The sequence below is a fragment of the Ylistrum balloti genome, unplaced genomic scaffold (assembly GCF_031769215.1).
Source record: "Ylistrum balloti isolate Yb309-2 unplaced genomic scaffold, AGI_CSIRO_Ybal_v1 Utg370226, whole genome shotgun sequence".
NCBI lineage: Eukaryota > Metazoa > Mollusca > Bivalvia > Pectinida > Pectinidae > Ylistrum > Ylistrum balloti.
This window is the reverse complement of record NW_026782188.1, coordinates 224,630-296,718: the sequence shown is the minus strand read 5'-3', so window position 1 is coordinate 296,718 and position 72,089 is coordinate 224,630. Positions and strand designations below refer to the sequence as shown.

Genomic DNA, 72,089 nt, shown 5'->3' with positions numbered 1-72,089 from the left:
TACAATTGTATATACGTTTCTACGGGGGTGATATTTTGGCGCTCCTACGACCGTAGTTAGAATGGCGGGTGACTAAGCATTGCTACAGACCAGGAGGTGTAACAAAGTTACCAGACCGTGACCTACAAACCTCTTAGCACATCATTGGGAGGTCATTACCACATTTTGACCACTTGATCCTTAATTTTTTCCTTTCTCACAAATATCTTGTTTACTAAATTATTCAACAAGCGGTTAGGTGTACGTCTGTATGTTAAAACCGCAGGGAGTCGGGGAGACGATGTATCACCTCAAATCTAGCCTTCAGAATTTAACTATAAACGTACCTGTCTGTTGATATCAAACCTTTGACCCACTACAGTCTTTTGAATCCTTGACAAACGCGTGTGTAGAAGGGTTTCGAAGTATTTACTGTATACAGCATGCTGACTTAATGAGTAACTACTGTTGATGTACTTGTATGTCCTTGATACGGAATTGTTGCAGTATAAATTTCGACGTTTGTGAATTTAAGATAAATAAAACCTTACACAATTGTGTTGGTTTTCGTGTTAATCGATAGTCTAGCAATAAAACAATTACATCCCTAAGTGGTCACTATTAGTTTTAAAAAGTACTCCTTACGCATTTAACACAGCCACTTCCCTCAGGTTTACAAACTCGTCCATCTTACCATATTATTTCCGGATCAGATGTAAGTACTCATGTTTGACCGTCAGAAGACTTTGACATCACTGATGCAAACTTTCACTCATGAGAAACAGGATCTAAAATTCACAATGATCGATTCCTTTCCTTGAACCAATTATAATCTTAGAAACACCAGCAGACAGTGTACACCATGTTACATTGGTGAACACCTACGGGTGGACAGATCTTCTCGTGTTAGGATCTCATATTAATAAACAAAATTATTTTGTACACTTATTTAATTTGAAAAAAATGTAATAGTTTATATTATTCGCTGTCCAGTTGTATTATAGTATACCATGGCATGGTAGTATAGCGAACCATGAGGTTATTCTTTGTTGTTCTATGTCTATAAACAAAACACAACCCAAAATGTTTTACTATGTAGAAATGAAAATAAATTAAAATATGGTTGTAAATTATAACATCAACAAAGTTTTTAACTTTTGGTACAGCTGATGCCTTTTTCTCACCGAGATTCTTTTTGTTACCAAAACATGAGTAAAGAATCCAATAATGTGAATTATTAAACGTGTGGTGAAAACGCACTCAACTCATCTGTAAGATAGCGTCAAACAAACTATAAAATCCATTTCATTAACAACTCAAATCTTTATACCTTTATTTCTAGGCACTTTTATCATCATAAGTGTACATTGGTTTCGCTCTTGGACTAATTTAAGCTGCTTTCACAAGTTGCGATCGTAGAATATGTATATTTAAAACTTATCAATAAAGTTTACCATTTACAGGTGAAAGTGACTTGCAGAGCAAACTTTTCAGTACACGCCTGATGTAATTTGTAACTTGCTTTCATGTCCTTATCCTAATGTATGTGCCGAGTTATATAACAGAATTATTGGATACACATGTTATTGATACAAACCTTTGCCCATGTAGGCATCATTTCTGATTGAACTCTTGGCCTTTTGGTACCATTTTTTTATGCGACAACTTTTCTATGCTGATCAAAGAACCAATCAAAAAGATGGTCGCTTTTAATACATACATAGACATACATTGCTTGGATATTCAACAATTGTTACTGTTTTTGCTTGTTTTTACCTGTTTTGAATTCTAAAAGATAGTCCGATATTTTGTAAGTTACTGTGTTGATGATTCAACCCTTTCTTGGGAAATGTATAAAAGAGATATACAATACAGTTAAACAATATCTTCTATATTCAGCAACAAACTTACTTCTACCTATCGATTCCGTTGTATCTTTTCAACATTGTTTAATCTGCTCTTTATCACAAAGGAATTTTAATAACGTAAATTGTTATCTCATTTTACCAGACAGCTCCTCGAATTTTATAAGACTATCAGTTTTCATTGATTGGTCGAAGCGACGGGTAGCACGCCAGTCGCGTGATACGTGATGTTTTACAAACTTTGTCGATGAGTGATAAGTAGAGGTGACCTAGAGTAACACCCGTTATCAATTCGAGTGGCGTAAGGCTATCACCTATACAGTATCAATTGGGTGCTCTCCAGTTCCCTTTTGCTGAGCCAGAGGATACCCGTATTAGTGTAAGCCGGGTGGTGTCCGGTTATACAATAGTCGGAGACAGTTGGGCTACAAACTGGTTAACTCCTGCCTTCGGTATCGTTAGCTCCCAACGTGTAAAACTATAGAAACCCAAACCATTTCGAGGCTAACGAAGAATTTGACCAAAAACATGGTGTAAGAGGTACACATATATACACGTATGTTTGTTTGCAAACAAAAAAACAAAAAAAAATGTATTTAAAGATATAACGAAGTAGACATCACACAGTAAACTTAGACGTTTGCATTGTGTTATTATACAATATATGAATGAAATATGAATAAATCGATAACGAGGAACTTGTAACAATATAATTTACGGGACAATCTGAGTGTATATTAGAAATAGTGAAAACCTTGATTTCGAGAAAAGAAATTCAATTTTTTTCACGAGAGAAAAGATTTTAACATTTAACAGTTGACCTCATACCGCATAAGGAAACAGAATGTTACCCAGTGATGGCGTTTTAAACATTACCCTCATCAACCTGCATCACTCGATCCTCTGTGTGCAAGTTTAAATGTGACCTATCGAAATCATTTGATCGAGAAAACAGCGATATTGCTATCAAGAACTGGTGAATTCACCCTACAGCCAAACGGAAAGCTGTCCTTGTTGGCTGTGCTACGGTATAGGCAAATGTCTAGGTGGAATGGCTGATGTAGACGAGTTAGTCGTGGCGGGTTTACACTCTGAACAAATACATCATATATTTGTATTTACATATATTATTTCTATGTGTGTAAACAAAAATTAGGCAGCCAAGACAGGGGTATAGTTTGCTACCATGGGCACGGCAATAGTCTGTTGGGAGATTTTACTACGAAACTCAACAAAGACATTGCCCGCCAGAAATTCCACTCAAAACATTTATATATTCAGTAAAACACACGTATGGCTTACCAAATAGTTAAGTGATAAACCAGTTTTATACCATTAGTAAATATTAGCAAGATTGAGTCACTAAATAAATTAATCAAATATTGATACCAATAAACAACTGTTACAGAAGAAAGCATTTCAGAAGGCAAAGTTGACAATGCTTTAAAAGTAACAAATCGATTTTATTTGCAAACAAAAATGGCGGAATGAAAATAATCACGTAACAGTGAGTGATTTACAATAATATGGCTTAGTCTACCTTACAAGAGACGTACTTGACACCGGGGGATTCACGTAATACGTCAGATGTGACAGACTCCTCGCCTAGCGAAGACACATTACAGCTATTCTGTCATTTCAATGAGATCAACACGAAGATCTGAAGTATCAAAAGAAGAAGACGTTAGGAAAAACTCAATATTGACTGAATTCCTTAAATAATAAAATGTGGCTGTCTCAGTTTATCTTCCATAGGGCGCAGGTATTGGAATAGGAAAACACATGTAGTTTAATACCTCTAGTGATAAAATCAACACTAGTGTAAGCTGGGAGATACTCGTCGGAATAGAGTTAAAATAAGTATACTTTTCGACAATCTGTTTTAAACGATAGTCATATGGATTGAAGACAAAATTACATTGAAAAGCAAGAATACAGTTTAAATGTTTCATGGATATTAAAATGAATTTTACGGTGATGAATGTATATTATTATGAATTGGACAACGTATGGTTAAATTAAAAATAAATACAGGTTTTTATATCATAGGATTAAACTTTGTCTACGGAATATATATATAAAAAACGTAAATAGATAGTGAGAATGCTGACAGTGGCCATTTATCATACAAAATGACACACAAGGGAATAGCGAACTTTTATACAAATTGAGAGTTAGATACAGTAGAATCAAATGATCAACAAAACTGCATTATACATCTGTTTCGTCCTTTTTGACGAATTTTATACCAAATTTTCAAAAAACAATTTGTCCATATAAGGCATCTGTCTGGAACTGATTTATTACTTTTTATCTGCGGACTTACGGTCTACATTGTATTAGGAAAACCGTGTGCTGTCCCCAAAGAAGACAGGGTATATTGCTGATTCTGTCTATGCTTCAGAGACGAATTAAAACGAAGTCTATGTTTATGGTAACAAAATAACGAAATCATAAACTAAAGATGAGTTCTAGAATAAACTGACTGTATGTGTTATGTCCAGTACAAGTTAGTCCTACTCATAAAAATGTGTTGTTAGTCTGAATATACATGTGGGGAAAATTATGTAACCGATAAAATCTTGTTACCAAGTGGGCAATGTTGAAACTGTTTATATAAACGATTTAGGCGATTTAATTACACACATTGATTAAAATGAGCTGATGATAATATACAGCTTTCTTGTGATAACTCTATCATATATTATATATATATATATATTATATATATATATATATATATATATATTAAGTATAATGTGTTCGTGTTATCAGTTAAGCCAATAAACAAACAAGCCTTTTTGTGAATTCCTCGCCATTCTGACAGTTATACAAAATATATTTTATTCTTTATTATTGGTCAAAGGATAGCAGACTCGAAATCGAGCCCCAGCTATCGACAAAAAATATACGTGTAGACGAAAGGCAATATTATAATCATATGTTTATAAAATTCAGACGTACCCACCACACGTGCTGACTACTGGTAAGGATTTGTTTTGATTTAATGTATAACTTATTGTTGTTTGCTTAGATAAAATATTTTTGAGTGATTTATGGTGTCGTATCATCATTAGTTCATGCAGTGGATGCTCCGCAGAGAGACAGAAAAGCCGTTTTAGTGATAGTTGATATAAAACCCGTTAAATAAACAAATATATAAATAAACAAAAATGCTGTGATGTTAATGTGTTATTTCCGTCTATGCTTTCTTATAACGATGTTATAGAAGTATTACATACGATAACAAGTACAGTGGTTAATCTAAGTGATGCTGTGTAGTAACACAGATATAGATATATTGTGTAGTAACACAGACGTAGGTATATTGTGTAGTAACACAGAGGTAGATTTATGTGTAGTAACACAGATATAGATATATTGTGTAGTAACACAGATATAGATATATTGTGTAGTAACACAGACGTAGATATATTGTGTACTAACACAGATATAGATATATTGTGTAGTAACACAGATAGATATAGATATATTGGTAGTAACACAGATATATATATTGTGTAGTAACACAGATAGATATATTGTGTATAACACGGACGTATTTGTGTAGTAACACAGTGTAGTAACACAGATATAGATATATTGATAACACAGACGTATATTGTGTAGTAACACAGATATAGATATATTGTGTAGTAACACAGATATAGATATATTGTGTAGTAACACAGATATAGATATATTGTGTAGTAACACAGATATAGATATATTGTGTAGTAACACAGACGTAGGTATATTGTGTAGTAACACAGAGGTAGATTTATTGTGTAGTAACACAGACGTAGGTATATTGTGTAGTAACACAGAGGTAGATTTATTGTGTAGTAACACAGACGTAGATATATTGTGTAGTAACACAGAGGTAGATTTATTGTGTAGTAACACAGACGTAGGTATATTGTGTAGTAACACAGACGTAGATATATTGTGTAGTAACACAGACGTAGATATATTGTGTAGTAACACAGAGGTAGATTTATTGTATAGTAACACAGAGGTAGATTTATTGTGTAGTAACACAGACGTAGATATATTGTGTAGTAACACAGACGTAGATATATTGTGTAGTAACACAGACGTAGATATATTGTGTAGTAACACAGATATAGATATATTGTGTAGTAACACAGACGTAGATATATTGTGTAGTAACACAGATATAGATATATTGTGTAGTAACACAGACGTAGGTATATTGTGTAGTAACACAGAGGTAGATATATTGTGTAGTAACACAGAGGTAGATTTATTGTGTAGTAACACAGACGTAGATATATTGTGTAGTAACACAGACGTAGATATATTGTGTAGTAACACAGACGTAGATATATTGTGTAGTAACACAGACGTAGATATATTGTGTAGTAACACAGAGGTAGATTTATGTGTAGTAGCACAGACGTAGATATATTGTGTAGTAACACAGACGTAGATATATTGTGTAGTAACACAGAGGTAGATTTATTGTGTAGTAACACAGACGTAGGTATATTGTGTAGTAACACAGAGGTAGATTTATTGTGTAGTAACACAGACGTAGATATATTGTGTAGTAACACAGAGGTAGATATATTGTGTAGTAACACAGAGGTAGATTTATGTGTAGTAACACAGATATATTGTGTAGTAATACAGACGTAGATATATTGTGTAGTAACACGGACGTAGATATATTGTGTAGTAACACAGAGGTAGATTTATGTGTAGTAGCACAGACGTAGATATATTGTGTAGTAACACAGACGTAGATATATTGTGTAGTAACACAGAGGTAGATATATTGTGTAGTAACACAGACGTAGATATACTGTGTAGTAACACAGACGTAGGTATATTGTGTAGTAACACAGAGGTAGATTTATTGTATAGTAACACAGACGTAGATATATTGTGTAGTAACACAGAGGTTGATTTATTGTGTAGTAACACAGAGGTAGATATATTGTGTAGTAACACAGAGGTAGATTTATTGTATAGTAACACAGAGGTAGATTTATGTGTAGTAGCACAGACGTAGATATATTGTGTAGTAATACAGACGTAGATATATTGTGTAGTAATACAGACGTAGATATATTGTGTAGTAACACGGACGTAGACATATTGTGTAGTAACACGGACGTAGATATATCGTGTAGTAACACAGACGTAGTTATATTGTGTAGTAACACAGATCCGTTGTAGTAATGATATATTTCATGTTACCCTTAATGCAGTATGTTTTAATGTTTCACGTTATCACTATCATACGTAATGGATTACCGACTAATTACAGGTGAGTTTATAATTTCAGGTATTTTGTTACTGACGTATCGTTTATCCAATAGTTTATAAATAGTATATACAACGATGTAATGATTATCACTGGTTTATCATACATACAGTGTCTATACCTGTAATAGTTCTATGTTCCAGGTAGACAGGCGCTCTCATCTCATATAATTCAATTATCAGGTGATAGTGTTATGCAAAATCTACAAAATTTTGCTGTGTTGCATTTGTTTATAAACATATTATAAGCACGTGTATTTTTTTCAGCTATCAATAAAGCACCGACCTTAATGATAAACAATAAACATAACTCATCGACTGGTACACATATATGATAAAGTTAAAGAGATAAACACATTTCTGTTATTCGAATATGGTAATGTAATATAAAAGTAATTAGCGTGTATGAAAAATTGCTAAAAGTGCATTCTATTTTTGTTTAAAGAAAGTTAAAAAAAAAATATAAAAAAAAATCAAAACCAAAAAAAGGAAACAATAAAAAAAGGCTAACAAGCCTGCAAGTAGCAGTGATATGATCGCTACACACTATTCCTACTATAAAACTCCGCTCAATTAATGCCGTTAAAATCTTATCTTGTTCTTCACTACTTTTTCATCAAATACGTCGGGATCAACTGTAAATTAAAATCAAACAAATATGCATATTGTATAATTTTCGTTCTCAAGTATTTCTCACAATTTGTTCCCGTCTTTGTAACAGTTACAACGGACAATGGGGCACGACAGATCGCAGCTAAGATGGCCGGGTCTAGATAGTCTGCCTCGGCTTTCACCGTCGCTGGTGTCCTGACCGTACAGTTATTATTCAATTTGCATTAAACAAAAACCTGACGATGTGTTTATTTCTTGCCTAATCAGAGCCAACAATACAGGTCCTCGTGAAAATGCCCGGTGTCATTTTTTGCGCGTTAATTAGCATTTGTTAGGCGTTTTAGATGAGTATCTACCCAGTACAGCTGAGGCTTTTAAACAATATTACACCATGCAGTTAAAAAATATTAGCTTGTATTTTATGAACAACATTTATTAATTATTACACGTAAGAGTGTGCTGTAGAGTTGTCTCCTATAAAAAACTAATAAATTCTTTGTTACAATGGCCACGTAGAGGTCGCCACCAGATCTGATAAAAAATGCTGTGTTTATGTTGAGAGAAGCCGGTGGCTTGGACGGAATGATTCCATTCTAGTATTTACAAGTGTCGTAACATATGAAGTGCCTGTTTTAGTTAAAATCAACACATTTCTTGAGTGGTAAGCGACCCTCGGTGACATGTTAATGTATCGAGAATATAAGCGACCTCCGTCCGGTCTTTATGCGGCACGTGACACAATGTACGCCATTTATAGGCCGAAACAATAGTCCGATCTTGGGTCGTAATTAACATCGCGAGAAGTATTTTATGCTGGACATGTCAAGGGCGGCAAAGCAGGAGACATATCGAGCCGACTGTCCGATAGCATTCATCTTTAATTTATCTTACAAAATATGACAATAATGTCTTTCGAGATAGTAATCGTACATAATGAAGGGACTACGTCCGATTCTGTCCCAAGTCCAACTGATGACAGGCAAAATAGACTCATTCTTTTGTGTCCGGGGTTGTAATCTTTGGCCATGTGTTACGGAGTATCGGCACCAAACGGGAAACGTGTCCGAAAGTCATAAACCAACAGTAACAACTATCGTTTGTCGCGGAATTGTCAGTTCTGATCTAATCTATTTCTCAATGGTGAAGATTGGAGATTGATAAAATAAATTCGTTACTTCATTGTAAACGCCGTTTAGATGGTTTTACGCCTTGGTGTATATTTTGGTAGGAAGCAGTTTGTTAAAAATGAAGTTGAAATACCACAGATTACCGGATGGAGTCGTTTTACCCCCGGGTAAAACACAACTTGATGAAGACTCTTCTCACCAGTTTATCAACATGTATAACGATCAACCCTTTAAGACGTAGGTAATAAATTTCCCAAATGACCGTAATCGCGATGTAAAGAGTTAATCACGTTATCTGTGGTATCCTTTGAAATACACATAGCTTTTGTCAAAATATGGAAATTCCTCGCTCTCCCTCCTACATGACGGGCTGAGATAAGAAGTATCCCACGTCGGCGATTCTAAACAACGAGAACACATTTGTCAGAGATTTCTTTATATGTTAATGTGGAAATATTATTAAGAAATTTCTCTGACTGTGATCAACTTCGGGAAAGAAAAGTGGGGAGGGTTTTCCATTCAGTCAATTTTAAGTTCAAAAGAGAGACGGGCATGGCAGTACCACTGTCAAAAATGCGGGTCGTTAAAACTGAAAATTGTTTTTGTTATCAGATATCGGAGACGTCAGTATAATGAATGCAGGTTGATTTACACGTGGAAAGTTTTATTTGCGAAAATCCGATTTAATGTCATGGTATATCTCCTCTGTGTTCCTTCACCAAATTACATTTTCTGTTTGGGGTAATTTAGATTAAAACATCGCAAACAACGAGTGGAATTGATGTAGATTTACCTAAATGTAAATTGAGCCAAAAATGTAAACATTTTGTTGGTCTACCCGATCATGTCAGGTAAAATTTTGATGATCCATTCATTTTATTGGTACACCGCAACAGTAATGTAACATTTTATTGGTACACCGCAACAGTAATGTAACATTTTATTGGTACACCGCAACAGTAATGTAACATTTTATTGGTACACCCGCAATAGTAATGTAACATTTTATTGGTACACCGCAACAGTAATGTAACATTTTATTGGTACACCGCAACAGTAATGTAACATTTTATTGGTACACCGCAACAGTAATGTAACATTTTAATGATACACCCGCAATAGTAATGTAACATTTAAAAGCATTTTGTTTGGCTACACGATAGTAATGCATTAATAAATGGACCGGTCCGATGCATTTTCTTTCATGAATTGAATTGCATTGTCTTAAAAAATCCAGGCATATTCGTGTATCTTTCAATACTAAAAAGTATTGACATAGTCTATCGAATGTAAATGTATCAGTTAGAATCTGTGATGAAGGGCGCCACAGGATTTCCTACCTTACCTAAATAAAGCCTTGATAATCTGTGACGTCCCTCCATTGACTATCGTCCCGGCGACATAAATCATTGCAAGCCCATCGCTGCCACTATCGTAGCTGACATCAATTTTTTTCTGTAGAAGAGACAAAGCTTACTCAACGAACTTTTGGCAAACTATTTCACATCAGTTAGCTATCTTTAGAATTAGATATGTGGAAAAACTTGCCTTTATGAAAAAAATTGTGTAACTTTCACCCAAATTCAAACAAGAGTATTAAAACTTACTTTTGCTAACAAATAAAAAATATATCAAACCTTATTTACATCAAACAATTTGTACCAAACCATTCTAAGAATTCAGAACTTTTATCATTGTGAAAAAACTCAAAAATCAACATAAGGACTTACCGGTATCAAAAAATGAAATAAATAAATGAAAGAAAGAAAGAATATCAAATTTTACTCGAATGAAATATTTTCTTAACGAATATCAAACGATTTCAAAACCAAAATCAAAACTAACCTGGTATCAGAAAATACAATAGATCAAAATTTACCTGCATTAAACAAATCAGACACCAAAGCTAATCGTATCAAAATTAATTAATTAATTAAAAGATAAATAAATTCCAAAACCTACATGTCTCAAATAATTTCCAAAACAATATCGAAACCTATCAGTATCAATCGTCTGCAAAAATCGGATCAAAACTTACATGTATGAAAAAACACGCACACACAAAACAAAAACAAAACCTACATGTATAGTAATATATGGACCCATTTTTTGATCCATCAAACAATTCCGAAGTCAATATTAAAATGTATCTGTATCTTAAAGGTTAAAGAAATGTCTTTGTCTCAGAGAAGTTTTATAGACAGCCTACTGCCTGTGTGGAAACCCTGGGTTCAGTAGCCATACAACATGTATACTAAATAATCAAAAAAGTAAATATGGAGGTTAACTCCAAATTCTCAATTCTAAAATAATTAATAGATAAAACGTTTGCTTTAACAATGATGTTCAACGTTTGAACAAAAGCCAATCGCATTACATGTATATAACCCTGTTCTGTTTGAATTCTATTCCTGATTCATTATAATAGCTTTAGTTTACTATAAACTGGTGCTGTAGTTTACCTGTACAAATGTTTAACGAGATTCGTCTGACATTGACGGATGGCGCGAGACAAACACGAGGCCTGCTGCAGTGAAAAACTGTCCAATTCTAAAGATAAGCCCCTCTGTGATAGCTACAATACATTGTGTCATTCTGTCGGAGACAATGGGGGAAACATTCCTTGAAACATTACTCCAACAAATTGGCCGAGTAATTGTAGTTTTTTTTAGAAAACGCTTTATGGAGACTGTCTTAACTGTCAATAAGTTGCAGTGTTTCCTGGTGTAATCGTATGTCTATAATGATCGCCTTTTTGCTGAGCGAAAATTGCCTTGCGTTTATTGTTTAAGAAGTGTCAAACGTCTACATGACTATGAAGTGTACAATACCTGTCGCTGCCACGCTTTTGACAGTGTAGCGCGTGCCGGCGGAGATTGCCCGTGTTGTGGGATTACGGGTTTGACAGTCTTGAGCTTGTGTAAACAAGTTTATAAGGTAGAGGCTTGGTCAGACGAAAAGGAAGATCAATTTCCCTGTCTTTTTAAATATGTTGATAATGAGTGGACAACACCAGCTGCACGTGCCTGCACCACGTGACTTATTCCTTAGTTACTTAATGCATATTGAATATTTCTACAGTAAATGCTCAAACGTACTGTACTTAATCGTTGGTGGATTATTCTACCCAACTATATTAGCTTTTACCTGGTATATACACTGTCTGCTACACACAGATGATGATAGCATATCCCTAACGATAAAGTTCATGGATGTTTATTTATTTAAGACTTTGTGACAGTGAGAAAATAAAGACGTAAAGGCGACAGTTAGGATAGGAGCACCGTTTCCAATAGTTAGTAAACATACACATCGTATGTCTCAGGAAAGTTTCCTCCCAAAAACAGAGCACTTCATTCTCATTTCGTTTGATGATTTTTTTCTTTCTAAACAGCAGGTGTCCATAAGTGGCAATACACTCAAATTGAATGTGAAGTAGTTACGGAAGACACTATTAAATATGATGTAGTTTTGTTACGGAAGACACTATTAAATGTGAAATAGTTTTGTTACGGAAGACACTTTTGAATATGAAGTAGTTTTGTTACGGAAGACACTATTAAATGTGAAGTAGTTTTGTTACGGAAGACACTATTGAATGTGATGTAGTTTTGTTACGGAAGACACTATTGAATATGAAGTAGTTTTGTTACACTATTAAATGTGATGTAGTTTTGTTACGGAAGACACTTTTGAATATGAAGTAGTTTTGTTACGGAAGACACTATTAAATGTGAAATAGTTTTGTTACGGAAGACACTTTTGAATATGAAGTAGTTTTGTTACGAAAGACACTATTAAATGTGATGTAGTTTTGTTACGGAAGACACTATTGAATATGAAGTAGTTTTGTTACGGAAGACACTATTAAATATGATGTAGTTTTGTTACGAAAGACACTATTAAATGTGATGTAGTTTTGTTACGGAAGACACTATTGAATGTGATGTAGTTTTGTTACGGAAGACACTATTGAATGTGATGTAGTTTTGTTACGGAAGACACTATTAAATGTGATGTAGTTTTGTTACGGAAGACACTATTAAATATGATGTAGTTTTGTTACGGAAGACACTATTAAATGTGAAGTAGTTTTGTTACGAAAGACACTATTAAATGTGATGTAGTTTTGTTACGGAAGACACTATTAAATAAGACGTAGTTTTGTTACGGAAGACATTATTGAATGCAATGCTTATAGTAATTAAGTTAAACTTATATTGTTTCATAAAAAGTTAGAAACATCCTTTAGGTTAACAAAGAACACCACTGGTATCCTTTCAGAATAATTTTAGTGTTCAGATATTTGAAATGGGTAAAGGAACAAAGGCTTAGAAAATTAAACAGAATACATGACTTGGTTATAAAAATTAACATGGTTTGGGATCATGTAGAATGAAAAACAGGACTTCGGATCCTAATCAGAGCTGTAAAGGTTAACACAAATGTCAGCTTTTTAAACTTAAACTGAAGGTAAGCATTGAACATTGTTTGTTTCCATCCGGACCGGACAAATGACAAACAGACACAGACTTATGGCAACACAGATACAAAAGTCATTATCATAATTTAGAATTCTTTAGAGCCGCATAACACCGAAAGTCGACGGTTCCCTCAAACATCGACGGTTAACTGCAGAGCTCCCGAAAGTCGACGGTTCCCCCAAACATCGACGGTTAACTGCAGAGCCCCCGAAAGTCGACGGTTCCCTCAAGCATCGACGGTTAACTGCAGAGCTCCCGAAAGTCGACGGTTCCCTCAAGCATCGACGGTTAACTGCAGAGCTCCCGAAAATCTACGGTTCCCTCAAACATCGACGGTTAAACTGCAGAGCTCTCGAAAGTCGACGGTTCCCCCAAACATCGACGGTTAACTGCAGAGCTCCCGAAAATCTACGGTTCCCTCAAACATCGACGGTTAAACTGCAGAGCTCTCGAAAGTCTACGGTTCCCGCAAGCATCGACGGTTAACTGCAGAGCTCCCGAAAATCTACGGTTCCCTCAAACATCGACGGTTAAACTGCAGAGCTCCCGAAAGTCGACGGTTCCCCCAAACATCAACGGTTAACTGCAGAGCCCCCGAAAGTCGACGGTTCCCTAAAGCATCGACGGTTAACTGCAGAGCTCCCGAAAGTCTACGGTTCCCTCAAACATCGACGGTTAACTGCAGAGCTCCCGAAAATCTACGGTTCCCTCAAACATCGACGGTTAAACTGCAGAGCTCTCGAAAGTCGACGGTTCCCCCAAACATCGACGGTTAACTGCAGAGCCCCCGAAAGTCGACGGTTCCCTCAAGCATCGACGGTTAACTGCAGAGCTCCCGAAAGTCTACGGTTCCCTCAAACATCGACGGCTAACTGCAGAGCCCCCGAAAGTCGACGGTTCCCTCAAACATCGACGGTTAAACTGCAGAGCCCCCGAAAGTCTACGGTTCCCTCAAACATCGACGGTTAACTGCAGAACACCCGATAGTCGACGGTTCCCTCAAACATCGACGGTTAGTTGATACTGCAGAACTTCCGATCTTAAAAAATAGTTTTTAAAATATTAACACATAGAAACCTTCGATTATCTAATTTCCGAAATGTATTTTCTAAAGTGATACATGTAGATGTTTGGAATAGTCCTGACCATGTCAATTTAACCTGAGAGCGCGCACCTGTAGCTTGTCACAAACCATCATCGTCTTTCACATCTACACAATATTTCTATTTAATCTGTTGCTGTTAATTCTGCTCTATTATTCCATTCACCATTGAATATTTCGTGTTAAGTCGGCGGCCTCCTATTTCTTTCCGTTTCTCACACCTGAAGAATTATCATAGTGAGGACAGACCGCTAACCATCAATAGCACCGTTACTCATTTTTCTCCTGGTATTACAATCCAGTGTCCGCTCCACTGACCATCCTTTCTAGCTCTATGACGTGTGTATAAAACTATACAAAACTGACTTAGATTCAAAGCGAGAGTATTTTTTGTTAATCCTCGCACTTGCATTTGTATATTTTCTATGGGCTTGACTCCAGGGTCCACGCTACTATGGCATTAAAACGCTTAAACTTCAACACAATACAAAAAGAAGAATTAAGGCTGGTTTCTTTGCTATTTCAAAAGGCGTAGCCAATGAGTTATTTACATACTTTTGATTAATTCTTTCTACTTTCATTTGTAGTTTTAAAACCCTGCGTTCGCCTATGACTTGTATTAATTGAGAATTTTACATGAAGTGATGATATTGAACATGCGATCAAATGAAGTCTCTCATTCGCTCGAATAGTAATTAGATTTCTTTCATTTATTTGACAAGCGGCTGTAGTAAAACACGAGAAACACAACATTTATACGGAAACGTGCTAAATGATGCAGTTTTAATTTGGTTGAAAAGGCCTTATTATAAATGAGAACGGGAAGGAGTAGAGTCGCGGTGAAATACTACCCCTTCTAGTCAGACACACGTCCACGCGACAATACAATCAACCTGGCCACGATTACCGAAATAGGGGTCACAAAAGTACACGCAATAATGCAACAATTTTACCCAATCCAATACTAGATGAACCTTGACCTCGTCTTCTTTCCGTCACGTGCATGACTCGCTTATGTTCCCGCCGATTTCCAACTAACTTTGACTAGACACTCCTTCACGCGTGCGGTGCATTACGAGGGCCACATTGAACTGATAGAAATAAAGCATGCGGGGAGTTAAAACCGTCATTCTAGATGTATCCCGTTCATTTGGCGATGCTCATCTAACAAGTTTTGGGGCGTTGATCAAGATCAGAATTGTGGGTAATAGTAGCTGATTGTGTTGTTTTGTGATATATAGTATGCTTCTCTGTTGGACCTAGCGCTTTCCTAAATTGAAACGATACATTGAAACATATGGACAGATGGGAACACGCGGATAATTGTCGAAAAGCAACCGAGTAACCAGTAGTTTTTATATCCTGACAAATGTTCCTATTCTTTGTTCGTGAAGCCCAGGAGATTCCATACACATATAACATCAGATATTATTAGAAGATAAAAGCTAACCAAATTGACAGAAAACTCACCATGTATTTATATTGAAAGACCATCTTTGTCTATGACGATCTATTGGTATTAGAGAAAATGATCCGACATACTGTTAGCGATTTGAAAACAAATTCTTCAATATAAAAAGAGGTATTAGTTGTGACAGACCTAGCTGACAAAGATTATATATCAATTGGTAATGAGAGATAAACAGATCTTGGTAGTGAGAGACACAGTCCGATAATGACCAGATATTGGTAGTGAGTGAACCAGTCCGACAATGACCAGATATTGGTAGTGAGAGACCCAGTCCGACAATGATAAGATATTGGTAGTGAGAGACACAGTCCGATAATGACCAGATATTGGTAGTGAGTGAACCAGTCCGACAATGACCAGATATTGGTAGTGAGAGACCCAGTCCGAAAATGACTAGATATTGGTAGTGAGAGACAGTCCGACAATGACCAGATATTGGTAGTGAGAGACACAGTCCGACAATGACCAGATATTGGTAGTGAGAGACACAGTCCGACAATGACCAGATATTGGTAGCGAGTGACCCAGTCCGAAAATGACCAGATATTGGTAGTGAGAGACAGTCCGACAATGACCAGATATTGGTAGTGAGAGACACAGTCCGACAACGACCAGATATTAGTAGCGAGTGACCCAGTCCGAAAATGACCAGATATTGGTAGTGAGAGACAGTCCGACAATGACCAGATATTGGTAATGAGAGACACAGTCCGACAACGACCAGATATTGGTAGTGAGAGACCCAGTCCGACAACGACCAGATATTGGTAGTGAGAGACCCAGTCCGACAACGACCAGATATTGGTAATGAGAGACACAGTCCGACAACGACCAGATATTGGTAGTGAGAGACCCAGTCCGGCAACGACCAGATATTGGTAGTGAGAGACACAGTCCGACAATGACCAGATATTGGTAGCGAGTGACCCAGTCCGACAACGACCAGATATTGGTAGTGAGAGACACAGTCCGACAATGATCAGATATTGGTAGCGAGTGACCCAGTCCGAAAATGACCAGATATTGGTAGTGAGAGACCCAGTCCGACAATGACCAGATATTGGTAGTGAGAGACCCAGTCCGACAATGACCAGATATTGGTAGTGAGAGACCCAGTCCGACAATGACCAGATATTGGTAGTGAGAGACACAGTCCGACAATGACCAGATATTGGTAGTGAGAGACCCAGTCCGACAATGACCAGATATTGGTAGCGAGAGACCCAGTCCAACAATGACCAGATATTGGTAGTGAGTGACCCAGTCCGACAATGACCAGATATTGGTAGTGAGAGGCCCAGTCCGACAATGACCAGATATTGGTAGTGAGAGACCCAGTCCGACAATGATCAGATATTGGTAGCGAGAGACCCAGTCCGACAATGACCAGATATTGGTAGTGAGAGACCCAGTCCGACAATGACCAGATATTGGTAGTGAGAGACCCAGTCCGACAATGACCAGATATTGGTAGTGAGAGACCCAGTCCGACAATGACCAGATATTGGTAGTGAGAGACCCAGTCCGACAATGACCAGTTATTGGTAGTGAGAGACCCAGTCCGACAATGACCAGATATTGGTAGTGAGAGACCCAGTCCGACAATGATCAAATATTGGTAGCGAGTGACCCAGTCCGACAATGACCAGATATTGGTAGTGAGAGACACAGTCCGACAATGACCAGATATTGGTAGTGAGGGACCCAGTCCGACAATGAACAGTGGAGAGCATCAACATCGGCGACGACAATCACAGGTAAATTTGATTCATTACTGTCAGCAACAATAAACAAAATGATCACGGATAGGAAGAATGGTTCTAACAATGATTTTCCAAGTTTCTTTCAATATACAGATACGTGAATCAGGACCCACTCATCGCGACTCAGCACTAGGTGACTACGGAATATCTCTCTCTACAATCTTGCTGATGAGTTACTTACATACACGTTTGTTTTACTTGATTTGACGTTCTGTTTCCATGATTTTCTATGTCTTTTTCAATTGATCTAGTATTCCTAGTTACCTTGCAATGATTACTTTTTAATGTAATGAATATTCATATTTATTTTAATGTTGTGACGCTAAAAACCAATTCATCTATACTGCTATACTTGTGATAAAGTGTCATGACTGGTGCTGTGTTATGCTATCCACAAGCAATAAACCAGATATATACCGATTTATTTTATTTTCAGGTTCACTTGTTCACCATCAAATGTAACAAACTCTGTTTATCAATGATACTCTTTCGATCTGCAATGTATATCTCCGTTAAAACTCCTCCCCCATTCCCCATTCCCCCTAAATACCGCCGATCATCAGATAAAGAAAAACTTAAAACATATCCTGCGGACAAATGCTACTCCAAGCGTTAATGTCTGAAACAAGACAGTACTTAAATTAATGTTGAATTTTAGTGGTAAATACATTTCCACTCATGTCAACCATTTACGCGTTAAAGAATATAATAAGCATCATTAAAACTGCAGATCTTACAGTTTCGTCCTCCTAGGCTCTTAGGACTCTCAGTTAATATAACGTCTCAGTGCATTGTTTATGTCTGGCATAAGTATGGCGCAAAACTGATCTGAAAACGTGTTGGATGTTCAGGAAAGAAAACCGCCAAATCACGGATGTCGTGGCTGCCATTTTGTGACATGGCTGCACAAACACGGTTTACCTGAGCAATCTTCTTACGTTTACGTTTGTTTATAAGTGAAATTTGCTTGAAATGATCTTGGGACAGTCCTCACCAAATGTTGTTATTTTCAGGTAGTTCTAAAATCCATGATGGCATTGATCAAGTGTTGTTATTTTTCGAAATTCAGTTTGACCGCTATGGCACCATCTTGAAAAACACGTGTACAACCTCTCATCCAGAATCACTGGTGCATTTGTTTTAAAATTTCAGAATTAGATATTTATATTTTAGATGATTGGAAAGGCCAATGAACCCCCTTTTATTAAGAAAACAAGTAATGGCGAGGTTGTGTTTAATGAAAGAATCGTTGTGTTCTTATTAAGAAATCAGGGAGTGGTATTAGTTCATCATTAAGTGGTATAACAGTTTTTTATTAGTTCATCATTAAGTGGTATAACAGTTTTTTATTAGTTCATCATTAAGTGGTATACCAGTTTTTTATTAGTTCATCATTAAGTGGTATTGCAGTTTTTTTATTAGTTCATCATAAAGTGGTATTGCAGTTATTTTTATTAGTTCATCATTAAGTGGTATAACAGTTTTTTATTATTTCATCATTAAGTGGTATAACAGTGTTTTATTAGTTCACAGTTTTTTATTAGTTCATCATTAAGTGGTATAACAGTTTTTTTATTAGTTCGTCATTAAGTGGTATTACAGTTTTTTTATTAGTTCATCATTAAGTGGTATAACAGTGGTATAACAGTTTTTTATTAGTTCATCATTAAGTGGTATAACAGTTTTTTATTAGTTCATCATTAAGTGGTATAACAGTGTTTTATTAGTTCATCATTAAGTGGTATAACAGTTTTTTATTAGTTCATCATTAAGTGGTATAACAGTGTTTTATTAGTTCATCATTAAGTGGTATAACAGTGTTTTATTAGTTCATCATGAAGTGGTATAACAGTTTTTATTAGTTCATCATTAAGTGGTATTGCAGTTTTTTTTATTAGTTCATCATTAAGTGGTATAACAGTTTTTTATTAGTTCGTCATTAAGTGGTATTGCAGTTATTTTTATTAGTTCATCATTAAGTGGTATAACAGTTTTTTATTAGTTCATCATCAAGTGGTATAACAGTTTTTTTATTAGTTCATCATGAAGTGGTATAACAGTTTTTTTATTAGTTCATCATTAAGTGGTATAACAGTTTTTTATTAGTTCATCATCAAGTGGTATTACAGTTTTTTTATTAGTTCATCATTAAGTGGTATTGCAGTTATTTTTATTAGTTCATCATTAAGTGGTATAACAGTTTTTTTATTAGTTCATCATTAAATGGTATTGCAGTGTTCTTAGTTTGGAATTTTGAGGGTCTTGCAGCTCTTGCTAAAATATATTGAATGGTATTGCAGTTTTTTTAATTTAATGGTTAAAAGTTCTGTTATTGATTTTTCCGTGCTTACATTTACGTTTCTTTACTATCCTTGAATTTCCAATTCCAGTTCGACCACCCAATTTATTCGAGAAGCCCTCTCAAATTTAGAGCTGGACGCAGCATGTAACAGTTTTGAAAACGAGGTAGTTCATTTGTATGCATAAACACATATGATGATTAAGACAAATGTATTGACACAGAACGTAAACTCTTGTTTTTCGGACCCGAATTAGGTATGGACGATCATACATTGTTTGCTAACTCAAATTTTATTCAGAATTACGAAAAAGGTGATCCTGATGGTTATCGCTTTTGTATAAGTCTCATTCCAGCTATACAAGTATGGTAAACAATATGGAAGGCTTGATTCACTTGGTCGCACCGTCGGTTAATCCAGCAGAATACACGCACCGTCCTTGCTGCTTCCTCGTGGCATTCTCATGGCTTTCACAGGTCAGCATTCTCGATCCTGATGTTAAATCCACACTTAAGATTTACAAGACAGGTATGTTATTGTGCCCGCAGATAAGGCAATAACTTGATCCTTGTCTGCAGACTTTATTACCTTTCCTGTATACAAAAATAACTGGACATGCATCATAACGAAGGAAACCCTTACTATACATTGTACAATCTTTCCAAAGACGAAATATTTGCTAATCATGCTTCGGTATTAAAATTACATTGCCTATTAATGCTAAGGATACGGACCTTCCCGGTTTATATTGAATTCCTAAATTTCACAAGAATCCATATAAACAACGTTCTGTTGCTGACTCGCCTAGATGTTAAACAGAATCTTTGTTAAAACTACTAACTACATTCTTGGCACTATCAAGTCTGGGTTACAGTCTTATTGTGATACTGTTTACTCAAGTAGTGGAATTGATAGTATATGGATTTTGAAGAAGTCAACAGAGCTTTTGGCCTATCTTCAACATTCTCCTGTAAAACCATTTCTTCTATAAGATCATTTATTTTTTACTCTTCATTCATAACGGAAGAACTTTTTCAAGAAAGGTGAACGGAGATAAGGTAAATGGCTGTGAACTTATTGTATTTCATGAAGAATACGCCCACTTCAAAAAAGAAATATACGGAGGATGAAATCATAAAAAACGGTCGAGTTTTCGATTTACAACAACTTCATCGAATTTGGTGCTGAGGTCTTCCTACAGACTTTTGACATCCCCATGGGATCTAACTGTGCCCCTCTGTTGGCTGACTTGTTTTTGTTTTCATACAAGGCTGAATTTATCCAAGAGCTTATCAAAACAGGTCACAAAGATATTGCAAAGTCGTTCAATTTCACTTCTAGATATATTGATGACGTTTTGTCTTCAAACAGTAAGAAATTTATTGACCACGTCCAACGTAAATACCCATCGAAGTTGGAAATCAAAGTGCGACAGATTCTTCTAGATCAGCCGCTTACCAGCTTTATTATAGTGAAACCAACATGAACAGCTTTCCAGCAAACTGTACGATAAACGTGATGATTTCAATTTCCCTCTGGTATAATTTCATTTCTGGATAGCAACAACCATTCATCCTTATCTTATGCTGTTTACATTTCGGAGTTGATTCATATTTATGCGATAGGAAGCTGGGTGTGTGTGATGCTCATAAGCATGCCTATTTGTTCCGTTGTTATATACCTTAATCATTTGCGAACGTGACATTACTTACTTTGATTGACAAAGTTTTACATTGCAGGTGTCGTCGACTTAGCAGAAGACGGTTATCCTTCTGGAACAATTGTTCTCCTTGTCAGTTTTCAAGAGTTTTCATGTAAATCTCTCCTTTGTTCGTATTTTGCCCTAGGTTTTATTGAATCTTACTTTGGATTATGATAATATTGATATGTTTTCTTCTCTTTTTTTACTTAAACAAATGCGATTCGAGAAAACGATTTCTTACTTAACGCTGCAATATTCTCCAATTATTCTTTAATAAAAACTGCAGCACCTCTCAAGGATTCCTTAATAAAAACTGCAATATCTCTCAATAGTTCATTAATAAAAACTACAACTTGAATGTTTCCTCAACAAAAAACTGCATTATACCTCAATATACACCTACAATACCCCTCAATGATTCCTTACTTAAAACTGCAGCAACCTCAGTAATTCCTTTATGAAAACTGCAATACCAATTAAGGATTTCTTAATAAAAAAAAACACGCGATATCATTCAACCATTTCCTTATAAAATACCATAAAAAGATTCCTTAATAAAAACTACAATACCTTTCCATGGTTTCTAAATTAAGAAATACCCCTTAATGACGTTCCTGATGACGTCATTGTAAAAATGATTTATTCATGTTTCAAAATGACTACAAATTCAAAGAAATATAAAGTTCTATCGAGAAAATCCCATTCCATATCTCTGTTCTTCTAAGATAATTTAGATATAAATGATTTCCGAACCATCACTGCCAATTAATTTTGGAATCACTTTTTCACTGCATTTTTTTCTAAATGACATGTTTAGTGCACTTTCTTCTTCCATATTTCATCGAAAATTTGCTCAAAAGCCCATGTACTCGTTCTTCTCTTGAATTACATACTTCCAATTCTATGGCTTCTCAAGTTTTTAAAGTTTCTTAATTTTCGAACATCAATGGCTCGCTTTGTAATTTCAAAATTTCTTATTTCAATTTCCCTGTGGTGAATGTCCATTTCTGGATAGCAATGTTCCTGCATCCTCATCTGATGGTATTTACATGTTGCAGTTGATTCGATATTCAAGGATCTGTTTCATTAGCGCGATTTTTGTGTAAGAAGTCTTGAACTGACGGACACATGGTTTTCAAAAGATGCAAGTTGATAAAAATTATGGGAAGTTTTCCAGTCTTCATAGATACCTCATTAAGAAATTTTCTATTTCTTTATGCGGGATGACGCTGGACGTAATTAATGCTCGTTATCTTGCCTGTCGGTTCCGTAGTTATATAACTTGTTATCGTTTGAGAACGTTATATTACTTACTTGGATTGACCAAGGTTTACATGGCGGGCGATGAAGCAGAAGACTCTTTCTTACTCTTCTTGAACACCTGGTCGTATTCGCCTTGTATTCTTTAGTAGTCTCTGTATACATCTTTCTGTTGTTTATATTTTGCCCTAGGTTTCTTGAATTTGAGTTTGGATTATGATTTTGTTGACATGTTGGTATTTTCTTGTTGTTCTATCATATGGCGATGCGTTATTGAATTCCAATGTTAATTGGTACATGATATGATTTAAACTTTAGACCTTCATCTGAGAAAGTGACAAGAGGCTGAAGATCAGATGCGAAAATGCGATAATCTGAATGACAATATTTTCCTCCTGGACAAAAACCAACTAACTGAATCTCATTCTTCCATAATGTCTATCATAGCTTCCTCCGAATGTTCATTGTAGAATAGTGTATGCTTTTCGTAACAGCATTGCGGACTCCTGTAATCAGGACAGACTCGATATCAAATAAGTCAATATTTCTTGTCTGACGATGGAAATATTCAGGAAAGTCTGTATTGGGAACAAGGGTTTGAATTGTAATGTCAATAATAATGGAATCGCCAAACTCAGCTATCAAATCATGATGAATAGTAAATTCAAAACTATTATTAAATAACATAATAATACGTCGACTATTTCCAATGTACGAGTGGCATTCTAAACGCCATTCATGTTTCCATTGACATTCAGACATTATTTTGAAAGATTATCAATATAGAAACATCATGTTTGTATATGTTTACCTAAATAACTTGGTATAAAACAATGCACTTATCAGATCACAGAATTGTTCTGTAGTTTTGATTAAGGACTTGCTGAGTAGTATAGCAAGGAATCATTGAGGGGTAGTGCAGTTTTCATTAACAAACCGTTAATGAGTATAGCAGTTTTTATTAAGGAATCATTGAGGGGGATTGCAGTTTTCATTAACAAACCGTTGATGAGTATAGCAGTTTTTATTAAGGAATCATTGAGGGGGATTGCAGTTTTCATTAACAAACCGTTGATGAGTATAGCAGTTTTTATTAAGGAATCATTGAGGGGGATTGCAGTTTTCATTAACAAACCGTCGATGAGTATAGCAGTTTTTATTAAGGAACCATTGAGGGGGATTGCAGTTTTCATTAACAAACCGTCGATGAGTATAGCAGTTTTTATTAAGGAATCATTGAGTGGGTTTGCAGTTTTCATTAACAAACCGTCGATGAGTATAGCAGTTTTTATTAAGGAATCATTGAGGGATACTGCAGTTTTCATTAACAAACCGTCGATGAGTATAGCAGTTTTTATTAAGGAATCATTGAGGGATACTGCAGTTTTTGTTTGTTAAGGAATCATTGAAGGGTACTGCAATTTTTGTTAATGAATCTTTGAAGGGTATTGCAATTTTGATGAAGGAATCCTTTATAAGTACTGCAGTTTTTGTTTGTTAAGGAATCATTGAAGGGTACTGCAATTTTTGTTAATGAATCTTTGAAGGGTATTGCAATTTTGATGAAGGAATCCTTTATAAGTACTGCAGTTTTTGTTTGTTAAGGAATCATTGAAGGGTACTGCAATTTTTGTTAATGAATCTTTGAAGGGTATTGCAATTTTGATGAAGGAATCCTTTATGAGTACTGCAGTTTTTGTTTGTTAAGGAATCATTGAAGGGTACTGCAGTTTTTGTTAATGAATCTTTGAAGGGTATTGCAATTTTGATGAAGGAATCCTTTATAAGTACTGCAGTTTTTGTTTGTTAAGGAATCATTGAAGGGTACTGCAATTTTTGTTAATGAATCTTTGAAGGGTATTGCAATTTTGATGAAGGAATTCTTTATAAGTACTGCTGTTTTTGTTTGTTAAGGAATCATTGAAGGGTACTGCAATTTTTGTTAATGAATCTTTGAGGGGTATTGCAGTTTTGATGAAGGAATCCTTTATAAGTACTGCAGTTTTTATTAAGGAATCCTTGAGGGTATTTAGTTTTGGTAAAGGAATCCTTGAGGGGTAATGCATTTTTTATCAAGGAATCGCTGAAGAGTATTGCAGTTTTTTATGATAGCGTTGGTAATAGCTTGTTTCCCCGCGTAATCAAGGAGTGACGAGCAGGGAGTAACTAAATGACAACATGGAATTCCATACACGTTTCTAAAACTTTTATATAAAACTGCAGATTTCATTCCGAATGTTTGGTGGCAGTAGGGAAATTACTTTTTCTCTATTTACCAAGGTTTTGAAGTAACATCGACAGAAAAATATTGTATTGTTTATAAGTCTATACCAGATGTGTTTACCTGTTGTTACCTGTATTTTTACCTGTGGTTATCTGTGCCATCTAGCGTACGTAAGCACCTGCCAATACATTAAACGAAAGAAATTCTATTTTTATAGCAATTTGACATTGAGCATGATGCCAAAATTTTAAAAAAAATGCAATCTTACCTCCTTCCATAGTTTTGATGATACATTTTTAAAAAATCATTTTGACATCTCTGAAATGGTAACAAGTTTATCATTTAGAATCTGTTATGTAGAAATAATTTATGCATTTAAACCAGGAGAAATGGATTACGACACAGCTGTAGACTTAACTCACTATGTAAAACATGACGCTTTATGTCATTCTGTATGAATATATTGTACCAACCAATGAATATCAATAGCTTTGTAATGTGTATTTTGTTGGTCATTCAGTCCGTCTATTTTGCATTAAATGACAAAAGATTATTTAGTGAGTGATAAAATGTATGATTGATTAGAAATGTAATACAGTGTAATATAAATTTAAAACAATTTAATATAAATGTAATACAATGTAATATAAATGTAATATAAATGTAATATAATGTAATAGAAATGTAAAACAATGTAATATAAATGTAATACAATGTAATATGAATGTAATACAATGTAATGTAAATTTAAAACAATAATATGTGCAATACAATGTAATATAAATGTAATATAAATGTAATACAATGTAATATAAATGTAAAACAATGTGATATAAATGTAATACAATGTAATATAAATGTAAAACAATGTAATATAAATGTATATAATATAACGTATATAATGAACTATAAATAATTTTAAAGAATAACTAGTAATAAATAGCTAAGACAAAACCAAAATAGATGCACATATTGATATCACATGACAACAACATAGATTACATAAAAGTAAAATCTATTTCAATCCTAAAATATACTAATATCAGCATTCAGTCAAATTTGGCTAATTCGACACTAAAACATTCCTGAAAGTAGTCAACTCCTTAGCACTATGTCTGTTTATATGGATTTAAAACACCGAAGACTGTGGTATATAGGATACAAAGTAGCAGCTCTAGAAGTCTGTTTACACGGAGCAACCTTCCATCTCTATAAAGTGGGTTAAGAAGAAGAATAGAACTTTAAAGGTCAACACAAACCAAATACTAGCGAATAAGGCCTGATTTTCAAGTAGAATTCACAATTAAGTAGAAAATATGTTTTGTCTTAAACACGATTAGATGGTACATAAACGATCTCGTAAAGAGATAACTGAAATACCTACCGGTTTCGACTTTTAGTTAAAGATTACCACAACGAAAATTGTGCAAGAGGGACGCAAGTGAATAACACCTCCAATACAGTAGAGTCAAATATTGAATGAAACTTCATCACACAGCTGTGTTGTCCTTCAAGGACTTGTCAGTAATGCTAAAGGCCTAAATTTTGACACTTAGAAGGCGACTAGAGAAAATAAAAATTAATTTGAAAAGAAATGGCAAACTAGTTGAGGACGTGAATTGCCCATAATTCTGTAAAATTTCAAATCTCTTTCTATTTCAAAAGGACGCCACGTACATATATGAATTTAAAAACATGGCGTGAAGATTACGGCAAACCTCGAAGTCTTAAAGTCCAACAGGAGTGTCTACCGCCAAGCAGCAGTGTCTACCGTCCATCAGCAGTGTCTACCGTCCACCAGCAGTGTCTACCGTTCTCCAGTAGTGTCTACCGCCCACATCAGTGTCTAACGTCCACCAGTAGTGTCTACCGCCCTCCAGCAGTGTCTACCGTCCTCCAGCAGTGTCTACAACTCAACAGCAGTGTCTACCATCCTCCAGCAGTGTCTACAACTCACCAGCAGTGTCTGCCGCCCACCAATAGTGTCTACCGCCTACCAGCAGTGTCTACCGCCCACCATCATTGTCTACCGCCCACCAGTAGTGTCTACCGTCAACCAGCAGAGTCTACCGTCCAGCAGCAGTGTCTACCGTCCTCCAGCATCGTCTACAACTCACTAGCAGTGTCTACCGCCCACAAGTAGTGTCTACCGCCCACAAGTAGTGTCTACCGCCTACCAGCAGTGTCTACCGTCCACCAGCAGTGTCTACCGTCCTCCAGCAGTGTCTACCGTCCACCAGCAGTGTCTACCGCCCACCAGTAGTGTCTACCGCCCGCATCAGTGTCTACCGTCCACCAGCAGTGTCTACCGCCCACCAGTAGTGTCTACCGCCCGCATCAGTGTCTACCGCCCACATCAGTGTCTACCGCCCACATCAGTGTCTACCGCCCACATCAGTGTCTACCGTCCACCAGTAGTGACTACCGCCCTCCAGCAGTGTCTACCGTCCTCCAGCAGTGTCTACAACTCACCAGCAGTGTTTGCCGCCCACCAATAGTGTCTACCGCCTACCAGCAGTGTCTACCGCCCACCATCAGTGTCTACCGCCCACCAGTAGTGTCTACCGTCAACCAGCAGAGTCTACCGTCCAGCAGCAGTGTCTACCGTCCTCCAGCATCGTCTACAACTCACTAGCAGTGTCTACCGCCCACAAGTAGTGTCTACCGCCTACCAGCAATGTCTACCGTCCAGCAGCAGTGTCTACCGCCCCCCAGCAGTGTCTACCGTCAACCAGCAGTGTCTACCGTCCACCAGCAGTGTCTACCGCCCACCAGTAGTATCTACCGCCCACATCAGTGTCTACCGTCCACCGGTAGTGTCTGCCGTCCTCCAGCAGAGTCTAACGTCCACCAGCAGTGTCTACCGTCCTCCAGCAGAGTCTACAACTCACCAGCAGTGTCTACCGCCCACAAGTAGTGTCTACCGCCTACCAGCAATGTCTACCGTCCACCATCAGTGTCTACCGCCCCCAAGCAGTGTCTACCGTTTACCTGTAGTGTCTACCGTCCACCAGCAGTGTCTACCGTCCTCCAGCAGAGTCTACAACTCACCAGCAGTGTCTACCGCCCACAAGTAGTGTCTACCGCCTACCAGCAATGTCTACCGTCCACCAGCAGTGTCTACAACTCACCAGCAGTGTCTACCGTCTACCAGTAGTGTCTACCGTCCACCAGCAGTGTTTACCGTCTACCAGCAGTGTCTACAACTCACCAGCAGTGTCTACCGTCCACCAGTAGTGTCTACCGCCCACCAGCAATGTCTACAACTCACCAACAGTGCCTACCGCCCACCAATAGCGTCTACCGCCTACCAGCAATGTATACCGCCCACCATCAGTGTCTGCCGCCCACCATCAGTGTGTACCGCCCACCAGCAGTGTCTACCGTCAACCAGCAGTGTCAACAACTCACCAGCAGTGTCTACCGCCCACCAGCAGTGTCCACCACTGCAATCACAAATATTGTTCAAAAGATACACAAGTGAATAGCACCTCTCAATACCTATGAAGGTTTAGAATCTGTAGGGTATATCAAGTATATGTGAAATGTGGACTATGGTAGATTATCACCGGGTCTCTGGTTTAAAACAGCACTGTGATTCTGGTATCCCATTCAGAGATTTCAACTATATGATAGTGATGTACAGACAGGGTTTTAATGCTTTCGGATTGTCAATCATATCAAGGGGTTACAAACAAATGGGTTTTTGTAATTTTTTTTATTTTTCAAAGATTTTTTATACATACACAAATCAACCACCGTCCACACATTCACACATGTGGAATCATCATCATCATTATCATCCATACATGCACATACATCATCATCATCATCATCATCATCATCATCATCATCATCATCATCATCATCATCATCATCATTCATACATGTGGTTTGTTCTTTTGTCAAATTGTCATGTTCTGGAAATAAAAAAGAAAGAAATCATTTTGCAGCATTTATCTTTTAGTAAAATTATCAAACTATATTGTTTTTCACTCGTACAGATGTCTATCTTACATTATATGGTTTATAGCAAACTTGGCTCAGGAAAATTTCAGCATTTGACAGATTTGTCCAGACAAGCGGTACCTTTTCAATAACTATAAAAGATATTCTATTTAATGAAGATGGATACATTACATTTTCTTTTCATTACATTGACAAGAGTAGAAACTAGAAAAAAAGCCTTTCCAAACATTTAATCAACTGTTTTTCCAAAAATATTCGAGAATTGTTTGCACGTTTCTTTTATAGTTTTTTTTTACGTCGTGTATTTAGACATAACAAAGACAACAGATTTTGAATTGGTCACTTAACGTAATATTCACCATTTTATAATGTTATCAGGTGAGAATGCTTACAATGGGAACCTAGAAATTAATATGGAAAAGTTTTGATGGATAAGCAACTTCATTTGCGTTCAAAATGTCTCTTGTCGCTAGACTCGAAAATAAAATGACAGGTCAGGGCTATCAATCCTGTCAGTTTGATTGACTGAAATTTATGACACTACTGATGATTCAGATGTAAGTGTTGTTTTAAAATTAAACCGTTTTAAAACGGTTTTCAATACATTAACCATGACTACTTATTACTGAAGATGTCATTTTTACGAGAAAATTCCGAGTCCCGACACATTCTCCGAGGTCTGACCATTTGATATAAGACTTATAAGGACATGAGGTACCTCTCCGAGGTCTGATCAGTCGATATAAGACTTAGTACGGACATGAGGTACCTCTCCGAGGTCTGATCAGTCGATATAAGACTTAGTACGGACATGAGGTACCTCTCCGAGGACTGATCAGTCGATATAAGACTTAGTACGGACATGAGGTATCTCTCCGAGGACTGATCAGTCGATATAAGACTTAGTACGGACATGAGGTACCTCTCCGAGGACTGATCAGTCGATATAAGACTTATAAGGACATGAGGTACCTCTCCGAGGACTGATCAGTCGATATAAGACTTATAAGGACATGAGGTACCTCTCCGAGGACTGATCAGTCGATATAAGACTTAGTACTGACATGAGGTACCTCTCCGAGGTCTGATCAGTCGATATAAGACTTAGTACGGACATGAGGTACCTCTCCGAGGACTGATCAGTCGATATAAGACTTAGTACGGACATGAGGTACCTCTCCGAGGACTGATCAGTCGATATAAGACTTAGTACGGACATGAGGTACCTCTCCGAGGACTGATCAGTCGATATAAGACTTAGTACGGACATGAGGTACCTCTCCGAGGACTGATCAGTTGATATAAGACTTAGTACGGACATGAGGTATCTCTCCGAGGACTGATCAGTCGATATAAGACTTAGTACGGACATGAGGTACCTCTCCGAGGACTGATCAGTCGATATAAGACTTAGTACGGACATGAGGTATCTCTCCGAGGACTGATCAGTCGATATAAGACTTATAAGGACATGAGGTACCTCTCCGAGGACTGATCAGTCGATATAAGACTTATAAGGACATGAGGTACCTCTCCGAGGTCTGATCAGTCGATATAAGACTTAGTACGGACATGAGGTATCTCTCCGAGGACTGATCAGTCGATATAAGATCAGAAGTATCAATAAGTTTAATTTTTATGTCAAGTTGTTTCCGGTATTTCTATAGGTGGTCACCTCGTCATTGAATAAGATAATTATATACGTCAATTATTGTGTTAATGAACCGTTAATAGTGATTACACAACTGACACGTGACATCATAAGGTGTGTATATTACTTATTTATATATACAGTAGATACCACTAAACGACATGGATGATCTCTTCCGATTGAATTAACAGTAAAACACGGTCTCTTTACTCTCTTACTTAGTGTCACTTACTCCTGCCCATTAATTTCTCATTAGGCCTGTGTCCAGCCACGACCACCGACGTAACATGGCGCTCTACCTTCACAATGACCAGTGGTCACCGATGACCAATGGCCTGAGGAGTTATCTCACTGCTGTGTTAACATAGACGGTAATATCGATACAAAACAGCACGATTCTGCGAAAAACCGGGATCTCAGCTTTAACACACTTGTTATGTTTATTTTATATGTGTAATAAAATATCACTTTACATACAGACATTGCAGATATTTTTAGTCAGTCTTTAATAATATTCCCGGTATTTTTGTCCATTGGAAATATGTTTAAAATAAATAAATAAATAAATAAATAGAAAAATAGATAAATATATACTGCATTTACATAAAATGATTCATCTCCAGTAGAAACATTAAAACGGATCCGCCTTTATTAAGTTATATAACATGCTAACATCAGTCAGATGTTTTACTTTCGTAAAAAATAACTGATTTCTGTATCATCAACATTACAGACGTAATTACTGAGATAACAGTCAACTTCACAATATTTTGGATGTGAAAAATGACGTTTTAGTTGAAAGTGATAAAATATGTTTTCACTAAATTTTGTATCATAATATACAGAAATATACCGATGGTAATAAAAGACAAAGAGAGGACAAAACAAATGTAGCGAACTATTTCGTAAGTAAGGTTCCCGGAAGTAAGGCGGTACGGAAGTAAGGCGGTACGGAAAGATATCTGATTTCTGTCGATACTAGGTTACCATGAACTCGGGACAGTGAGTAGATCATGAACATCACAGGGTATAAAGAGACGTGTGTGGGTAAAAACTACTGAGCTGTTAGGTAGTCGTTATCTCATTAGGACACTCAGAGATAGTGATTTTATTATACGACGTGAAATGTGATGTGTTACATGATAGTATAACACACTACATGATAGTATAACACACTACATGATATATGTAGTACAGACACCCAGTCCTTATCTTTTATGGTCGTCTAGGGGTCTCATGACCGAAAAAAACGCTATCGTCACGTTTGAGAAAGGTACAAATGAGTTTCAAAGTTTATGTAATATCAACCCTTTACATATGATATTGAAAATTTGAAAGGGATTAAATGTATTTTCCTGTTGTTTTTCTTGTTCATGCGTTGTATATATCAAATCAACAGATGTACTTTAACAACGTGAAAATGATAAAGTGCATTTTGTATCCTATTTATACATTAATCATTAGAATGTTGTTTAATTGCTATAAATGTTTTAACGAAGGGGATATTTCAACAGCAATCTAAATATTGACAGTAGATTGATGTCCCCTCCGTTGACATTTTATTTCATATTAGCACAAATAATCGCATATTTTTAAATGAATATTACACCATACTGCAAGCACAGGGTTTTAAAAACGCAGCCTTTAATATATGTTATTATCAAAGGTATAGACACGTTTGCATTTTTGACAAAGTCATCGCTTCATTGCCAGATTTTCTGATGAACAAAAAATCACTTTCAGTTTGAATACTTGTGAATGTTTACGTGTTGATGTCTATGTGTAAAACAGATGTCTCAAGAACACCAGATTCATTGAAATCCAGTACATAGCTCTTCTCTGACACGACATCATCAGGCTATGTTCCTTTCGGACAACATATATGATAATGAACATGCTGGCGGTTTCGTTGTGTTTTACCCGGCTCACATTTTGTTAGCCTGGCATTGATTAGCGGGTGCTGCCGACGAATTGAAAGACGTATATACTACTGTAACACGTGATATATTCTTTGTCCCTGTTTAAACGTTCCAGTATATATTTTACATGGTTTAAAGTTCGAGCTCGCTTATCTACCTAGAGTAAAGATGTGGTTTTGAATTTCGATACCCTGGTGTTGTTTCAGGCTGTAGAAAACGAAATGTAATACGTGATACATATTCGGTTTCCACCCTCGACAGCATACATTGGTATTTGTTTTGAAGCAGTATCGCCGCAGGGAATAGTGTTTTGATAAACTGCATTGTAGAAAAAGGAAAAAAGGAAGTGACGTCAAAAAATCAAAGATGTAAAAGATGAACTCCTATGTTGTTTGACAGGAAATAGGACAGTTTTCAATATAAAGTTAGTTCCAACGTTATAGGTTGGACTTTTGCGTTGTATATTTTGCTAAATATAGTTTTAATCATAAGCTGAGAAACAGCGCTTTAGACTACTTTTTGAAGAATGTTTGCTGTAGGACTATATTTGATTTGACAGCGTGATTCTGTTGACAGCGTCAGGAGTTTCACCGTGATCTCATTGATAAGTAACTTATCACGAGTACAACTCTAGCAGTCTTGGGCTTGTGTAGACTTAAACACAATAATCAGCACAAATCACAGCGTTCAATTTCGTGAATGCCGAATTAGTTGACTACTTTCCATGATCTTTAGGACTCGAAAACGAATATTTTATCTTGTTTCATAATCTTGGAGAAATTGACAAAATATCGATGCCCTCTTCTTTAATCATTAAAAGTAACATCGAAAGTTTCTTTATCGAAGCATTTTTTTAAATATTACATACTTGAAGACAGTCAAATTTAACATCAAAGTCTTAAGGATTTAAGTCCCTTTTAAACTTCGTTTTTAGGTTGTTATGTAGTTTTAAGAGTGTATAATCAGATAAATTTGAGTATTTTCACATAATCGCCTCTTAATATCCAGCCTTCTAATAAAAGACGGCCATTCATTCAACGAAAAGTAGCCACGAACATCACAAATAAAGTCTATTATTCATGGAAATTAAGAATAATATTTTGTAATATAATTATATCAGCATACTATGAGGAATGCTTCGGGTAAATGTAATTTTTGTTTGTTTTTCTTTTTTTTCAAACATTACCTTTCAAAAGGCGATGACACTTCCGAAACATCAACAAAGAAGACAGAGGCACTGTTTTGATGTACAGAAAGAGCAATAAAATAGGCGGTGGCACTGTTGTTGATGTACAGAAACAGCAATGGAAGAAAAGGCTGTGGCACTCTTGTGATGTACTAAAACAACAATAATAAGGCGATGATCTCTTTTTGATGTTCAGAAACATCAACAAAGAAGGCGGTGGCACTCATGTTGATGTACAGAAAAAGTAATAAGTAAGCGTTGGCACTGTTGTTGATGTACAGAAACAGCAATAAAATAGGCGGTGGCACTGTTGTTGATGTACAGAAACAGCAATAATAAGGCGGTGGCACTGTTGTTGATGTACAGAAACAGCAATAAAAAGGCGGTGGCACTGTTGTTGATGTACAGAAACAGCAATAAAAAGGCGGTGGCACTATTGTTGATGTACAGAAACAGCAATAAAAAGGCGGTGGCACTGTTGTTGATGTACAGAAACAGCAATAAAATAGGCGGTGGCACTGTTGTTGATGCACAGAAACAGCAATGGAAAAGGCGAAGGCATTGTTTTTGATGTTCAGGAACATCAAAACGGATGGTGGTGGCACTCTTGTTGATTTACAGAAAAAGCAATAAGTAAGCGGTGGCACTCATGTTGATGTACATTAACAGCAATAAAAAGGCGGTGTCACTCCTGTTGATGTACAGAGTCAGTAATTAATTAGACGGTGGCGCTCTTGTTGATGTACAGAAATAGCGATGAAGAAAAAAGTGGCACTCTCGATAACTTATAGAAATAGCGATAAAGAAAAATGTGACACTCTCGATAAATTATAGAAACAGCGATACAGAAAAAGGTGTAACCCTCGATGTTATACAGATATAGCGAGAAAGACAGCAGCGGCACCTTTAATGTTGTATAGAAACAGTGATAAAGAAAAAGGTGGCACTATCGATAATGTATAAAAGCAGCGAAAGAGTAAAAACTTGCATTTTTGATGCTCTATTGAAACAGGGTTAAAGAAAAGAGTGGCACTCTCGAGTCACATTTTGATGAAACAGTGGGGCGCTCTTGGATTTTGATAGATACTGTGATATAGACAGTGGTGGTACTCAATGGTCTGGATATACATGGTGATATAGACAGAAGTGGCACTCAATGGTCTGAATATACATGGTGATAAAGACAGTGGTGGCACTCAATGGTCTTATATACATGGTGATAAAGACAGTGGTGGCACTCAATATTTACTACAAAAATGCTGATTTAGACAGTGGTTGCATGGTGATAAAGACAGTGGTGGCATTTAAGGTTTCCAGCAAACATGGTGATAAAGACAGTAGTGGCACTCAATGGTCTGAATATACATGGTGATAAAGACAGTGGTGGCACTCAATATTTACTACAAAAATGCTGATTTAGACAGTGGTTGCACTCATTGCTTTGGATACAAATGGTGATACTGACAGTGGTGGCACTCATTGGCTTGGATAGACACGGCGATATAGAGAGTGGTGGCACTCATTGCTTTGGATAGACATGGCGATACTGACAGTGGTGGCTCTCATTGCTTGGATAAACATGTTGATAATGACAGTGGTGGCACTCATTGGTTTGTATAGACATGGTGATAATGATAGTGGTGGCACTCATTGGTTTGTATAGACATGGTGATAATGACAATGGTGGCACTCATTGGCTTTGATAGACATGTTGATACCGACAGTGGTGGCACGGATTGGTTTGGATACAAATGGTGATACTGCCAGTGGTGGCACTCATTGCGTTGGATACAAATGGTGATACTGACAGTGGTGGCACTCATTGCGTTGGATAGACATGGCGATATAGACAGTGGTGGCACTCATTGCTGTGGATACACATGGTGATACTGAGAGTGGTGGCACTCATTGCTTTGGATACACATGGTGATACTGCCAGTGGTGGCACGGATTGGTTTGGATACAAATGGTGATGCTGACATTGGTGGCACGGATTGGTTTAGATAGACATGGTGATACTGACAGTGGTGGCACGGATTGGTTTAGATAGACATGGTGATACTGACAGTGGTGGCACTCATTGCTTTGGATACACATGGTAATACTGACAGTGGTGGCACACATTGGTTTGGATATACATGGTGATACTGACAGTGGTGGAACTCATTGGTTTGGATACAAATGGTGATACTGACAGTGGTGGCACGGATTGGTTGGGATACACATGGTGATACTACCAGTGGTTTCACTCATTGGTTTGGATATACATGGTCATACTGACAGTGGTGGCACTCTTTGGTTTGGATAGACATGTTGATACTGACAGTGGTGGCACTCATTGGTTTGGATATATTTGGTGATACTGACAGTGTTGGCACTCATTGGCTTGGATAGACATGTTGATACTGACAGTGGTGGCACTCATTGGCTTGGATAGACATGTTGATACTGACAGTGGTGGCATTTTTTGGTTTGGATAGACATGTTGATACTGACAGTGGTGGCACGGATTGGTTTGGATATATTTGGTGATACTGACAGTGTTGGCACTCATTGGCTTGGATAGACATGTTGATACTGACAGTGGTGACACTCATTGGCTTGGATAGACATGTTGATACTGACAGTGGTGGCACGGATTGGTTTGGATACACATGGTAATACTGATAGTGGAGCGAATCATTGTCTTGGATAGACATGTTGATACTGACTGGTGGCACTCATTGGTTTGGATATACATGTTGATACTGACAGTGGTGGCACTCATTGGTTTGGATATACATGGTGATACTGATAGTGGTGGCACTCATTGTCTTGGATACAAATGGTGATACTGCCAGTGGCTGCTTTGGATAAATATGTTGATAATGACAGTGGTGGCACTCATTGGTTTGGATATACATAGTGATACTGACAGTGGTGGCACTCATTGGTTTGGATACAAATGGTGATACTGCCAGTGGTTGCTTTGGATAAATATGTTGATAATGACAGTGGTGGCACTCATTGGTTTGGATACACATGGTGATACTGACAGTGGTGGCACTCATTGCTTTGGATAGACATGGTGATATAGACAGTGGTGGCACTCATTGCTTTGGATACACATGGTGATACTGACAGTGGTGGCACGGATTGGTTTGGATATACATGATGATACTGCCAGTGATGGGACTCTTTGCTTTTGATACACATGGTGATAATGACAGTGGTGGCACTCATTTCTTTAAATATATATGGTGATACTGACAGTGGTGGCACTCATCGGTTTTGATACACATGGTGATACTGCCTATGGTGGCACGGATTGGCTTGGATACACATGGTGATAATGACAGTGGTGGCACTCATTGGCTTGGATAGACATGTTAATACTGACAGTGGTGTCACGGATTGGTTTGGATACACATGGTGATACTGACAGTGGTGGCCGGATTGGTTTGGATACACATGGTGATACTGCCGATTGTGGCATGGATTGGCCTGGATACAAATGGTGATACTGACAGTGGTGGCCCTCATTTCTTTAAATATATATGGTGATACTGACAGTTGTGGCACTCATTGGTTTGGATACAAATGGTGATACTGACAGTGGTGGCACTCATTGGCTTGGATAGACATGTTGATACTGACAGTGGTGGCACTCATTGGTTTGGATATACATGGTGATACTGACAGTGGTGTCACTCATTGCTTTGGATACACATGGTGATACTGACAGTGTTGGCACTCATTGATTTAGATATACATGGTGATACTGACCGTGGTGGCACTCATTGGTTTGGATACACATGCTGATACTGCCAGTGGTGGCACTCATTGGTTTGGATACACATGGTGATACTGCCAGTGGTGGCACTCATTGGTTGGGATACACATGGTGATACTGCCAGTGGTGGTACTCATTGCTTTGGATATACATGGTGATATAGACGGTGGTGGCACTCATTGGTTTGGATACACATGGTGATACTGCCAGTGGTGGCACTCATTGGTTTTGATATACATGGTGATACTGACAGTGGTGAAACTCATTGGTTTGGATACACATGGTGATACTGACAGTGGTGGCACCCATTGCTTTGGATACACATGGTGATACTGACAGTGGTTGCATTCCAAGTTTTTTACAGAAATTATTGTTGAGAACGAGGTAAAGTTTGGTTGATGTACAGAAGGTGGTTATCTGAAAAGTTTTAGCACTAAATACGCGTCATGAAATGCCATGAATAAACAGAACATAACATAATCCAATAAACTGATCGACATTAGTTTTTGACGTGTTTAAGGCACGTGGATCGGTAAGAAATTATAAACACGGAAGATGATTACGTAAGGTGTATGGTACATTATTAACTGAGCTGTATGGTACATGATTTACGTAGTTGTATGGTACCTTGTGTAGCAATTCTCGGACAAACTAAGGCTGCCCGCGTCAGATACGTACATAGAAACTAGTGTTACCAACAGAGACACACACAGGGAGAAAACTCATAGTAAAGACATTAAGGAACAAAGGAAATGTGACATAAGTGATCTTATAACATGGTAAAATGGGGTTAAAAGATGGAGGCACAGGAAGTGATGGAACAATAGGTGGTGATACTGGGAATAAGGAAACAAAGGATCACAGATGGAGATACATGGAATAAACAAGAGATGACAACACCGGAAATAAATACAAGAGGTTAGGGTTCCGAAAGGGAGCACTATTCGGAGAAGACACCAGAAATGGGTATACAACGAGCGATGGCACCGGAAGTCGAGGAAGAAGAGGAGATTAAGGTTAGTGTGAGAGTACTTGAGAAATAGGAGATAGTGCAAGGAATGTCTTAAGACGGATGATGGGACATGGCAGGATGGCACCTAAGTCGAGGAAGAAGAGGAGATTAAGGTTAGTGTGAGAGTACTTGAGAAATAGAATGAAAAATGTCAATCTTACAAGTGCGATAGAAAAATGCAGATACAAGGAATGTCTTAAGACATAGCGGTCACCTGGATGATGGGACATGGCAGTCACCTGGAGGATGGGAAATGGCGGTCACCTGGAGGATGGGACATGGCGGTCATCTGGGTGATGGGACATGGCGGTCGTCTGGCTGATGGGACATGGCGGTCATCTGGAGGATGGGACATGGCGGTCATCTGGAGGATTGGACATGGCGGTCACCTGGATGATGGGACATAGCTGTCACCTGGAGGATGGCACATGGCGGTCACCTGGCTGATGGGACATGGCGGTTACCTGGGTGATGGAACATGGCGGTGATCTGGAGGATTGGACGTGGCGGTAGCCTGGCTGATGGGATATGGTAGTTACCTGGAGGATGGGATTTGGCGGTCATCTGGCTGATCACTTTGACAACTGCCAAGTTCAACTTATGATAAAGGCAATAATGGGTATTTATCTCCCACCTTTATATAACCTCCCAGTAGGTATTTCGTGCGAAATTTTGTTGTTTGTACAAAACAAACTACAAAACTGATGAACCTCAGTAAGATTGCTACCGCCACGATTGCGTCATGCTCGCGCTCCTTGTGTCTGGAGAACTCACGAAAGTTGCGTATTACAAAATATGAACAGTTGGTCTGTCATTAAAATTCATTACAAGTGTTAAGCATTAAATAAAACTTAAATAAGTTTAACTTTGATTGGATAGAATAGAGAACACATGCCAGCAGGCGATTTAGCACGGGAGGACTTGGTTCTGATGTTACGCCACTCAATTTGCATTGATGGAAACATGGCGCGCTATAGTTGCCACGCGCTTGTTGCACTGACAACTTTCTTTACAAACTTTTTCTAAAGTTCAGAAACAAATTGATTTCAACTTCCATAAATTCATGAAGTCATTGTCGTTTATTAAGTTGTTCATGTCAATGAGTCTAATATGAAATTTTTATAACACCAGTTATCAAAGTGTGTCGCTTTAGTCATTAATACTGGTACAGATGCAGTTCCTTACCATATGTCCCAACATCACAAAACACTCAAACAGCGCAAAATATTAACATCTTGCATCATATTTCATTTCAATCATTTTTTTGTTATTGCATTTTATTTTTGATCATTATTAATATTCAAAAACTGTTCGGCCTATTGAAATCAGTAAGTGACGAGAAGCTAGTGAAGACGTTAGAGCGTGTGTTTGTGTGGTGCTGGAGAGGTATCCCCTATTTTTATTGTCCCAGACTGAGCGTCTGACGTGAAGCAGGCTCGTGTGCCTACTCTAGGCATTGCCAGCAGATGTACCAGTCTCACCGTGCATGCAAGCACGGCCAGGCAGCAGGATGCACTCGAGAAAAGCTCTTGGAAACTAGTTTTGTAGTCCGGAAACAATGATAGTAGCTCTTTTGGTGGAGGAGAACAAGAGGCGAGTAAACGGCGATGAGTGTGTCGCCACACGTGATAGCTGCGGAGTTTACCAGTCGGTCTCAGCAGTTCTATGACAGAGTCACACAACGTTGGCTGTATACATAAGCTGTGTCGATGCTGTTTTCGTCACTATGGTAAAACAAGCATTGTAGCTTTATCTTACCTCACAGCACGCGATCCAACAACAATACTCTTCTCTTTTCGCCGGCAGGTGAACGGTGCAGCCCTCCGCCTGTACGCGGTCGCCATTGATTAATGCCTTTAAAGCCCTGCCAATTAACTATACAATTTAATAGACATGAAAAGAAGTATTTCATTAAAGGCAAAATCCAACTCCAGCCCGGTACCAGGTGGAGCAGATAGTTGCCTCCGCTTTTGGAGACCTCACTCACCGTCTGCTACATCCATATCATCGTTTAACACCATATAAATTTTCATGCGGATTAAAAAATCATTCCATATTCTATTCATGTCCTTTATGATAGGTTGTAGCATCAATATGGGCTAATTTTACATCGCAATCGCCGTTTTAACAGTCTAGACCTATCGCGCGCAAAACTTTCTAAAAAGTTTTAAATCCGCCCGCCTCTAGCGTTTAGTGACGCATGCGCAATACACTCGAACAATACAGCATACAATACGAGCGCCATTTACTCACCTCTCAGCAGCGTGTAGAACACCGCAAGCACGAGGAGCCGCCGTGCTGTAGTTGCTTCCATCAAGTCGACGCTTCAACACGACTTTAGCGACACATTATCCTTTTGTCACTCAAGTACAACACAATACATAGATTTAAATCGATTCTTTCAAATATACACAATGACAACGTCAGCTTAGGTAGGTTAAACTCTCTGAAAAAACTCCAGACTCTAGATAGTTATAACGTAAGCGTATAGCTTGTGTGGTAGGAGTCGCGATGTAGCAGTCCCATACAAAGTTTATTAAATATTGTCACGTAGTCAGGTAACAGGTAACTGAATATTTGTTAATTTCACCAGACGATAAAATATTTTACTTAAAATTCATTCATGCACAAAAGATGTGTGGGTGTAACCTGTTTTATTGTCGTACTCTAAGTGAATGAACAGTGATGGCAACAAATACGTATATGATTATATATCATACCTGTGTTTACATGTAGGTGTGTACCTGTGTATATTGATAGCAATGTATTACCTCACTCGTAATACTAATAAAGCACAAATCATCGACAGTGTTAACGAACGCCCTCATGTATAATGTCTTGGGGTCCCGAAACCCGCATAGTAATAAGGCGGCACTTTTTATCCCACTAAATCACGATCGGCACGTGCAGGACTCGTGCGTAAAGTGAACATACCATGAGTGACCATACAGTCACAGAAAACCTTAAGACAGTAGCATGTGGAGTAGGAATTAAATTCTACTATATTAGGAAATTGTTTTCATTTGTCTGAAATTTGATACAAACTTTTATAGTTGTGCAATTTTTCAAAATCAGCATAACGCTATTACTTAAGTCAAGTCTGACAGTTTTCCACCGCATGCTGTACGCATAGCGCTGGCATCATTAAAATCTATTATAGTGTACCTCCATGACTGAAGAGTCAAACATCAGAGCGAGTCTGCCTCGTTCTCGAATAGATATAGAAGATGGATGGGATGACTACAGTATAACTAGCAATTGTAAATAGAACATAGAGACTAAACCAACTCTGGTGAATAAAACTAGGCATTATTTGACCCAGGCATTCCCGTATACAGTGAATAAATTAAAACCACGTGAAATGTAGTCCTGTACAGTGTTTCGCTCACTCGAGAAACCCACTCAAAAGTTGAACCGTTATCCTGACAAAAACTTACTCGGGTCGGTATCCACGTCCATTGTTATAAAGGTTACGAGAATGGCACTAATTCAGTCTTGACAGTTGTCAAGGATGTACTGAGAGGGAGACAATGGAATATCTAAAACTGGTATTCTCTTCCGAGTAAATCAAATGCGAATAACCGTTTGTTAATTCAAAATACATGTTTTATGTAGATATTTAGAATGGAGCTTAGTTCGAATTTTAGAATACAAATTTAATTGAAAAAAAAATAAACAGTACATTATTGTCAGTTTAATATCGTCCTATATACTTAGAAAAGATTACTGTTTTTTCGGAACGGCAGAATGACTATTATCGTTATTTCGCTCACTCGAAAGAAGGCCGATACAAATATAATCAGAGGAACGTCATGTATATTCATATTCTTATTTATTTCTTTCTGTTGAGGAAAGATCATGGTTAAAGCTACGAAAAAATGAAAAAGGCACATAACATCAACTACAAGAAAAGACCCATAACAGCAACCACAAGAAAAGGCACATAACAGCAGACACATAATAGCAACCACAAGACAGGATACATAACATCAACCATAAGAAAAGGCACATAACAGTAACTACAAGACAGGACACATAACAGCAACCACATGACAAGACACATAACAACAACCACATGACAAGACACATAACAGCAATAATAAGACAGGACACATAACAGCAACCACATGACAAGACACATAACAGCAACCACAAGACAAGACACATACCAGCAACCGCAAGACGAGGTACATAACAGTAACCACATAATAGCAACCACAAGACAGGATACATAACAGTAACCACATGACAAGACACATACCAGCAGATACATAATAGCAACCACAGGACAAGGCACTTAACTGCAACCACAAGACAAGGCACATAACAGCAACCACAAGACAAGGTACATAACAGTAACCACATAATAGCAACCACAAGACAGGACACATAACAGCAACAACAAGACAAGACAAATAACAGAAGACATATAATAGCAACCACAAGACAGGGCACATACCAGCAACTACAAGACAAGACACACAACAACAACAACAGGACAAGACACATAAAAGAAGACACATAATAGCAACCACAAGACAATACACATAACAGCAACCACAAGACAAGATACATACCTGCAGACATATAATAGCAACCACCAGACAAGAAACATAATAGTAACCACAGGACAAGACACATTCTAGTAACAAAAAGACAATTTACATAACCAACCACAAGACAGGATACATAACATCACCCACAAGACAAGACACATTACAGCAACCACAAGAACAGGTATATAACAGTAATCACAAGACACATAACAGCAACCAAAAGACAAGACACATAACAGCAACCACAGGACAAGACACATAACAGAAGACACATAATAGCAACCACAAGACAAGACACATAGCATACACAATCCTGAAAAATTACAGGAAGACACAAAACCGTGTGCGGGAAAACACAGTGTACAATTACAGGAATAAACACAATTACGTACTGTACTACAGGTATACACAGTGTACAATTACAGGAACAAACACAATTACGTACTGTACTACAGGTATACACAGTGTACAATTACAGGAACAAACACAATTACGTACTGTACTACAGGTATACACAGTGTACAATTACAGGAATAAACACAATTACGTACTGTACTACAGGTATACACAGTGTACAATTACAGGAATAGACACAATTACATACTGTACTACAGGTATACACAGTGTACAATTACAGGAATAGACACAATTACGTACTGTACTACAGGTATACACAGTGTACAATACAGGACACAATATACACAGTATACACAGTACAATTACAGAAAGACACAATAGACACAATTACACAGTACAATGTACACAATACAGGTATACACAGTGTACAATTACAGTAATAGACACAATTACGTTCTGTACTACAGGTATACACAGTGTACAATTACAGTAATAGACACAATTACGTACTGTACTACAGGTATACACAGTGTACAATTACAGGAATAGACACAATTACGTACTGTACTACAGGTATACACAGTGTACAATTACAGGAATAGACACAATTACGTACTGTACTACAGGTATACACAGTGTACAATTACAGGAATAGACACAATTACGTACTGTACTACAGGTATACACAGTGTACAATTACAGGAATAGACACAATTACGTACTGTACTACAGGTATACACAGTGTACAATTACAGGAATAGACACAATTACGTACTGTACTACAGGTATACACAGTGTACAATTACAGGAATAGACACAATTACGTACTGTACTACAGGTATACACAGTGTACAATTACAGGAACAAACACAATTACGTACTGTACTACAGGTATACACAGTGTACAATTACAGGAATAGACACAATTACGTACTGTACTACAGGTATACACAGTGTACAATTACAGGAATAGACACAATTACGTACTGTACTACAGGTATACACAGTGTACAATTACAGGAATAGACACAATTACGTACTGTACTACAGGTATACACAGTGTACAATTACAGGAATAGACACAATTACGTACTGTACAATATACAGTGTAAATACAGGAATAGACACAATTACGTACTGTACTACAGGTATACACAGTGTACAATTACAGGAATAGACACAATTACGTACTGTACTACAGGTATACACAGTGTACAATTACAGGAATAGACACAATTACGTACTGTACTACAGGTATACACAGTGTACAATTACAGGAATAGACACAATTACGTACTGTACTACAGGTATACACAGTGTACAATTACAGGAACAAACACAATTACATACTGTACTACAGGTATACACAGTGTACAATTACAGGAACAAACACAATTACGTACTGTACTACAGGTATACACAGTGTACAATTACAGGAACAAACACAATTACACACTGTACTACAGGTATTCACAGTGTACAATTACAGGAATAAACACACTTGCGTACTGTACTACAGGTATACACAGTGTACAATTACAGGAATAGACACAATTACGTACTGTACTACAGGTATACACAGTGTACAATTACAGGAACACACATTACGTACTGTACTACAGGTAACACAGTGTACAATTACAGGAATAAACACAATTACGTACTGGATACACAGTGTACAATTACAGGAATAAACACAATTACAGGGAATATACTGTACTACAGGTATACACAGTGTACTTACAGGAATAAACACAATTACACTGTACTACAGGTATACACAGTGTACAATTACAGGAATAAACACAATTACATACTGTACTACAGGTATACACAGTGTACGATTACAGGCATAGACATAATTACGTACTGTACTACAGGTATACACAGTGTACAATTACAGGAATAGACACAATTACGTACTGTACTACAGGTATACACAGTGTACAATTACAGGAACAAACACAATTACGTACTGTACTACAGGTATACACAGTGTACAATTACAGGGATAAAAAATGAGTCTATACAGGGAATGCTACTAAACACCACGTCTATACAGGGAATGCTACTAAACACCACGTCTATACAGGGAATGCTACTAAACACCACGTCTATACAGGGAATGCTACTAAACACCACGTCTATACAGGGAATGCTACTAAACACCACGTCTATACAGGGAATGCTACTAAACACACCACACCACGTCTATACAGGGAATGCTACTAAACACCACGTCTATACAGGGAATGCTACTAAACACCACGTCTATACAGGGAATGCTACTAAACACCACGTCTATACAGGGAATGCTACTAAACACCACGTCTATACAGGGAATGCTACTAAACACCAGGTCTATACCAGGGAATGCTACTAAACACCACGTCTATACAGGGAATGCTACTAAACACCACGTCTATACAGGGAATGCTACTAAACACCACGTCTATACAGGGAATGCTACTAAACACCAGGTCTATACAGGGAATGCTACTAAACACCACGTCTATACAGGGAATGTTACTAAACACAACGTCTATACAGGGAATGCTACTAAACACACCACATACAGGGAATCTATACAGGGAATGCTACTAAACACCACGGGAATGCTATACAGGGAATGAATGCTACTAAACACCACGTCTATACAGAATGCTAGTCTATACAGGGAATGCTACTAAACACTATACAGGGAATGCTACTAAACACCACGTCTATACAGGGAATGCTACTAAACACCAGGTCTATACAGGGAATGCTACTAAACACCACGTCTATACAGGGAATGCTACTAAACACCACGTCTATACAGGGAATGCTACTAAACACCACGTCTATACAGGGAATGCTACTAAACACCACGTCTATACAGGGAATGCTACTAAACACCACGTCTATACAGGGAATGCTACTAAACACCAGGTCTATACAGGGAATGCTACTAAACACCAGGTCTATACACGGAATACTACTCAGCTACAAGTCTTATCCCGGAATAATACTACTAAACTACAAGTCTAACCAGAGGAAAGCTACTAAACTACAAGTCTAACCACGGGATACTGCTAAACTACAAGTCTAACAACGGGATACTGCTAAACTACAAGTCTAACACGGATACTACTTAAACTACAAGTCTATACACCGGATAATACTAAACTACAAGTCTAACCTCGGGATGCTACTAAACTACAAGTCTAACCACGGGATACTACTAAACTACAAGTCTTACCACGGGATACTACTAAACTACAAGTATAACCACGGGATACTACTAAACTACAAATCTAACCACGGGATGCTACTAAACTACAAGTCTAACCACGGGATACTACTAAACTACAAGTCTAACCCCGGGATACTACTAAACTACAGGTCTAACCACGGGATACTACTAAACTACAAGTCTAACCACGGGATACTACTAAACTACAAGTTTTACCACGGGATACTACTGAACTACAAGCATAACCACGTGATATTACTAAACTACACGTCTAACCACGGGATACTACTAAACTACAAGTCTAACCACGGGATACTACTAAACTACAAGTCTAACCACGGGATACTACTAAACTACAAGTCTAACCACGGGATACTACTAAACTACAAGTCTTACCACGGGATACTACTAAACTACAAGTCTAACCACGGGATACTACTGAACTACAAGCATAACCACGTGATATTACTTAACTACAAGTCTAACCACGGGATACTACTAAACTACGCGTCTAACCACGGGATACTACTAAACTACAGGTCTAACCACGGGATACTACTAAACTACAAGTCTAACCACGGGATACTACTAAACTACAAGTCTAACCACGGGATACTACTAAACTACAAGTCTAACCACGGGATACTACTGAACTACATGTTTTACCACGGGATACTACTAAACTACAAGTTTTACCACGGGATACTACTGAACTACAAGTCTAACCACGGGATACTACTAAACTACAAGTCTAACCACGGGATACTACTAAACTACAAGTCTAACCACGGGATACTACTAAACTACAAGTCTAACCCCGGGATACTACTAAACTACACGTCTTACCACGGGATACTGCTAAACTACAGGTCTAACCACGGGATACTACTAAACTACAAGTCTAACCACGGGATGCTACTAAACACCACGTCTATACAGGGAATGCTACTAAACACCACGTCTATACAGGGAATGCTACTAAACACCACGTCTATACAGGGAATGCTACTTACGACCAGGTCTATAAAGGGAATGCTACTAAACACCACGTCTATACAGGGAATGCTACTAAACACCACGTCTATACAGGGAATGCTACTAAACACCAGGTCTATACAGGGAATGCTACTAAACACCACGTCTATACAGGGAATGCTACTAAACACCACGTCTATACAGGGAATGCTACTTAACACCACGTCTATACAGGGAATGCTACTAAATACCACGTCTATACAGGGAATGGTCATAAACACCACGTCTATACAGGGAATGCTACTTAACACCACGTCTATACAGGGAATGCTACTAAACACCAGGTCTATACAGGGAATGCTACTAAACACCACGTCTATACAGGGAATGCTACTAAACACCACGTCTATACAGGGATGCTACTAAACTACAAGTCTACTAAACTACAAGTCTTAACTACTATACTAACACAAGGGAATCTACTACAGGGAATACTACTACCACGGGATACTACCTACAAATCTAACCACGGGATACTACTAAACTACAAGTCTAACCAGAGGGAAGCTACTAAACTACAAGTCTAACCACGGGATACTACTAAACTACAAGTATAACCACGGGATACTACTAAACTACAAGTCTTACCACGGGATACTACTAAACTACAAGTCTAACCACGGGATACTACTAAACTACAAGTCTAACCACGGGATACTACTTAACTACAAGTATAACCACCGGATACTACTTAACTACAAATCTAACTACGGGAAGCTACTAAACTACAAGTCTTACCACGGGATACTACTAAACTACAAGTCTAACCACGGGATACTACTAAACTACAAGTATAATCACGGGATACTACTGAACTACAAGCATAACCACGGGATACTACTAAACTACAAGTCTAACCACGGGATACTACTAAACTACAAGTCTTACCACGGGATACTACTAAACTACAAGTCTAACCACAGGGAAACTACTAAACTACAAGTCTAACCACGGGATACTACTAAACTACAAGTCTAACCACGGGATACTACTAAACTACAAGTCTAACCACGGGATACTACTAAACTACAAGTATAACCACGGGATACTACTAAACTACAAGTATAACAACGGGATACTACTAAACTTCAAATCTAACCACGGGATACTACTGAACTACAAGTATAACAACGGGGTACTACTAAACTTCAAATCTAACTACGGGATACTACTAAACTACAAGTCTAACCACGGGATACTACTAAACTACAAGTCTTACCGCGTGATGCTACTAAACTACAAGTCTAACCACGGGATACTACTAAACTACAAGTTTTACCACGGGATACTACTGAACTACAAGTTTAACCACGGGATACTACTAAACTACAAGTCTTACCACGGGATACTACTAAACTACAAGTCTAACCACGGGATACTACTAAACTACAAGTTTTACCACGGGATACTACTGAACTTCAAGTCTAACCACGGGATACTACTGAACTACAAGTCTAACCACGGGATACTACTGAACTACAAGTCTGTCCGTGAATGGTTTTCAAATGCTTAATAATCATCGAGCGCTTTGTATTTTTTTTCTGAGTGACTTCAGATTGGCTTCAGCTATGGTTGACCACGGGAAGATAAGAATACATGGTAACAACAAAGGATTTAATCGCCTGGTCTCAAAGTCTTTACTTTAATTGACATGGTAATCACGGGTCTTTATCGACATGGTTACCACGGGAACACGGTCGTCTAGGTAACCACGAGATGTCTTTATCAAAATGGTAACAACGAAATGTCAATATCGACATGGGAACCACGGAATATCTTTATCGACATGGGAACCACGGAATATCTTTATCAACTAGGTAACCACGGAATATCTTTATCGACTAGGTAACCACGGAATATCTTTATCAACTAGGTAACCACGGAATATCTTTATCAACTAGATAACCACGGAATATCTTTATCGACTAGTTAACCACGGAATATCTTTATCGACGTGGTAACAACGGGATATCTTTATCGACTAGGTAACCACGGAATATCTTTATCGACGTAGTAACCACGGGATATCTTTATCGACTAGGTAACCACGGAATATCTTTATCGACATGGTAACCACGGGATGTCTTTACCAACATAGCAACCAAGGGACATCTTTTTCGACATGGTAACTATAGAATATCTATCGACAAGGTAACCACGGAATATCTTTATCGACATGATAACCACGGAATATCTTTATCGACATTGTAACCACTGGATGTCTTTATCGACATGGTAACCACGAAATATCTTTATCGACATGGTAACCACGGAACATCTTTATCGACTAGGTAACCACGGGATATCTTTATCGACTAGGTAACCACGGAATATCTTTATCGACATTGTAACCACGGGATAATTTTATCAACATGGTAACCACGAGATATCTTTATCGACATGGTAACCACGTTATGTCTTTATCAACATTGTAACCACGGAACATCCTTATCGACATGGTAACCACGGGATGCCTTTATTAGCATCAGTTATTATATAATATCTCCAAACTCTGGGTTGCCGAGAAATGTCTTCAAATGCCTTCAATATATGGGTTTCCGAGAAATGTCTTCATATGCCTTCCAAAATCTGGTTGATCGTGAAATGTTTTCAAATTCCTTCAATATCTGAGTTATCGTAAAATGTCTTCAAATACATTCAATATCACGGTTTCCGAGAAATGTCTTCAAATGCTTTCAAAAATCTTGGTTTCCGAGAAATGTCTTCATATGCCTTCAATATCATGGTTTCCGAGAAATGTCTTCAAATGCTTTCAAAAATCTTGGTTTCCGAGAAATGTCTTCATATGCCTTCAATATCTGGGTTACCGAGAAGTGTCTTCATATGCCTTCCAAAATCTGGGTTACCGAGAAATGTCTTCAAATTCCTTCAATACCTGGGTAACTTAGAAATGTCTTCAAATGTCTTCAATTTCTGGGTTACCGAGAAATATCTTCATATGCCTTCACTATCATGGTTACCGAGAAATGTCTTCAAATGTCTTCAATATCTGGGCTACCGTGAAATGTCTTGAAATGTCTTCAATATCTGGGTTACCGAGAAATGTCTTCAAATGCCTTCCAAATTCTGGGTTACCGGGAAATGTCTTCAAATTCCTTCAATATCTTGGTTTCCGAGAAATATCTTCAAATGCCTTCCAAATTCTGGGTTTCCGAGAAATGTCTTCAAATGTCTTCAATATCTGGGTTACCGAGAAATATCTTCATATGCCTTCAATATCTTGGTTACTGAGAAATGTCTTCAAATGTCTTCAATATCTTGGTTACCGAGAAATGTCTTCAAATGTCTTCAATATCTGTGTTACCGAGAAATGTCTTGAAATGCCTTCAAAAATCGGGGTTTCCAAGAAATGTCTTCATATGCCTTCCAAAATCTGGGTTACCGAGAAATGTCTTCAAATGTCTTTTAAAATATGAGTTACCGAGAAATGTCTTATAATGCCTTCAATATCTGAATTACCGAGAAATGTCTTCAAATGCCTTCAAAAATCTGGGTTACCGAGAAATGTCTTCAAATATCTTCCAAAATCTGTGCTACCGAGAAATGTCTTTAAATGCCTTACAAAATCTGGGTTACCGAGAAATGTCTTCATATGCCTTCATTATCTTGGTTACCGAGAAATGTCTTGAAATGCCTTCAATATCTGGGTTACCGAGAAATGTCTTCATATGCCTTCCAAAATCTGGGTTACCGAGAAATGTCTTCAATCTTCAATATCTTGGTTACTGAGAAATATCTTCAAATGTCTTCAATATCTGGGTTACCGAGAAATGTCTTCATATGTCTTCAATATCTGTGTTACCGAGAAATGTCTTCAAATGTCTTCCAAATTCTGGGTTACCGAGAAATGTCTTCATACGCCTTCAATATCTGTGTTACCAAGAAAAGTCTTCATGTGCCTTCAATATCTGGGTTACCGAGAAATGTCTTCAATCTTCAATATCTTGGTTACTGAGAAATGTCTTCAAATTCCTTCAATATCTTGGTTACCGAGAAATGTCTTAAAATGTCTTTAATATCTGGGTTACCGAGAAATGTCTTCAAATGTCTTCCAAAATCTGTGCTACCGAGTAATGTCTTGAAATGCCTTCCAAAATCGGGGTTTCCGAGAAATGTCTTTATATGCCTTCCAAAATCTGGGTTACCGAGAAATGTCTTCATATGCCTTCAATATCTGTGTTACCGAGAAATGTCTTCATATGCCTTCAATAGCTGGGTTACCGAGAAATGTCTTCAAATGTCTTAAAAAATCTGGGTTACCGAGAAATGTCTTCATATGCCTTCAATATCTGGGTTACCGAGAAATGTCTTCAAATGTCTTTTAAAATATGAGTTATCGAGAAATGTCTTGAAATGCCTTCAATATCGGGGTTACCGAGAAATGTATTCAAATGTCTACCAAAATCTGGATTACCGAGAAATGTCTACAAATGCCTTCAATATCTGGGTTACCGAGAAATGTCTTCGAATGTCTTCCAAAATCTGGGTTACCGGGAAATGTCTTCATATGCCTTCAATATCTGGGTTACCGAGAAATGTCTTCATATGCCTTCATTAACTTGGTTACCGAGAAATGTCTTGAAATGCCTTCAATATCTGGGTTACCGAGAAATGTCTTTAAATGCCTTGCAAATTCTGGGTTACCGGGAAATGTCTTCATATGCCTTCAATATCTGGGTTACCGGGAAATGTCTTCATATGCCTTCAATATCTGGGTTACCGAGAAATGTCTTCAACATCTGGTAACACTAATATATTTTAGATTTCCAATTTACTGAATGTCTCCAACTTTTGAGTTACCGTTGTATTTCTTACCTATGTTTCCCTATATAGAAGTAACGAATTTCTGTTTGTATGATAATTACGATATGTTTTTCTAACAGGAGTTCTGTAATTTGTGTTTTTAGGACTAAATCTGTTACATTTGAGCTCAATTAGTAAAGAATGGTAAAGCTTCTATTATATTTACAACTAGCTGCGAGAAATGTGTTACATGTATGTCACTGGGTTCTAATACTGCGTACTGTGTGATACAATTCTTTATCTAATGACGCTAATGCTTGTCCTCCATCTTATTATAATTTTTGCGAACGTAATCTAAATATATTACATACGAGACTCAGACATCAGTGCAGTTCTTTGAAAAGTGATTTGTTCCGTGTTAAGATTGTTGATAACCCATCGTGTGCTTGTGGACATTACTGTGAGGACGTTGGTCTTTTTTACAAGAATGTAGGCTTTATAATAGAGTAAGAATAACGCTTTTTCAAAGTATAAACATGTTGAATATAGATCAAGTGAATTTACATCTATTTTTATTTGGAAATGAAAATCTGTCCCTAACTACCAATACAGAAGTATTCAGACACGTGCAATTTTTTTTATCAAAGCCAGCAATAGATTTTAAGTAAAATGTACTAACTGTGAAATGTATTATGTATGCCTTGTTAATGTTATCATGTAAATATTATCATGTATTGTATTAGAGGAAAAGGCGGTCATAAGCTGAAATAACTTGTGTAAATCAAATACAATAGGTATGAAACTGTCTTGTCCGTGACCTTTGATTTACTCTGAATCTCTGGTCAGTGCGGAATGAACAGGATAGTTACAACCGGACAGTCAAATATTGTTTAATTATCCATTGAAATGAAAATTAACTTTTACGTCGTTTACAAGTTAAACAATTAACATAACCTCTGAAGAGCTTTTCCTACGACGCTGCTGAGTGAAATAAATGTACAACCCTGGCATTAGGGCAAACTGTAGAGAGCCAGTGACTATGTTATACTAGATGCTCCTATATATACACTTATTTTTATATACAAAGTGAAGATTTTTTTTTCATTGCTTTTAGTAGACCTCCTTCAGTAGGACAGCTTTTAATACATGTATGCTAAATTCAGGCAAATTCTTGTCAAGTTTTACAATGTTCTGAATGAATGTATAATAGATATTAAAAGTTGTATGTTTCTGTGTCATTACGATTTTAGATAAAATATTTGTTTATCTATTTATTCTTATTTATTTACTTATTTTTATTTATTTGTTTACTAATTTTTCCGTTGATTTTCAAGCAAAAATATGAGATAGATACTGTCTTTCAGTAACCACGTGCAAAAGTGGACAGCTTTCTGGTATTTTCTTAAAGCCACCACCTCTGTCTTGTAATTGCGACTTTATTTATTCATCTATTGCATTTTTCCCGGAATATTTATTGATAAGAAAATCGAAGATCAGTTCGGCGCCCATCTGGCCAGGAGTAGAAACAGCCTTACCTCACTATTAGTATTTAATACACAATACAGTTATACACGTATGATTCAAACAAATTTTATCGTTAACTGAAGATATGTGATTAGCCACTAGCTATAATAACTTATGATCACGTTCTCCTAACAGATACACAATTCATATGTATCACAATAGTTTATATTCAAATTCATATTTAATGTACAATTAATAACAAAGATATCGGCACACTTCCCTGATTGTAAACTGGATCAAAGTCTTTTGTTGAATTTTATGAAAGTGTTAACGGAATTAAATATATAAGTTCCATGTTAAGTTGTGAATGTCCGAAGTAGTAGGACGGACGTAATAGACTACCTGCTGTAGTATATCTATGTTAATGTAAGGTCTTAATTAAGTAGTTTCTACATTCTCTATAAATAAAAACGTTGAAGAAAATAACTGGTAATTTTTTCACGTCATTATGATATTTAATTGAATTAATTAGTGATTTTACTGATAAATCGATAAATATAACACAAGTAACGATTAAAAAAATCAATGATAATGTCAACTTAATTATCAACTTTACCCATGATAATTTTTCACTTATACTTAAATAGCTTATCATACATAGATATAGTTAGTGTGAAGACTGAAACTAAAAAAAATGTTTGAACTAAATTAGGAAAAGTCATTCTATCATCTTCTTATGACATTTAGATATTCGAGAATCTATTTTTATTGTAGTAATTCGTCATTTTAAAGTTAACTAAATCTGTTGCTCAGGAGTCATCAATTTTATACAAACTTGATGATCACATCTGGCAAAAAAAATCGAATGATTTCTCTTTCGTATCAAAAGAGACTATTTATTGTGTGTACCAAAATATTCCTCAGTATGTGTTTTATGTAGAAATGAGCCTGGTGAAAATGATTGTAGACATTTTATTTCTCGTTTTATAGTCTCATCAGATTAAAGATATCGCGAGTCTCGTGTCAGTGGTGAAGTTACTGTATCCAGTGTATGGGAGAGTAATGTAGTGTATGCGTGACTATATAAAAACGATACATTTAAAGTAACTCGGTGATTTAACGGTGAACACAGCCAATACTGTAGGATCAGATAGGACATCTCTGGCGTCTACTGTTGCTACAACGTCACAAACTCTGCTAATTTTATTATCTATGAATGCAATGAATTAAATATAGTCTTGTAACAAAACAAGACCACGATTGACTATAAATTTTATGTCTTTTTGAAGGTACCGAATTATTTGTTTAATGCACAAAAATTAACAAAGACTAGTGTGGTTTGCCCATCTGTTAATATTTGTCGGCGATGTCTTTGTAGGCTATCCAGTTTGGACTAAGTGTGATACCTAAATTTACTAGTGCTGTTATCTTTAAACAAACACGGCGTCAGTTGTTTTAACTGATCACACTGTACGACTCGTGTAACTCATTGACGGAGGTGTTTGTCAATTTTTCACAAGTTTACGTGAGGCGAGATTGCCGGCTTTAATCTTAAACAGACTAATCTCATCTTGACGGGTAAAGCAAGAGTAGGGACCCTTAGGTTAGAATCTAAAAATCACAACCCGTGTTTTCATAGTTCAATTTTCTCCTTTCTAGTGTAAACAGTAGCGCGTGCGCACGTGACCCGAAGCATTGAGACATGAATGCTGATTGGCTGGTTGGGATGTACTACCGCCCATTATTCAGGTGGTTCATTGTCATGTCAATGGAGAGTGAATAGAGTGTCGCGTGGCCAGACTTTGACTGACAGAGAGTATAAAAACGATACCCCGGGTCATGTAGTCACACTGACGTTCTATCCGGATACAACACACCACTACACAACGTTTACCGGTCAGTCGTCAACTTGTTCTTGACCGCAACACTTCTCGCTATGTCGTCCCTGCTTGTCTTGACGTCCACGGCTAATAACAACAGCTACGGAAGTCCAGCAGACTCCACTTTCTCGTCAATGTCTTCAGATAACGGGGAGATAGATCTGCAGCGTGATGAAATGGAGAGAAAAAATTCCAAAGAAAATCAAACTAATACATCCTCGTCGAAACGAAAACAGAAAGATAGTGACTCAGTGACTTCTACGCCTAAAAAGAAACGTTACAACAAACCACGACAGAGAGAACGGAGCCCGTCTCTTGTCGCTAAACTTAAAAAAACTCGCCGCTCCAAAGCTAATGACCGAGAGAGGAGCAGGATGCACGGCTTAAATGATGCCCTCGAAGTATTGCGAGAGGTTCTTCCAGCTTCAGATGGTGAAAACAAACTGACGAAGATCGAAACATTGAGGATGGCTTACAATTATATATGGGTATTATCTCAGGCCCTGGAAGGGGTGGCAAAACTTCCGGAAAATGGACTTGCTAAAGATGTAACTGGTGCTATTCACGTTAAAAGGGAATTAGACTTTAATACAAATAGTGTTTGCTCGTCGGACAGTGGTCAGCTTTCTCCTACTCCATCTCATATTCTGTCTCCAGCCACGGAGCCGGACTCCCAGGCAATCCAGCCTCCTCATCAGTCGCCTCAGTACGACCCTCGTGTCCCTCATCATCAAGCGTCCATCCAACACCAGCAACCCACGGCGGGCTACCATCACTTTAGAATAGCACCAACAGTGTCTACCCCAGGTGTCCAGTTTCAGCCTCTTCTTCCAGCGTCGGAACCCATGACGTCATACGTGTCCTGTTCCTCGCCTGTATCACAAGTGACTTCTCCACATCCCCGATCGGACGTGTGCCCAAACTTTGTGATTTCACAAACTCATCATTCCGACTGGAGTAGCGTGTACTCCGGATTTTCGGCCATGAAGGAGTGTGGCATGTTAAGGTCGGGTCTACACAGTCCGACGGAACATTCTGACACATCAGAAGGGTATGCTATTGAAATGTATTGAAACAGAACTTATAGTGATGTATAGAATATTGAAAAAACTCGTCAAAAGCTATGTGATATCGGTTTGTTAGTAAAACACTCTACATACAAGGAAACAAAATGACCATTGGTCAGTTGTGATAATGTTTGTGGTCATTTCACTAGTTGGAAGGACATTAGAATTATCCGCATTGTGCCTCAGATTTTTCACCATTGAAAACAAGTTAAGTATTGTTAACGCCTGTACATGTATAAATCTATGCAAATTTTTGAGCTAAATGTTTACGTATTTTTTTATCAACTGTTTAATTATTTCACTTGTCACGTAACTATGCAGAGAAAATTTCTTTATCGGGTGAACTTCTGCCACTGGTGTAAATCAAGTTAGTAAAATCTCACCCGTGAATCTAGCAAAGGTGTAAATTGTCATCATTTATTTATGTGACATCAATTCAATTAATGTATCACACCTTTATCATACCTACATTATCATCTGCCATAGTTCATCAGACTGCCAGTTCATCAGACTGCCGGGAAACATTCCATGAAATTAATTTATACCTGGATATATATATTTTTGTATGTATTAACGACGAACCAGTGCCGTTAAATACGAAGTATTAGAACAAAGAGATTTTTACAAATGGTGACTGGTCGTATTTTACATTACATCACCAAGGAAACCTTTTTATATGTATAAATTTGATTTAATATGTGAAACAAAATAAATTATTTGTCTATTTATTGCTATACATATTTGTTTTTTCCTCTTTTATCAGAATCTTGACTGTCTTAATCAGATGAAATGACTGTTATTTTCATAGTTCTGTAGAACTTCATGCCGAAATCCGCAACAAGAAACTTTTATACATCACAAAATTTATGGAGTTAGAATTGATTACGAAAAAACAAAAAACATGCGATTAAATATTTGGATCGGTTGATTATTTTAATAGAAGTCAATTTGAAAACTTAAATTGGAATAGAACGAGACCGAGTAATTATGATAATAAAATATCCGTTTTAATGACTTGTTAGAGACTACTACTGCGGTGACGTATAGTGACAGGACGTGAGAACGACATTCCGTGATGTCGATATCACGTGGATGACAATAACAAGGATGTTGATTTACTACCTGTACCCAGGCAGTTCGTACTCTCCCTTTCTGTCGGGCTGTCGATTACATTCTATTGCAAGAAAACACTGGTGATTAGTTACACAGCACGTGGCCGATCAAACCCCATTCTCTTTCTCAATTGGCTGATTAAAATCTTTTAAGCACGTGAGCGCGTGGCGCGCACGAGTGGTCAGCCCATGGATGATATTCTAGGTGGACACGTTAGGGGGCGGCATTGAGTTGACGTTTTGTTGTAAGTTATAACTATAGAATTTAGGACGAAATTTAGAAAGAGAATAGCTACCAAGGTATATAATAGAGAATCTGACCAAAGGGTCAGCTGGTCAGGACATTGGCCATTGTGTAAAAACAGTGACCACTGCACGGACACAATGGTCAAGCGTCATTGTCGCACTCTACCCTTTGTATGAACTAACTACCCTATAGTTAGAGACAGGGACATAAAAGACTTGTAATTTATAGCAATATAACCGTGATCCAACTAAAGCTGAAGACGTTTTTCACTGTCGGATCGAGCGATAAAACATTTCCGCCGATACATCCGATAGCTGTCTCGTATTAGGATTCAAATTAACTACATTGAATACAGAACAGTTTTATTTCGTGACCTTTCTCTTATCTAACATTTTCCCGATTTCTTTCCCCATTTGTGATTTCATCTGGTCGGTTATACTGTGGGGATGAGAATGGGGAAAGACGCGAGCCTCTGGACGTTTCCTCATGAAAATAAACAGAAACCATTTTATGAACTACTCCTACTTACTTTGCGATACATCGTCAAAACACACACACATAACTGCGCTTAAATGATTTTGTTTGTTAAAATAATTTTCAAATGGAGAATAATCTTTACACATAATTAAGTTAAAGCAGAGGCTGATCTGTACACACGATACAGTTAAAACAGAGGCTGATCTGTACACGATACGGTTAAAACAGAGGCTGATCTGTACACACGATACGGTTAAAACAGAGGCTGATCTGTACACACGATACAGTTAAAACAGAGGCTGATCTGTACACACGATACAGTTAAAACAGAGGCTGATCTGTACACGATACGGTTAAAACAGAGGCTGATCTGTACACACGATACAGTTAAAACAGAGGCTGATCTGTACACACGATATAGTTAAAACAGAGGCTGATCTGTTCACACGATACAGTTAAAACAGAGGATGATCTGTACACACGATACAGTTAAAACAGAGGCTGATCTGTACACGACACAGTTAAAACAGAGGCTGATCTGTACACACGATACAGTTAAAACAGAGGATGATCTGTACACACGATACAGTTAAAACAGAGGCTGATCTGTACACGACACAGTTAAAACAGAGGATAATCTGTACACACGACACAGTTAAAACAGAGGCTGATCTGTACACGACACAGTTAAAACAGAGGCTGATCTGTACACACGATACAGTTAAAACAGAGGCTGATCTGTACACGACACAGTTAAAACAGAGGCTGATCTGTACACACGATACAGTTAAAACAGAGGATGATCTGTACACACGATACAGTTAAAACAGAGGCTGATCTGTACACGACACAGTTAAAACAGAGGATGATCTGTACACACGACACAGTTAAAACAGAGGCTGATCTGTACACGACACAGTTAAAACAGAGGCTGATCTGTACACACGATACAGTTAAAACAGAGGCTGATCTGTTCACGATATAGTTAAAACAGAGGATGATCTGTTCACGATATAGTTAAAACAGAGGATGATCTGTTCACGATACAGTTAAAACAGAGGCTGATCTGTACATCATACGGTTAAAACAGAGGCTGATCTGTACATCATACGGTTAAAACAGGCTGATCTGTTCACGATACAGTTAAAACAGAGGCTGATCTGTACACACGATACGGTTAAAACAGAGGGCTGATCTGTACATCATACAGTTAAAACAGAGGCTAATCTGTACACACGATATAGTTAAAACAGAGGCTGATCTGTACGCACGATATAGTTAAAACAGAGGCTGATCTGTACACGATATAGTTAAAACAGAGGCTGATCTATTCACACGATATAGTTAAAACAGAGGCTGATCTATTCACACGATATAGTTAAAACAGAGGCTGATCTATTCACACGATATAGTTAAAACAGAGGCTGATCTATTCACACGATATAGTTAAAACAGAGGCTGATCTATTCACACGATACAGTTAAAACAGAGGCTGATCTGTACACGATATAGTTAAAACAGAGGCTGATCTATTCACACGATATAGTTAAAACAGAGGCTGATCTATTCACACGATATAGTTAAAACAGAGGCTGATCTATTCACACGATATAGTTAAAACAGAGGCTGATCTATTCACACGATACAGTTAAAACAGAGGCTGATCTGTACACGATATAGTTAAAACAGAGGCTGATCTATTCACACGATATAGTTAAAACAGAGGCTGATCTATTCACACGATATAGTTAAAACAGAGGCTGATCTGTACACGATATAGTTAAAACAGAGGCTGATCTATTCACACGATACAGTTAAAACAGAGGCTGATCTGTACATCATACGGTTAAAACAGAGGCTAATCTGTACACACGATACAGTTAAAACAGAGGCTGACTGTACACACGATACAGTTAAAACAGAGGCTGATCTGTACACGATACAGTTAAAACAGAGGCTGATCTGTTCACACGATACAGTTCAAACAGAGGCTGATCTTTACACAAGATACTGTTTAAGATATCAAACGATATCAGTTGAACGTGTCCGTGTTATTGACTAATAAGTCAATTGTATTGAAGAATAATTAGGGACCACATTGACTTATAATAGTTAAGGCTTTGACCACTGCTACGGGTCATTAGATCGGTTTGGCCGATATGGAATGACCAGTGTCCGTATTTTGACACTTCGGGCCAAGAGAGGTGTTAATTTCTTGTTTCTGTTTGTACGCTTGACTAGTATAGTAGATGTTTTTGCTTATTCTAGTCTCGCGAGGCTTCAGGCTACATGTTAGTATGATAGAACCTGATGATAAAGTTCGGGAAGCATGCCAATCTGTGTTAGGTGACATAACTATTGGTGTTAGCCGAAAGGACAATACGATCACCTCAACGACCTGTTATTATTGCGTCGTGAAGTTAACATGATTACACAAAGACGAAATCGTCTTGTCTAGATTGACGTATGATAAAAATGACTCGAATTTTTACATCAACGACAGCGTGTGAAGAAATGTGTAATTAAATGATACGACTGATCAGATGATAAGTACGTATTATATATGTATTCTATACGGCTCTTCTAACATACAACTACCGCCCGCCATCTTTTCGCGCCAGCAGAGTAATTTCCAGGTTAAACTTACGGAGCTATATAAATCTTTTGTCGGGCTAAAGACTTTTGGTTTGCTCACCCGACCGAGGCGGAGGTCAGGGGACCATAATTACTCGCTTCAGTGACTACGCACGCCCATCGAAAGTGATTGACGTTAGGCACACGACCTACTGATGACGACACGTGTCGTTGATAATGTGCTTATACAACCGTGACGGTATGATTCATTAGTTATACTTAGTGGGGTTCGGCTACATGTATCTTCTTATTCTCCATAATAACTTACAGGACACATTCAATACAGATAATCGGCAAAATGAAGATCCTAATTCTTGGATAGTTTCTATAATATTGAGGAAACAAGTACATTAAACCACACAACGCATATTCAAAGTTTCAACAATAGAGTTTTTAGTACGAGTAGCGATACTACCGACGTTTTATTATAAATGTATACGCCTACTAACTATCTTTTGTAACTGTGTTTTGTAAATCTCTGAGTACGAATTTTATTGAACACTTTATTTATTTCACTCATGTCCTTGTGAAGGCAAATAAACTATTTATTTCACTCATGTCCTTGTGAAGGCAAATAAACTGTATTCAATGGACGAGCCGCGTCTCACAAAGAGTGATGGAAGGGGGACAACTCTTACTGATTACAGTTATTAGCAAAGTAATTGCGGTGTAACAAAATTAATATTCCGGTTCGGTATACAGCGATCAACTTGATAAAGTTACTGAGAGATAAAAACGATCTTTAATCAATGTTCATCGAGTGCTATTTTAAAACTTTTTCATTTATGATTGTTAGTTCAAAAACAAATAAACAAAACAAAAATAAACCTTTAATATCCATACGGTATGATTTCTTACTACTTTTTTTATAGTGAATTTCAAGTTGTATTAGTATTAATAAATAACCCACTAAACATAATAATTACTGATATAACAATAATAACGTCTAAAAAGGAATATTGTAGACATTGCAAGTTAGTGTTTTACCAGTTTGTGACATTATATGATAATGTAGGGTGTGACCAGTTTGTGACATTATATGATAAGGTAGTGTGTGACCGGTTTGTGACGTCACATGATAAGGTAGTGTGTGACGGCTTACTCCCATCTCGCCTTAGCTGTCAATTTCATGGTAAAAAAAATATTCCCATTTCGCCTTAGTGCCAAAACCAGGTAGGAAGAAGTCGGCTAAGGCGAAATGGAACTTTGTATATACAAATTAATGAAGTCAAGTAAATAATTTAATAATGTTTATTTAGCTATATACGAGTATTCTTCTTGCAATGTCATCAATACAAACATAATAAACATTATACATATATAATATATATTGATACAGACAAGTATACATTTCATGCAACACAATCTTATAGTTAAGCACTATCAATCTTATCAGATCAATCGTTTAAATCAAGCACTAATGTTCAAAAGGTTCTCTGCTTCAATATGATATAATAAATTGTCCTAACATGATTCAAATTAAGCACTATAAATGTCACAACACTGTTTAACTGGTCACTGAGTTTCAGAATGTAGGATGCTGCGTCTTCATAGTGGATGAAGTCTTTGGTCCCATTCATTATATCAGCCTTTAGGTTTGCTAGACGTCCTTCTTCTTCTCTGTACTTCCTTGCTTTCTTTCGTCTCTGTCCGCCTGCTGCATATTGGATTATCTTCACCTAGGTAGCTGCTTGCAGTCGCTGGAACTTCTCGATGATGTTGTAGATGTTGGGATGTGCTGTCTCTAATCTCTTCTTTAGTTTATTGTACTCTGGGCATCCCATGGAGTAGTTCGGAGTTTGGATATTTCTTCATCATATATGGCTGGTAGTGGACGAAGTTCGTTTTTAGCTCTCGTTCGTACGTTGTTCATAATCTTCTTGCCTTCTAATGCTGCCCGGTCTGGTAGATGATTGTGAACCTGGCCTATCTTTGTGGGTATGTCATCCCGGGTGCATAATTTTGCAGTTTTTCTCGGTACACTACCATGACATCCATGTGTCGCTCTTGTTGATCTGGCGATATATAAAGCCATTCCATAATAACAAATAAATTCAATATTCATTTAAATATATTTAATTGATTTAGTGTTAGAATGTACCAGTTCCAATACAAAATGTAGTTATTTTTATTTCTTTCAATGTGAAAAATGTAATAGTTATTTTTATTTGTTCATATATATTTTACATATTATATATATCAAATCTATATGGCCTTTGGTCGATTATAATTAAGATTTAACTGTAGAATGAGTTATTGTAAAAACAACAACCGCTGCATGTAATTGGTTTGTTTATCTTTCCACTCTTTTCCTAAATTCCCATTTCGCCATAGCACATTTCCACCTGTTTTATACCAAAATATGCAACTATGGCGAAATGGGAACACACCGTGTGTGACCAGTTTGTGACGTTACAAGATAAGGTAGTTTGTGACCAGCTTGTGACATTACAAGATAAGGTAGTGTGTGACCAGTTTGTGACGTTATATGATAAGGTAGTGTGTGACCGGTTTGTGACGTTACATAAGGTAGTGTGTGACCGGTTTGTGACGTTACATAAGGTAGTGTGTGACCAGTTTGTGACGTCACATAATAAGATTGCATTTTTCCTTAGAACAAAATTCATATCTAATGAAACATACACATCTAAAGTACAATCGTTGTTAATTTCGTGTTTAAATGAGGCGGTCGTAGTTTTTACTCCACTTGTTTCATAACGTTATTGTAAATTGGCTCGGAGACCAAAAATTAAAAGATAAAAAAATAGCCAATATTTGTATTAGTCACTCGGAATCAGACTTAATCTCATTGCTGGATTAATTTCATGCAGATGACACAACCTTTTTGTGAACATAATACCTTTTTTGTCATTAATTTTTGGTAAAATCGACAGTTGTTCCTACGTAATATCTAAGATGTAATAATAATGACATGTCTCGGGAAAATCGTTCAATTTTTGATAAGTGCAAAAAGTGCTCTAATGTTTTAACCTAACTATAAATAGCTGGAAACTGATTATACGTGATTGTCGTGTTTTACATTACTGAGTTTCCAGCATTAGTAAAAGTCTGCTAGATTAAGTTATAGAATGAGATGTGCATTTTTGTTTCACTTTTCAGATGAGAAGATCCAGCTGCTATTCTCACTAGACATTATACACGAAGCTTTTAAAACTGGTCATTTTTTCTCTCTTGTTGTTATCTGTAATTGTAGCTTTTTTGTAATTTTTTGATACAACTGACTGATCACACAAGCAGTCAATGACATGCTCCAGTGGTGATACGGAACACACTCATTCATGTAGTCCACTTACACTCATTAAAACCGGGCAATGCACGTGAAAATTGGAGATTAATTTCTCAATCTAAAGTAAAGTTATTTCAAAATGAAAACAGCATTTATCAAAATTGCGACCATCGACAGTGCAGCGTTTTTATTTCTGAGATAAAATATTTAAAACATTTAATAATATTCAGCATTAGCGACAGGCCACTACTGAACCATCAATCGTAAAACTGATTTACGACCAACTAAGTGCTATATATCAACCACCGTACACCAACCAAATACCGTATACCAACCACCGTACACCAACCAAATACCGTATACCAACCAAATACTGTATACCTACCACCGTACACCAACCAAATACCGTATACCAACCAAATACTGTATACCAACCACCGTACACCAACCAAATACCATATACCAACCACCGTACACCAACCAAATACCGTATACCAACCAAATACTGTATACCAACCAAATACTGTATACCAACCACCGTACACCAACCAAATACCGTATACCAACCAAATACCGTATACCAACCAAATACTGTATACCAACCACCGTACACCAACCAAATACCGTATACCAACCACCGTACACCAACCACCGTACACCAACCAAATACCGTATACCAACCAAATACTGTATACCAACCACCGTACACCAACCACCGTGCACCAACCAAATACTGTATATCAACCACCGTACACCAACCAAATACTGTATATCAACCACCGTACACCAACCACCGTACACCAACCAAATGCTGTATATCAACCACGGTATACCAACCACCGTACACCAACCACCGTACACCAACCAAATACTGTATATCAACTACGGTACACCAACCAAATACTGTATATCAACCACGGTACACCAACCAAATACTGTATATCAACCACGGTACACCAACCAAATACTGTATATCAACCACCGTACACCAACCACCGTACACCAACCAAATACTGTATATCAACCACGGTACACCAACCAAATACTGTATATCAACCACAGTACACCAACCACCGTACACCAACCAAATACCGTATATCAACCACCGTACACTAACCAAATACTGAATAACAACCACCGTACACTAACCAAATACCGTATATCAACCACCGTACACCAACCACCGTACACCAACCAAATACCGTATATCAACCACCGTACACCAACCACCGTACACCAACCAAATACTGTATATCAACCACGGTACACCAACCAAATACTGTATATCAACCACCGTACACCAACCACCGTACACCAACCAAATACTGTATATCAACCACGGTACACCAACCAAATACTGTATATCAACCACCGTACACCAACCAAATACTGTATATCAACCACCGTACACCAACCAAATACTGTATATCAACCACCGTACACCAACCACCGTACACCAACCAAATACCGTACACCAAATATTGTTTATCAAATACCGTAAAATAACCAGAATTTGTAGTTATATGAAAACGACACCAACCAAAAACCGTGTCTCAATCAAAATTGTTTCTTATATCGAAACCGGGTCCAAACCGTAAATAGAATAGAATTGTTTGTAAATGTCAAAAGCGATATCGCAAATACTGTATACGAACCGTCAATGCTTCTTATATAAGAAAAGAAAGCGACATGGAAAAGAGTAAAGCAACCAGAATTACTATTGAAGGCGTACTTTGAGAACGTTTACAATCTTTATAGTTTAACTGTTATGAGATGTACTTTGAGAACGTTTACAATCTTTATAGTTTAACTGTTATGAGATGTACTTTGAGAACGTTTACAATCTTTATAGTTTAACTGTTATGAGATGTACTTTGAGAACGTTTACAATCTTTATAGTTTAACTGTTATGAGACGTGGTTTTACAACGTTTACAAGATTTATCGTTTTACAAGAATTGGTTTTAACTGTACGTAACGAATAAATTAGTTACAAATACATGTTCCTTGCCAAATGTTGACAAGATAACTATATATGTTGGTATTGACGGGTCACTGAAGTTCAGTCGGTTAACGGGTAATCTGAGGTGAGTGGTTTCTTTTTCTCATCTCATCAAATTTTATTTAAAAGGTTGCATTGCCAATCGGATAGCATAACCGGCAAAGACAATGGCAATTATCTCCATGGCCCAAGTAGGATAAACAACGAATGCTTAATAGATAATGAAGTATTGTGATGTGTTTTCAGATATTTAGCAAGAGACTGAGATTAACACAAGATAAAGTAACTCATGTCGATCTCTGTAGAAACACACTAGATTTTATCTAGTTTTAACTTATATAAATTGTCGATTTTGAGTCAACACGAATGATTCATTATTTTCATTTACTCACGAATACAGGACCACGTTGACCCAGATATACACAACATTCAAGAGAAATGAACTTACAAAGACACAGGAGCTCTCGCCTAAGGAAAATATCGCAACATGGGGGATATAGATTTGAGCGTAGAAATGATTTAAATCTAAATAAAGTGCACCCGGCATCCGACTTTCTATGTGCGCCCTGCAAGTGCTGGGGAGGACACGTGCACCCTTAACAAACAGTTGCTTAACTCGCAGCTCAAAAATTATTGCAATATATTATTTTTATTTGACTCTTTTTTTTCTTTCTTTGTTTTTTCAAAAACAGAAACGATTTAAATATTCTGATCTATTTGAAAAGAAATTTGGTTAAAATCACAGCGGCACAGCAGTACTGATGAAACCCTACACTGTCTCATCTCATTCAACTGCTTTTATTTTCATTTCATTTTTATTCCTGCTGTCAAACAAATCACACTGATAAAAGCGCCATTTCATGGTCATTCATGCGGAGTAATACATCACAAAAATCTAATTCGTCTGTCACCCGATCACAATCCTCTCACCACCCCACCCTCATCTCGTCTTAATAAAAACGTGTCTAGTATATTCCATGAATTTACTGTTACATCTGTATACAAAAATAATTCATTTGAAATGTATTGACTGACGGTAGTGACAATAGGAATGACGAGAAATGATCCTCCCAAAACACTCGTGTTCCGCATCATTTAGTTCAATAGTTGGTTTTAAATGCATTATAGAGAAACCATCAGACGGAGAGACAATAACATTACCTGTATTACTGTGAACATAAATACACAAATCCTCCAGACAGAAACACCGAGTGCGAATTCGTTAAGTTTATAGATTATTAATCTTAACCTATTTGTGATGAACATAGTAATTAGCTAAAAGAAAACAATTGTTTTCCGGAATTCTGTGTGCAATTGAATACTTGTCCCAGTGTGTGTAATTGGCGGCGTTTCTGATTTACAGAAGGGTCTACATTTCTATATCTCCCGATAACCAGATAGCATTGCCATCATTCATCGATTTTGTAGGGGTACAGCGAAGAATATTTTCCCCCATTAAATTAATGTTTCTTACGAAATTATGTCATCACGTGTGATAGTATCCTTTCTGACTGTATACCCCGTGATTATCCTGTGTTCGTTCCCTGTGTTGAACACGGAGTTCGACATGAGAACGATGTCTTTGTTGCAGTTTAAAGGTTTCTGTTGTGTACATGATTAAGACGCTATGACTTTACATTTCGATAACTTATTTAGCACCATGGTGAAATGCGAGTTTTGTTTTGAAATCCAGTTTATATAAATCTTGAGAAGTGTGCACCTGTGTTATGTTAGGTCGATCCGACCTTGATGCCACGTCAAATGTGCACTTGTAAATCGGGAATTATAGAAGATTAATGTCGGCTTCTACTGCGTCACAAGAATGTTTGATATACTTACAAGAAGACAGCAAACACAGATCTACGGTTACAGCAGATAAACGCTTCACAGTTGTAAATATTGTATCACGTGACACACTTAGTTTTGATGAAAGTGATATCGTGTGTTCTTATTATTTTTCTTTGGCTCGTGAACGATTTTGTTTATGATTATTAGGATTATGTCCACACATAGGAATAATAAACTGAGTTGATATTGAAGAAACGTCCGTCTAGATCAGTGTCGACGAACTCAACAACCCTGCGTCTCGTGTATTATCCTAATACTTCTATAAGCATGTTTAGTTTTTCCAAACGTCGAATGTGTCAAAAACGTATTGCTCGGAAATGACTGTAAATATTTTATATATGCAGGTGCAGATTTATTATATTAAATTGGAAATCGAATTCGTGTTATTTTGTATTCTAGGGATAAAGCTATCAACATAACTCTATCGAAGATCTTGTTTATTTAGAAAAACGAAAATCCTCTCAGCTACTACAATTGAACATGAAATGTTGAGGTCATGTAGAACATGTACATCGTACCACCACTAGTCATCTCTGGATACACTGGGGGTTTTCTCCAGATATCCTCACAGTGATTTCCAGATACCCTCGGAGTGGTTTCCGGATACCCTCGGAGTGATTTCCAGATACCCTCGGAGTGATATCCGGATACCCTCGGAGTGATTTTCGGATACCCTCGGAGTGATTTCCAGATACCCTCGGAGTGATTCTTTATACCATGATAGTGTTCTCAGGGTACCCTGGTTTCCTCTCACGTTAAAAACACGTCACCCACAGGCTTTATAATTGTCGTAAAATCGAGCACATTTGACACGGTTTAGCCGCCCGTTAGGTACTTGGGAGTAGAAAAAGGATAATTCATAATGGACATATTCTCTGTAGTTAGTCATTATAGACATTATTTATTATCATCAATTTAAAACCGAATCAAAACTGAATTATCTTAAACAAAAGACACATATTGACTAAAGGAGAAAATGATAGCAGACAAGATTTTCAGAACGAGAGACAACGGAGCACACATATTTAACAACAAGGAAAATAACAGAGGACACGCTTGTATCATAAGGGGATATAATACATTGACACATTTCATACCAGGAAAACAACACAATACAAACGTGTAACAGAAGAAATAAAAACACGTGTTGAACAAGGAGAAACAACACATTGCACACGTGCAGAACAAGGAGAAACAACACATTACACACGTGTACCACAAGGAGAAAGAACACAATACATACGTGTAGAACAAGGAGAAACAACACATTACACACGTGTAGAACAAGGAGAAACAACACATTGCACACGTGCAGAACAAGGAGAAACAACACATTACACACGTGTAACACAAGGAGAAAGAACACATTAAACACGTGTAACACAGGAGACACAACACATTACACACGTGTAGAAAAAGGAGAAACAACACATTACACACGTGTAGAACAAGGAGAAACAACACATTACACACGTGTAACACAAGGAGAAAGAACACATTAAACACGTGTAACACAGGAGACACAACACATTACACACGTGTAGAAAAAGGAGAAACAACACATTACACACGTGTAGAACAAGGAGAAACAACACATTACACACGTGTACCACAAGGAGAAAGAACACAATACATACGTGTAGAACAAGGAGAAACAACACATTACACACGTGTAGAAAAAGGAGAAACAACACATTACACACGTGTAGAACAAGGAGAAACAACACATTACACACGTGTAGAAAAAGGAGAAACAACACATTACACACGTGTAGAACAAGGAGACACAACATATTACACACGTTTAATACAATGAGAAACAACACATTACACACATGCAACACAAGGAGAAACAACACACTACACACGTGTAACACAAGGAGAAACAACACATTACGCACGTGTAGAACAAGGAGACACAACATATTACACACGTTTAATACAATGAGAAACAACACATTACACACATGCAACACAAGGAGAAACAACACACTACACACGTGTAACACAAGGAGAAACAACACATTACGCACGTGTAGAACAAGGAGAATTAACACATTACACACTTTAAATACAATGAGAAACAACACACTACACACGTGTTACACAAGGAGAAACAACACATTACACACGTGTAACACAAGGAGAAACAACATATTACACACGTGTAGAACAAGGAGAAACAACACATTACACATGTGTAACACAAAGAGAAACAACACATTACACACGTGTAACACAAGGAGAAACAACACATTAAACACGTGTAACACAAGGAGAAACAACATATTACACACGTGTAGAACAAGGAGAAACGACACATTACTCATGTGTAACACAAAGAGAAACAACACATTACACACGTGTAACACAAGGAGAAACAACACATTACACACTTTTAATACAATGAGAAACAACACATTGCACAGGTGTAACACAAGGAGAAACAACACATTACACACTTTTAATACAATGAGAACAACACATTACACACGTGTAACACAAGGAGAAACAACACATTACACACGTGTAACACAAGGAGAAACAACACATTACACACGTGTAACACAAGAGACACAACACATTACACACGTGTAGAACAAGGAGACACAACATATAACACACGTGTAACACAAGGAGAAATAACACATTACACAACTGTAACACAAGGAGAAACAACACATTACACACATGTTGCACATAGGAAATTATAACACTTCACACGTGTAGAACAAGGAAAAACAACACATTACACACGTGTAGAAGGAGAAACAACACATTACACACGTGTAACACATGGGAAATCATTACACTACACACGTGTAGAACAAGGAAAAACAACACATTACACACGTGAAGCAAGGAGAAACAACACTTGTAACACTTGTAACACAAGGAAAAACAGCACATTACACACTTGTAACACAAGGAGAAACAGCACATTACACACTTGTAACACAAGGAGAAACAACACATTACACACGTGTTACGAAAGTGGACATAGCAAATGAAGCAAAAAGGAGACACAGGAGGCGCAACAGTTGAAATACGTGTAACATAATAAGAAACCGCATATCAGACACGAGTAACATTTAAAACAATTGCGAAACAAGCTATCAACTAATATCAACCCCTCTTGCTGGTCTGGATGGAAGCCTGCGATGGATCATTCTGTGGTAGGAAACCGTAGTACTCGGGGAAAACCCACGTGGTCGGCAGGTATCCCTTTATTTTTTACGCTCGAACCGAGAATCGAACCCAGCACGTCTAGGTGAAAGGCGAGCACGTTACCGTTGAGCCACCTGATCACCCAAACAACCGGTCAGACATCACTTAAAATATACGTAACAAAATTAGAAGAAACAGATCGGACAAGTTTAATGAAAATTAAAGAAAATCACATACATGTAACAAAAGGACAAACAGAACTTGAAATGCGAGTAACAAATAGGGAAGTAACATAATGGATATGCGT

At 37.4% G+C, this 72,089-nt stretch overlaps 1 protein-coding gene across 1 annotated transcript; it reads left to right on the top strand.

Annotated features, from left to right (window-relative positions):
- Positions 1 to 38,911: 38,911 nt before the first annotated feature.
- LOC132551907 (neurogenic differentiation factor 4-like) lies at positions 38,912 to 57,054 on the top strand. The gene is made up of 2 exons (XM_060216050.1): positions 38,912 to 39,074; positions 56,003 to 57,054. The coding sequence occupies exons 1-2, from the start codon at positions 38,912 to 38,914 to the stop codon at positions 57,052 to 57,054; spliced, it is 1,215 nt and encodes a 404-aa protein (XP_060072033.1).
- The last annotated feature ends 15,035 nt before the right edge of the window (positions 57,055 to 72,089 follow it).

Coding starts and splice junctions, on each gene's coding strand:
- LOC132551907 (XM_060216050.1), top strand. CDS start 38,912: ATGGGACATGGCAGTCACCTGGAGGATGGGAAATGGCGGTCACCTGGA. Junction 39,075..56,002: donor CTGGAGGATTGGACATGGCG/GTCACCTGGATG, acceptor TTTACCGGTCAG/TCGTCAACTTGTTCTTGACC.